Source organism: Hemiscyllium ocellatum, unplaced genomic scaffold (assembly GCF_020745735.1).
Source record: "Hemiscyllium ocellatum isolate sHemOce1 unplaced genomic scaffold, sHemOce1.pat.X.cur. scaffold_513_pat_ctg1, whole genome shotgun sequence".
In the NCBI taxonomy this organism is placed as follows: Eukaryota; Metazoa; Chordata; class Chondrichthyes; order Orectolobiformes; family Hemiscylliidae; genus Hemiscyllium; species Hemiscyllium ocellatum.
In genome coordinates, this window is record NW_026869093.1 from 4,317 (window position 1) to 76,405 (window position 72,089).

Consider the following 72,089-nt stretch of genomic DNA (forward strand, 5'->3'; position numbering starts at 1 on the left):
TCCTCTCAACGTTCCCTCTTTTTCTGGGATTCCCAACTCTAATTTCTCATTCTTACCAGGATGTGTGCTCCAAATTCTTGATTCTGGTGTCCCAACTTATTTCAATATATTGGCCTGCTGGGTTCTTTCCAAAGCTAGTGTCTGTCATATCATTGCAGACAAATATTCTGGCATCAGACTTAGCATTTGAAGATAATACTCTGCTGTACGTGCACTGTATAAATACCACAGCACACAGGCATTGCCAAAATATTGGAGGATGTTCATCTGCTTCTTTCGAGAATGTGGTTTTCTCATTTTCCATATCTCCATATCTATATACTCTCTCTCTCATTCTCCCTTTGTAGCTGGTTTAGAATTCCAGCAATTATTCTTCGTGTCCCATCTCTCAAAGCTCATTCTTTTAGTTTACATCTCTTCAAGATGTAATGTGGTTATAATTAAGCAATGTAACTACAAAGACATGCGGGCGTAGCAGGCCAGAGTTAATTGGAAGGGGAGCTGAGCAGGAAAGACCATGGAGCAGCAATGGGAGGAGGTTCTGGGGATAATTTGGAAGATAATACAAGAAATGCAACCCCAAGAACATGAAACATACTCATGGGAGGACAAGGCAGCCATGAGTGTTAAGGCATCAATTCAAAAGAGAAAATATACAATGTGGTGAAGATGATTGGGAATCCAGAGAATTCATTGGCTCTGAAACTACATAACTCTGGTATCACTGACACTACAGAGCTCTTAATCATGATCAGGGAAAGAAACAGAGGAAAATAATCACTTTAAACACAGAAGATTGTATTTCTCAAGGAAAAAGATTCAGGTGAATTAAACATTTGAATTAAGATCAGTTAAGTACTTTTGCAGAATGTGTCAGATTGGAAGCAAGACCCGGGGAGACAGACCCTCAGCAGAATGAGAGTTTGAAATTGAAGTATTTCCACATCAGAAACCAGTTAGGTCACTGAGTGCAGGACTGATGGGTGAAGGGTCTCAGTGAGAATTGGGGAACATACAGCAGAATTGCATTGCAGATATTGCAGCTGGAAACTGCGTATTCATGTAGTGCTTTAGACCACAGCAGCGGGAGAAGCAGAACAGCATCCAACCACAACCTGTAACTTTTTTGCCAGGATAACACCTCAGTCTGTCATTACCATCAACACCATCTATGGCTCAGTGACGAGTGTGGGGAACATGTCAGAGTCAGAATCACATGAACCTTAACCTGATGCTAACTCATTAAAGCTACCAGACTTGACCAACAGATCTGAACGAAGCCCTGCAGTCCTGCCACATTCAGTTATAAATGGTGATGGACGATTAAACAAATGACTGGAGGAGAGGGCTCCACAAACATCCCCATCCTAAATAATGGAACAGACCTGCACATCAGTGTAAAAGAGAAGGATGTTTTATCTGCACCAACTTCTGCCAGAAGTGTTGAGTCGATGATAATCATCACCCTCGCCATGATGCCCACAAAATCACAGATGCCAGTCTTCAACTAATGTGATTCGCTGCACGTGACATGAAGAAACAGCTGAACACAGTAGATATGACACAGGCAATGGGCCCTGACCCATTCCTGCAATAGGACTGAAGACTTGTGCTGCACAACAAGCCGTCTATGGGGGAGCTTTCTCATTCCAGCTCCAACTCTGACATCTCCCTGGCAATGTTGAAAATTACTCAGCTAAGTCCCGTTCCCTAAAACGGGAATAATTACAATCTGATATTTTACCAACCCCTCAGTCCCATCACGACAGTCAAATTGGTGGGAGTTCTTTTTGACAGAGCTGTCAAGCAGCACAGAAATACCCTGCTCAGTGTTGTCTCTGACAGGTCCCCATGTGGTTATGGTGCTGTTGTGGAAATGTCACTGGATTACTAATCCAGACCAGGCTAATGCTCTGGCAGCGGGTGGAAGTTAAAGACAATTAATAAAATATCGAGATCTAAAATCTGGGGTCAGTAACAGTGACCTTGAAGCCAATATCGATTGTAAACAGAACTTCCTTCTCCAATGTACTTTTAGGAAGTGAATCTCCCGTGATTTCCTGGGCTGGCCTAAAACTGACTCCAAAGACCCTGACATGTGATAAACATTTCAATGGTCTCTGAAACGGCCAATCAAGGCACTCATTTGTATCAAACTGCTCCGAGGTCTGAAAGGATGAAACCGGACAGAACATCCGGCCTCAGCATCAGTGTCGGAAAAGGGAATGGGAACACAGTCCTGTCGACCCTGCAGAGACCTCCTTCCTAACATCTGAGAACTTGTGACAACATTTACCGAGCTTTCCCACAGACTGCACAGAAACAGCGGGAAAGGAGTAGGTCATACAACACATTGAGCCTCCCCCATTCTAGTTCATGGAAAAAAAAATCTCCTCAATGCAATTACCCCACATGATATACATATCCGTTAATGTGAGTAACCTTTGGAAAATTTAAAATAGGAAATGCAGTAGTACGTTTGGTCCATTGAGTTTGCTAACCAATTCCATGTAATGATGGTTGGCCCTTCATTTCCACACCGTACTCCTGCTCTCCCACCATCCCTTTACTGTCTCTAAATCCTTACTTATAATCAGTGTCTTGGTTTCCAGGTGCGAGTGAATTCCCCAGGGTCACCAGTCAGTGAGTGCAGACATTTATTCTCATCTCATTGCAGAGTGACCTGCCTTACCTAATACTGTGGTTCCTTGTTTTAGTCATCCCAGCCAGGGGAATATCATCCCTGCTTTTAATCTGTCTCACCCTGTCAGAGTTTTGTATATTTCACTGAGATCTCCACTCATTTTCCTAAACCCCATGGAATATGCCCCAAACTCTGCTCCCACAACAAGCCCGTCATCCCAGAGATCAGTCTGGTCATCCTTCACTGCTCTCCTTCAATGTCAGGTTGGTCCTTTATTAGGTAAGGAGACCAAGCCTGCACACAATATTGCACAATACTCGAGATGGGATGTCTCCAAAGGCCTGTACAGCTGCAGTAAGACATCCTTTCTCCTGGACTCACATCCCCCTGAAATGAAGGTCAACACACCATTTATCTTCCTTACTGCTTTCTGTTTCTGCAATATTGCTTTCAGCGACATATGTACAAGGATATGCAGATCCTTTTCCGTGTTATAGCTCCCCACTTGGTGGGTCTGTGTACACTGGTCAGCGTGTCAATGCCATGCCCAGTATTGACTTCTGGTTACAGAACTCACTGCGCTGCAGGGACCTCAGAGGTTGATGCAGAAGGAAACAACAAAAAGGAGCATATGTCCCTTTGTAAATCAACGTGTTTCAACCAATCCTTTTCAAATTGTAGGATTCCAGTTTATCATTTCCACCAAAGGGCACACCGTCACCTCTATCCACATTGTTCTCCATCTGTCACGTATTTACCCATTCACTCCATTTGTCTTAGTCTTCTTGGTGCTTTTTTACATCCTCCGCACCCACTCACAATCCCACATCCATTAGTGCTGTCAGCAGGCTGGGATGTATTGCATCTGATTCCAGCAACCAAATATTTAAAGGACATTGTGAACAGCTGGGCCCCAAACACCGATCTCTGTGATACCTCAGCAACCGTCCTCTGTTAATTTCTATTTCTGTATTTCGTCAATCTGGGTGTCACTGGCTGGGCCAGCATTTATTGCCTGTCCCTAGTTGCTCTTGAGAAGGTGGTGGTGAGCTGCCTTGTTGAACACAGCAGTCCACCTGCTGTGGTTGACCTCCAATGCCATTAGGGAGAGAATCCCAGGATTCTGACCCAGCGACTGTGAAGGAGCTGTGATATATTTCCAAGTCAGGATGGTGAATGGCTTGGAGGGGAACCTAAAGATGATGGTATTTCCATACATCTGTAGCCCTTGTCCTTCTAGATAGAAGTGGTCATGAATTGGGAAGATGGTTTCTGAGGATCTTTGGTGAATCATTTCATTGCAGCATGTGGATAGTAAAACACTGCTGCTGCTGCGCGTTGATGGTGGAGCAGTGTGGGTGAAGGGACAGTCAAACTGGCTGCTTTGTCCTGGAAGGTATAAAGCTTCTGGAGTGTTGTTGGGGCTGCACTCATCCAGGCAAACTGGGAGTCTTCTGTCACACTTCTGACCTATATTGTATTGACATGCATTGTAGATGATGGACAGAATTTTGGAAGTCAGGATGTGAGTTACTCGCCGCAGCATTCCTAGCTTCGGACTTGCTCTTATAGTTACAGTGTTCATGTGGGGAGACCAGTGAGTTTCTGAGCAATGATTACCCACCAGGACTTTGATACTGGGGGATTCAGTGATAGTACCACCATTGAATGCCAAGGGGCAGGTTAGATTGTATTTTATTGGTGATGGTCATGGTCTGGCATTCGTGTGGGCTGAACATTACTTGCCACTTGCCAGCCTGGATACTGTCCAGATCTTGTCGTGTTTGAACATGGACTGCTTCAGTATCTGAGGAGCCACAAATGTTGCAGAACATTGTACAATCATTGGCGAACATCCCCACTTCTGACCTTAACATGGAGGGAAGGTCATTGATGAAGCAGCCCTGAAGAAGTTTCTGTTCACTGCTCGAGGGACTCCTACAGACATGGAGCTGAGTTGACTGTCCTTCATCAACCATGACCATCTTCCTACGTGTCAGGTATGATTCTAAGCAGCGGGGAGTTTGCCTCTGATACCCATTGATTCCAGTGTTGCTAAAGCACCTTGATACCACACAAGGTCGAATGCAGCCTTGAATTAAAGGGCTGTCACTCTCACCCCACCTCTGGAATTCATCTCTTTTGTCCATGTTTGAATCAAGGTAATGAGGTCAGGAGCTGAGTGGCCCTGGTGGAGCCCAAACTGGGCGTCATTGACAGGGTATTGCTGAGCAGGTTGCTGCTTAAAAGCACTGAGACCTTCCACCACTTTACTGATGATCGAGAGTAGACTGATGGAGTGGTAATTGGCCGGATTGGATTTGTTCTGCTTTTTATATACAGGAGATACTTGGGGTAATTTTCCACATAATCAGGAAAAGCCATTGTTGTAACTGTATTGAAACAGTTTGGCTGGGGAGTGGCAAGTTATGGAGCACAAGTTTCCAGTACTATTGCCAGAATGTTGTCAGAGTATGGACCCCATAGAGTATCCCGTATCTCCAACCGTTTCTGGATATCGCGTGGACTGAATCGAATTGGTTGATGACTGGTAACTGAATTCCTGAGGACCACTGGAGGAGGCTGAAATGGATCATCCACTCAGCATTTCTGACTGAAAGTTGTTACGAGTGCATCAGCCTTATCTTATACACTGAAGTGCTGGGCTCTTCCATCATGGAGGAAGGCGTTATTTGTGAAACCTCTTCCTCCAATGAATTGTTTAATTGTCTCCAACGTTTCTCGACTAGATGGACTGCAGAGCTTAGATCTGAACCGTTGCTTGTGGGATCACTTAGCTCTGTCTATCACTTACTGCTTATGCTGTTTGGCCCACGAGTAGTCCTGTTTGGTGGCTTCACCAGGCTGACACTTCATTGTCAGGTTTGCCTGGTGCTGCTCCTGCCATCCTGCACATCCATTGAACCAATGTTGATCCTCTGGATTGATGGTAATTGTTGCGAGGGGGATATGCCAGGTCATGAGGTTGTGTGGCTGTACAATTCTGCTCCTATAGATGAACCACAGCACCTTATGGACACCCAGACTTGAACTGTTAGATCTGTTCGAAGTCTGCCCTATTTCGCACTGTGATAGTACCACCCAAAATGGTGAATGTTATTCTCAATGTGCAGGTGTGACTTTGTCTCCACAATGACTATGCGGTGGTCACTCTTAACGATACTGTCATGGGCAGATACTTCTGCAATTGGCAGATTAGTAAGGCTGTGGTCAAGTGTATATTTTCCTCTTGTTGGTTCCTTCACTGCCTGCCGCAGAACCACTCTAGCAGTTATATCCTTTAGGACCCAGCCTTCTCGATCAATAATGCTGTAGCTGAGATACTGTTGGTGGTGAACATTGAGATACCCCACCCAGAATGCTACCCTCAGTGCTTCCTCCAAGTGTTGGTCAGCATGGAGGAGTACTGATACATCAGTTGAGAGATGCTGGTACTTGGTAATCAGCAGGAGGTTTCCTTTCCCAAATGCAAACTAATGCCATGGGATACGGAGTCACTGTTGAGGACTCCAAGAGCAATTCCCTTCTAACTGCATCCCACTGTGCCGCCACCTCTGCTGTGTCCATCCTGCTGATGAGACAGGACATATCCGGGGAAGGTGATGGGTGTCTAGGTCATAGTCATACTCACAGAATCATACCTTACAGACAATGTCAGGCTGTTGCTTGATGAGTCTGTTTATTTCTATTCACTGTTTACTGCCAGCTGTCCCATTCTCAAAACATGTCCATATATTAGCCCCAATCCACTCAGATTTGATATTGCAAATTGGGCTTGGAGCTTTACCAACATTTTCCTAAAAATCAAAATGTTTTACATCCATTACTGTTCTTTCATTTGTCAGCCAGTCTGCTTCTCAAACATAATTCCCATTTCATAAATCTATGTTAGTGTTGTCTATGACTATTACTTTCAGCCACAATAATTTCTGCTAAACCATTTACTTACTATGTTCTATGTTCCACGTACTCTATCATTTTCCCACACCAGACTTGGTTTTCCTTATATTGTTAGAAAGTTTTGTGAAGACAGAACTGAAGTAGTGGCTTCATAGTTCTGCCATTTCCCTGTTCCCCATTCTCCATTCTCTGGTTCCAAACTGTAAGGAAACTACGCTTGTTTTCTCATATTTCTCACATTGACATAATTTAACAAGCTATTACAGTTCACACTTATAACCCTTATGAATATAACTCTTCAGAAACCCATCAATTCCTGCCTTAAAATGCTCCAATAATTGACCTTCCACATGGTACACTCACGGGAGCAAAGACTCTGTGCCGACAGAAGTACAGCACGATCTATATTAGTCCCACTTTCTACAGCAGTCCCATAGCCTGGAATGTTAAAACACTTCCAAGTGCTTGCCCAAGACTTTTTAACGATTGTGAGGTAACTCTGATAATTCCCCTCTCAGGAAGTAATCCCAGAAGCCCACACATCGACGTGAAAAAATGTTTAAATCATCTCTGAACCTCAAACTTTTCACTTTAAAAGTGTGCTCCTTTGTTCTTGACCCTCTGACTAAAAGGAACAGCTGCTGTCTATCCCCCCTGTCCGTGTCGCTTATAATCTTATCCTTCTGAATCACTGACTCCTCAGCTTTCTCTGCTCCAAAGTAAACAACCCGAGCTTATCCAGCCTCTCTCCATAGCTGATATGCTCTACCCCAGGGAACATCCTGGTGAATCACCTCTGCACCCTCTCCAGTACAATCACATCCTTCCTGGAATGTGGCTCCCAGAGCTACATACAGTATTCCATTTTGGCCGAACCAAAGCCCTGTATAGGTCTTATATCTCCACCCTGATTAGGAAACACAATACTCAAGGTCCAATTCTTAACTAGTCCATTAACCTGCCCAGCAGAAAGTGAGGACTGCAGATGCTGGAGATCAGTGCTTAAAAAATGTGTTGCTGGAAAAGCGCAGCAGGTCAGGCAGCATCAAAGGAGCAGGAGAATCGTTGTTTCGAGCATAAGCCCTTCTTCACGAATCTTTCCGAAACGTCAATTCTCCTGCTCCTTTGATGCTGCCTGACCTGTTGAGCTTTTCCAGCAACACATTTTTAAGCATTAACCTGTCCAGTCACATTCAGGGATGTGTGGAGAAGCACAATCTGAGCTTCCCAGTGTGCTGCCATTCATTGAGTCCTCCACTGCCTGGTTCCTTCTCCCAATGTGCATCACCTCATATTTATCAAGGTTACATTGTATCTGTTATTGATCTGCCCATCTGACCATTTCATCTGCATCTTCCTGTAACTTAAGGCCTTCCTGCTCACTGCGAACCAACCGGTCAATCTTTATGTCAAACATACACTTACTTATCACACCTCCCTGCCTCTCCACCTAGCCCCCTCCACATTCACATTTGTTTTTGTTATGAATAACACAAACAATAAGGGACACATCACTGATCCCTGTGGTACACCAGGGGACACTGGTCTCCAGTCACACAAACAGCCTTCTCTCACTACCCTCTGCCTCCTGCCACTAAGACAATTTTCGTTGTAACTTGTCAAGTTATCATTTATATTGTGAGATTTTACGTTATTTTTCAGTTTCCCAGCTGGAAATTTGTCAAAGGCTTCCCTACAAAGCTAAACAACCGACCTCCTCAAACTAATTCAATCAAATCAATTAGATGTCACTTCCTTCTGATAAAGTCATGATGATTATCCCTGATCAGACCTTTCGACTCTTATTGGAGTTCAATTTTCTCCTTCCCTATTTTCTCCAGTAGTTTCCTTAACAGTGACCTAATACCCGCTCGTCTATAGTTCCCTGGTCTATCTCTCCCACCCGAACTGTGAAGTGGAATCGTGTTAGCAGTTCTCCAGTTCTCTGGCACCTCCCCTATGGTCAGATCCTAATTAAAATATTCAGTCAGGGTCTTTCCTCCATTCACCCCAACAGCCGCCTGTGATACAACTCATTCAGACATGGAGTTAGGTCCAAATTTATACAGAACAAAGCCTCAAATCCTTTCTCGTATTTTACATCAATCTGTTCAAGAGTTCCCCATCCATCTCCTTGAATTCTGTACTTGTCTTCTCCGTCTCTAAAGTAAAATAGATGTGAAGGTCTCATGTAACAGTCCATCAATGTTCTCCAGCTTGACACACAGATTGCCGCTTTGGTTTCTAATGGACACTAACTGTTTGCTGATTATTCTGCTCTACTTGTCCGTGTAGAATATCGTGGGATTCTCCCAGATCTCGCCTACTTGTACTTCTCCATGTCCCTGTTATTCAGTCCCCTCTGTGTTTCTAAGTTTCACTGCAACCACCTCTCATGTTTCAAAACTCGAGATCACAGGGTGAGTTTCCACATCAGAAAATCTTGCCGTTTTAGGGATGAATCTGAATAATACCTTTTGCAGTTCCTCTGTAGTCAATATCTTATTTCTTAGATTGGGACTCCGAACAATACAAAATACTCTCATGAACACTCGATACAACTGGTGCATGACGTCTTCTATATTCCAATTACAATCACCTGAATGTAAAACTAATTTTTTCTTTGCTATTTTCATATGTTCTTCCTAATACCTCTCGCTTTAACCTTTCTTATGAGCTTACTGTGTGAGTTTTTTTAAAAAAATCTCATGAATATTCAACTCTACGTTATCCAATGGTTCTTCATTGCCTATGTCCACAAGAATCATCTTCAAACCATTCCAAAAAAAATGTTTGCCACTTCTGGTTTTCCTTTCATCGGTATATTCTCACACTCCCAAGTTATGTTATTACCTTCTACATATGTAGTCGCGTGTTCTTTGTAATCGAGTCCAACAGACACCCGACTGCGGATGACAAGATAACTGCTCTGTAGTTCACCCCTCTCCATCTTCATCCTTTCTTAAATGTTGGATAATATTTGTAACCTTTGCCTTATACAGATTGGCTAAATGACTTTCGAGAATGTGTCGGAAGATAAAGTAAAAATCCACGATGCAATCAACATGTCTATTGCTGATTCCTCATAAATCCTTGTATGAAGTACATCTGGTCTGTCAGATTTATAATATTCAATCCAGCTTCCTTTGCAAAGATGACCTCAACATTGATAAGAATAATCTTAGACTTTACTTACACAAGTCCCATGGTCACTTGGTATTTCTGGAAGAATTTCTGGACATTCTTCCAATGAAGATAGACGCAAATAAACTGTTTCTTTTCTCTGCGATTTCTCTGTTCTCTGCAATAAACTATCCTGAACGCACACCAACTGTTCCACATTTGACCTTGTTTTTATTTTTTTTCATACCTTGATAGATGCTTTTTAGCAGTTTTTATGTTTTTCTTTCGTTTGCATGCTTTTTCTCTTTTCGATTTTCTTCTCAGTTTCTTGGTCATCCTTTGCTGAGTCCTACATTTCTCTGAATCCACTGGATTACTACAACTTGGCATTTTTCAAAGCTGCCTCCTTTCATCAAATAGGTAAGTGAAGGTGGGGTTGAAAGTGTTAATCGGAGAGGAGGGTGGACCAGATTGATAGCAAGGAAGGTGGACGCATAGGAATGTACAAAAGGGCGGTGCTGACTTGGAGGGTTGGAGTGGGATAGGGTGGGATTAGGGAAATGGGGAAATCCACTATGATCCCCTGTGTTTGGAGGGTCCCAAGGCAGAAGAGGAGGCTTTCTTCCTGCAGGCTTCTGGTGGCTCGGGTTTGGCGATGGAGCAGGTCCAGGCCCTCATGTCCTTGGCAGAGTGGGAAGGGGAGTTAAAGTGCTCAGCCACAAGGCGATGGAATTGTTCAATGAGGCTGTCCCAGAGATGTTCTCTGAAATGTTCCACAAGTTGACCTTCTGCCTCGCCAATGTAGAGAAGAACACATTGGGTTCAATGGATGCAGTAGATGAGGCTGTCTGTCTCCCTTCATCACCTATCACTTTCAACCCCACCTTCATCTACCTCCCGCAATCCCTGCTAATCCCCCCCTGCCTCACCCCCTTCTCATTTATCCCTCAGCCCCCTGGGCATATAAGCTTCATTCCTGATGAAGGCCTTATGCCCGAAACATCGATTTATCTGCTCTTAGTATGCTGCCTGACTGTGCTTTTCCATCACCACACTCTTCCCCTCTGATCTCCAGCATCTGTAGTCCCGACTTTCTCCTCACACCTTGTTGGCTTGCATGACTCATATTTATAACAGTTACTTCAAATAAAACAAAAACTGTCATGTTCTCAAACAGCATTAAAGAAAACCAGTACATTGTGATCACTGTTCCCAAAATGTCCTTTCCAGCAAATTTTTCAATTAGCTCTTCTGATCACTCAACACCAATTCCTAAATAACCTGATATCGAGCTCAGTGCTTAACATAATGCTCATGTAAACCATCTCACACGTGGTCATGAAATCCATTTTTCCCAGCATTAGCATTCAATTGGGTTAACAGAGTTTAGATATAACTTAAACAGTACATTATCACTGCAGTAGCCACAAATGTGTATATCTCATTTCCTGTTTTATAACATAACCAAAATATGTGTATTGCAGCTTTCACTTTGATATATAACTCCCATCAATGTTTGCTCCTCCTTGCTTTTTTTAAATCTCCACCTTACTAGATTCTGTGGAATCTGAGCGATGTGGGCTCTGGGGAGATTGATGGTAGAGATCATCTCGCCACATCATTTATGATCTTCTCAAACTTTAATTACTCCAGATCTCCCGTTATGCTGTGGAGTAGAGAAGGACAATGATCTTCCAACAATGCTCTGTATTCCCCCAGAGAGCTGAGACTGCTCTAACCTAGGTGGGAACCTTCCAGCAGGCCGGTAAAGTGTTGCTGCTGTTGTACAGGCTCTTAGTGAGATCGTATCTAGAGTAGTGTGTACAGATTTAATCTCTTCAATGAAGAAAGGATGTTGTTACATTGGAAGCAGCTCAGAGATGGTTCCCTCAACTGATTCCTGCAATGAAGGTGCTAGCTTATAATGAAATGATGATCAGGTTGACCCAGTAGCCATTGGAGTTTACAAAGATTCAAGATGATCTTATTTGAACATAAATGGCAGAAGGAGTGAACGAGTGAAGTGAATTACACAGATAGTGGAGGAATCCGTTCCGTTCTCCAGCCTGTTACACAGGAACAACAGGAGGATATTCAGACCTTCGACCCTGTTACACCAAAACAGGATGAGGCTATTCAGCCCCTGGAGCCTGATATACATTTAGAGAAGGAGGCCAATCAGCCAGTCGAGCCTATAACATTAAGCCATGCTGCACCAGTATCCTGTTAAACAGCAACAGGATCAGTCCATTCAGCCTCCTCAAGTCTGTAACATAGGAACGGGAAGATGTCACACAGTGAGTGGAGATTGTTACACTGGGATAACAGGAGGCCATTCAGACTCACCGAGCCTATTGCAAGGGAATTGGATAAGGATTAAAAACTATCTGACACTTCTTTCATGAGAAAGGAAGAGGCAATTTAAACACGTGTCTGTTGTGTGGGAACAAGAGAAGACCAATCAATCCCTCGGTCCCATCTCTGGATGAGGAGACCGTTCAGTATTTCCACCTGTTATAGAGAAGTATGAGAAGACCCATCAGCCCCTCAAAATGTTACACAGCAACAGTAAGATTCCATAATCTCCCAATCCTCTAAAGCATCAACAGGAGGATGTCATTCTGGCCTTGGAGATGGCAACATGGGAACACCAGAAAGACGTCAGCCCATCGATTTTGTACACCAGCAGGATGATGAGTCCATTCAGCCACACGTGGCTCTTACACAGCATTTGGACCAGATCTCTTAAAAACGTGTGCCTTTTAAACAGGAATTCAAAGAAAACGTAAAGCTTTTCGAAAGGGAAGAACTTGTAATAATGGTATACATTAGGACGAAAGTGTAACAATAAACTATTGTAATTTAAGGCAAATTGTTAGAGTCCATTGTTCAGGACATTTGCAAAGTTAAACCACAATCCATCAGAGTCAACATGGTTTTACGAAGGCTAAACCGTGTCTGAATTGTTTGCTTGAGCTATTTGAAGATGTCACAAACAAGGTGGGTCGTGGGAATCCTGGAGATGGAACATATCTGGCCTTCCTGAAGGCATTGGATGTGTCGCTTCTCCAAAGAGTAAGTGGTAAGATCAGACAACATGGGTCGAGGAGTAATTTATTAGCTTGGATGGAGGATTGGTTAACCAACAAAATGGAGTCAGATGGAATAAATACATAATTTTCTTTTGGCAAATGCAATTTGTGGGGTGACATTGATTTCAGGACTCATGTCTCAACCATTTGCGATCGATGGAATGACTGTACTCTGTTGATGGGATCGAAAATACGATGCCACATTTTCAGATGACACTAACATCGATGGGAAATTACTTCAGAATGATGGTGCAAGAGATTTTAAATCTATATGGATAGGTTGGGTGAATGGGCCAACATTTAGCAAGGAAAATTAAAGTGAAGAAATATGGGGCTTTTAGGGTGTATGTTTGCTCGCTGATCTGTGGGTTTGATATCCAGACATTTCGTTACCTGGCGAGGTAACATCATCAGTGGCGACCTCCAAGTGAAGCGAAGCTGTTGTCTCCTGCTTTCTATTTATATCTTTCTCCTGGATGGGGTTCCTGGGGTTTGTGGTGATGTCATTTCCTGTTCGTTTTCTGAGAGATTGATAGATGGCATCTAAATCTATATGTTTGTTTCTGGCGTTGTGTTTGGAGTGCCACCACAAAGAAAAGCCACCATTTTGACTGGGACAACACATCTATCCTGGGACAGGCTAAGCAAAGACATGCCAGAGAATTCCTAGAGGCCTGGCACTCCAACCACAACGACATAAACAAACACATAGATCTAATTGCCATCTATCAACTCCTCAGAAAACGAACCGGAAATGACATCACCACAAACCCAGGAACCCCATCCAGGAGAAAGATATAAATAGAAAGCAGGAGACAACAGCTTCGCTTCACTTGGAGGTCGCCACCATTGATGTTACCTAGCCTGGTAATGAAACGTCTGGATATCAGATCTACAGCTCAGCGAGCAAACCAACATCCTAAATCTCAACCTGAGCTACAAACCTTCACAAACCTTGCAAAAGCCATGAGCGCAACACACTACAACTTGCCCGTAGATGGGAAAGGAATGCCATCCGAGAGAGTTCCACCCGCGAACAACTGTACTTCCTGCATGAATGTTTAAGAAAACAACTACTGCCAAAATGTCTGCAATATAAACGCCGATAAAAACACCTCAAGCCAAAAGTTTAACAGAACAAAACGGCCGCAGAATGCTCCGAGAATTAATCAATGATGCCCACCACAGACTCTGAAAATACAAACGGGAAATTGCGCGCCAAAAGCCGTTATTCAAACAAGCAACAAACCAAGTATGGTCAGACGTGATAGAACAAGCCATCAACACCAAACACCGACAAAGACAGATAAAGAAAAATCGGGACGTGAAGAAAAAACTGGACAAACTCACAAAAAAAACACAAAACCGATAAGACAGGGGCATGGATAAAGAACTTATCAGACCGGACCCTATCAGACACAGAAAAAGCGGGACTAGTCAAAGGATTAAATTTCAATTACCGAGACGCTGACAAGAAGGAATTACTAGCGGCATTAGAAACCACATTGAAGGACAACAATCTCATGGAAGAAACACAACAAACGATCAGACAGACAGTTGCACCTATTCTCAGCCGAAAGAGGGAAGGAAACAAACTGACCACACAAGAAAAGAAAGCCCTAGAAAACCTCAAAAAAGACAAAGACATCATTATATACCTGAAGACAAAGGTCGCTCACAGTCATCCTGAACAGAAGGGACTACATAGAAAAATCTAATGCACTACTCGCAGGCACCAACACCTACCAACAGGTGGCGCTTGACCCGACCACACAACTAGGAAACAAAATTACTTATCTCCTAAGAAAATTACACAATTCCGGACAATTAAACAAGACAGAATTCCAGAAAATGAAACCCGATGGGACCAGCACCCCACAATTCTACGGACTACCAAGAATCCATAAACCAGGAGCCCCCCCACCCCCCCCCCCCCCCCAGACCTATAGTCGCACTACCCGGAACACCAATTTACAGACTAGCCAAAGAACTACACGCAAGACTAAAATACCTAGTAGAAGATTCACAACACTCCATCCACTCCACCTAGGAAGTCCTAAAAATCATCAAAAACGCCAACATAGAGGAAGACGAAGCAATGATCTCATTCGACATAACAGCACTGTTCACCTCCTTTAACATCGACCTGGCAACGGAAACACTTACCACACTTTTAGAAGAGACCACACACCAACCACCATCAATCTAATATCATGAAGCTAATGGACCTGTGCCTCACCACCCACTTCACCTTCAAAAACATAGTCTACAAGCAAACCAACGACACACCCATGGGATCTCCACTTTATCAGGATTCATAGTAGAAGCGGTAATGCAAGGACTAGAACAAACAGCCCTACCAATCATCAAACCAATATCTGGGTTCGCTACGTAGATGACACTTTTGGCATCACAAAATGAAACAAGATAGAAGAGACATTTAACATCATCAACAACACTCTCACAGGCATAAAGTTCACCAAGGAGGAAGAAACCGACAACAAACTCGCATTCCTGGACGTCACAGTCGAAAGAAAGGACAATGGAGAACTACAAACCTGCATATAGAGAAAACCGACAAACACTGACCAAATACTTAACTACACCAGCAATCATCCCAACACACACAAACGAAGCTGTATCAGGACACTATTCCAACGAGCCACCACACACTGTAGCTCAGACAAGATACGCAAAACAGCGGAGAACCACCTATACGACGTATTCAAGACGAACGGATACTCAAGAAATACAGTGCGCAGATTCCTCAAGGACAAACCACGACAATCAGACCAAACACAGCCAGAAACCCTAACCACCTTACCATACATCAAAGAAGTTTCAGAAATGACAGCCAGACTACTGAGACTCCTCGGAATCCTAGTAGCACACAAACCCACCAACACTCTCAAACAAAAACTAACAAACTTAAAAGACACAGTACAACCCATGGACAAAACCAATGACATCTACAAAATTCCATGCAAGGACTGCCACAAACACTACGTAGGACAAACAGGAAGAAAGTTAACCACCAGGATACACGAACACCAGCTAGCCACAAAAAGACACGACCCTCTCTCCCTCGTAGCCCTACACACGGATGAAAAAATCCACCATTTTGACTGGGACAACACATCTATCCTGGGACAGGCTAAGCAAAGGCATGCCAGAGAATTCCTAGAGGCCTGGCACTCCAACCACAACGCCATAAACAACACATAAATCTAGATGCCATCAATCAACTCCTCAGAAAACGAACCGGAAATGACATCACCACAAACCCCAGAAACCACATCCAGGAGAAAGATATAAATAGAAAGCAGGAGACAACAGCTTCGCTTCACTTGGAGGTCGCCACTGATGATGTTACCTAGCCAGGTAACGAAACGTCTGGATATCAAAACTACAGCTCAAGGAGCAAACATACACCCCAAATCTCAACCTGAGCTACAAACCTTCACAAACCTTGAAAAAAAATGGTGCTATTCAAGTTGGCCAGTATTAATGGAGAGACAAATTATTATCTAAATGGCGAGAAAGTTCAAAGTGCTTAGGTGCAGAGGGATCTGGATGTCTGCTTGCATATCACAGAAAACCTGCATGCAGGTACTGCAAGTAATGAGAAATGCAAGCATAATTTCAGTGTTTACTTATAAAAGGATAGAGTAGGGGTGTTGGTGTAGCTATGCAAGGCATTTGTGAGGATGCAACTGGAGTACAGTTTGGGTGTCCTGCAGAATGAGGTATTTACATTGTAGGCAATTCAGAAGAGCTTCATTAGATTGATTCCATATTTGAAGTGTTTGTCTTATGAAGGGAAATTGAGCAGTTTAGGCCTATACGCTCGAGTTTATAAGAATGAAAGGAAATCTCATTGAGTTCTGTAAAATTCGATAAGTAATTGAAAGTGTAGATGTGGGTTGATTTTTTTTTCATGTGGTGCAATCTACAACAAGAGACTGGAGTGTTAGGATGGTGAGATAGGACGAAAAGGGAATACAGGCCGAGTTGACATCAGCCTCATCGAGCGGTTGGATTCCTCACAGATGCTCATTGTTCTTATTCAACTCTTCAACTGTGTTTTATAGGAATGAGGGAGGATTGGGTATCACACAGGAAGCAGGCACTCAGGATAAATCAGTTAGAGAGAACATAACCAGTCGCGCCACACAGTGACCAGCGCTGGGTTCTCAACTATTTACAGTCTATATTAATGATCAGGAAGATGGAACAGATATACAGATGCTGCATTTGGTGATGTCGCTGTGATAAGCAAGAGATTAAATTATCAAGAGAGGGTGGAGAGTCTGCAAATAGATTCAGAGAGGTAAAGACAATAGATAATAGTTTGTCAGGTGGAATCTAACATGATATAAACTGTCATTTCATTTACAGAAATAATGGAAGGCAGTATGTTACTGAAATGGAGAGGGATTACAGGACTTAGTAATACTGTGTACTGGGAGGTTCACTCAGACCCGTTCAGAAATGGCAGGTTTTGCTCCATCCCTGTTTGTCAGCTCCCAGACACTCCAAGTGACCCCATTGCTCTCCGTACACATGGAATACTTTGATGTGATTGATTGATGGTGGGGATGGTGTTTTGAAACCTGCATCAAGAGGATGTCCTTTATCCAAGATATATTCATTTCTTTCCACGTGGAGACCCGATGACGATGAAAATGGCTGACTGCTTCTGAATGAAGAGGCCATGACTGCTACCAGGACAGTGGGTATTCACCAACATGATATACTGTGCATGGGTTAAATTAATAGAGAGAGAAATCCTCTCCCCATTGACATGGGTACTCTGCAGATGCACTGTACACCATCGGAAATCCCACTATACTGGATATACCCGGAAGCTCCCTGCTGTGGGAGAAACAATGTATTTACCTCATCTACCATGTATATCCTCCATCACCGAATGGTGACGTTGATGTTGAGATATTGGGAAATGATGGATGTGTCACCTTGTCCAGCATGGAATGTTCTGGATCATAGAAGCTGTATGAGAAACAGTAACCCTAACAGCCACTGCCAGCTCCATCCTCCCCCCGGTGTGAAACTGCAGGTCGTGTTGAAGGAGGTGGAGGTGATACCATTCTATGACCAGCTCCTTGTTCAATCAGTGTCCCCTCACACTCTGCTCCTGGGTTAAGTGAAGCTTGGGAAGCTGTTCCTGGAAAACCCAATGTGGATACAGCAGATCCCTTTCCCCACACACACTCACTGCGTGGTTTCAGAGTTCCCCTCTCTGCAGCCTCTGCTCCATTCGTTGTTCATGTAACAGACTCAGATGCTGCATCCAGAGTTGGGTCACCAAATCCTCAGGTCTCCCTGCATGTCTGAGGCAGCTCACAGCACATCCTCCAGCAAACCATCCGCAGCCCCTCCACTTAATTTTCAATTACAGGATTCATCACAAATCCCTTGGCTACAAGTGTTGTGGACCAGTCCAGATCCCCCAAAATATTTTAAGAAGGCCGCTTAGACCCAAACCTTTCCTTATTTTGAATATAGATGGGAGGTGTGCGTTCCAGATATGTTGTGACTGGTCAAACCACTCAACATTTAGCAAAATATAATCTATTCAAATGCTTTAGTTAAAATAAAATCAAAGAAAAGAATATTTTGGGATAGCTTATATGTTGGAACACTTGCACAAACAATAGATACCGTACCTTCTTGGTTTACACTGCTTTGCTTTGTATATTCAAATGCAGATCCTTACAGCAGTTTGCCAATCCCGGAGGTTACAACATCAACAGAGATCTCAGAGGGAAAAGCAGCTGGGGATCATTTATTGAAACTTCCAACCATTCTGGGATCCCCAGCAGCTTCTGAATGCTGCAGCTAAAAACAAAACGAGAAAACCTGGTCTGGGAGAGCTGGCCATTGCCCTTCCATTGTTATCACCGTTTTAATGAAACCTAAAATCTCAGATTTTTACTTAAACTGTTTTCAGACAGCAGTTCTGCACCTCTGCCTTTAAAACCTCTCTTCAAAAAAACACAAGAGAAAATAAACGTTTTACAATGATAGTATCTTCACAACTCATTCTTTAATAAAATAATCCATCAATACACAAATGTGGATTCATTTTAGACCTCCTAATATTCCTCTATTAGTAGACGGAAATGTATATATATATTGAATTGACTCTGAGCATACAAATGTTCACAACTATTTCGATTTCAGTCATTTTACTCCTGCCACAGAATGCCTTTGTCTTTCTTCATCCAAGTCTCCACAAGGTGTCAAAATTTAGGTTTTCTCGCCCTGTCACCTGTGTAGTTTCAAATTGAATGGTAGCAATAATAAGCTCAATCGAAACAGACTGGTATTTTTCTCCCTAAACTTCTCCAAAAACTTTAAAGGGTCACGATCAGTGAAAAAGATTTGTCTCATGTATGTTATTGGCAATGTAAATCTGAAATGTTGTAACACCAACACCAAGCCGCCTTCCCATTGTGGAATAAATCTGTTGATGTTTCCACTGGACTCTCCAACCACACGTTACATAATGGAGCACTTCTCATATTTTCAATAGTCCTTCTGAATGACATAGCTCCCCATGTCTCAGCATAAAAGACTTACATGTTTCCGTCCCTCTTAATGCTCTAACCTCTTTACCTGCTACTACTGGCCTATGCCAGTAAACCTTACTTTCACAGGTATATGTTTTAAGAAGATCTCACACATTCTTCAATCTCTCACAGAAACCAAACTTTGATTTCTGAACTCAATCAGCATCATCAGCCATTTCAGCTTCTCACCTTGCCATTTTAACTCTCAGCTCTTCCACACGAGTTCTCACGACTGCAGGAAGTGAATTGTTGAACTTCTCCAAAATAAGAATCTCTCTAAGAATGTCATAGGTTTGCTCTGTTTTTAATACCTTTACCCACTTTTCAAAATTACTTTGTTTGATCCTTTCAAACTCAATGCGCGTTTAACCAGAGACCCTTTTTAGATTCCTGTAATGCTGTCTGTCAGCTTCTGGCCCAAGTTCATATGCACTTTCAGTTGGCATACTGGCCACCCCCATACTGGCCAGATACCTCATCTGATAGGGATGCAAATACCTATCAGCTTTGTTTGGATCAACTAAATCCACATGGCCACTGGTGTCTGCATTTGCTTAGCCACTTCTCAAACGAAATTCAAAAGGCTTCCCCATCCTTCTCATCAAATTTAGAGAATGCCTGGATGCATTTAAACAGATCCCCATTAGGCCATTGTTTACAATAGGGTTGCTCAACCTCACTAACCTCCTCATCCAGCCGACCGTCTACTTTCATCACCGCCTTCTCTGTCAACTTTCCTCTCTAATTGCTAACTTTTTAAGTTGAAACTCTCTGCTTTTCTTCTGTCCTTTTCTCTCTTCCTTCTTCATTTCCCTTTCTTTTATTTCTACTTTTCACCATAATTCAAACTGTTTCAATTCCTTCTCATGTTCAAGGTGCCTCATTTGAAATTGAATTCCAGCCATTTCCAAAGATTCTGATGGCGTTTCCACCAAATGTAATTGCCGAGCTATAGCTGTAATTATCTCACATTTTCTCACAGACAATCGCAACCCCAACTCCAGCTTGTCTGTCAATTCCTACAGTTTTGCCTTCATTACCTTTTGTAAAACCCCCAACTTCACTTTTCCACACCCAGAGAACTCTTGGTGACTGAATCTTTATACAAAAAATACCAACCGAATTCAACATCGGGAAAAAAGACACTAGCAACTACCATACGCGACCTTTGAAACCAATAGTCTCCTGGTGCATTCTCTCCAGTGTCTGCATGAGCTTATTCTGGATGCTTTGGTTTCCTCCCACAATCCAAAGATGTGCATGTCAGGTGTATTGGCCATGATAAATTGTTCATAGTTTTCAGGGATGTGTGTGTTAGGTGCCTTAGTCGGGGTAGATGTGTAACAATAGGGTAAAGGAATGGGTCTGGGTAGGTTACTCCTCGTAGGGTCGGTGTGGACATGTTGGGTCGAATGGCCTGTTTGCATACTGTATGGATTGTAATTCTAAACCCAATTTGGTATTATCGACTTAGAACCAGACAAGAGACCCCAGTTTGCTATAGACCAACCAGACCGCCTCAAACTATTTTAAGAAGGTAGCTTGGATGCCAATCCTTCCTTATTTTAATGGTAGATGTGAAGTGGGAGTTCCAGATGTGATGCTACTAGTCAAACCACTCACCATTAAGTAAAACGCAATATATTTAAACACTCTAATGAAAATCCAGACAAAATGAAGAGGAATTTAGAATAACTTAAATATTGGAAATCTTCACCGAATAATGGATGCAGTACCTTCTACAAATGAACTGTTCCAATATACTAACATCACCTAAACACACCCCTTGTTAAAAAGGAACATTCAGACATGTGTTCTTGCATACGGTTCTCCAATCCAGGAGGAAACAGCATCAAGTGAGGTTCCAGAGAGAATAGCAGCTCGGGATAATTTACTAAAACTTCCAACCTTCTGGAACCCCAAGCACCTGGTGATTGTTGTAGCTACAATAAAAAGAAACCTAGAAAGCCTGGTCTGTGCCAGCTGGCCATTGTTACTACAATTTATTTTTTAAAACCCTAAAAGCCCCGTAATTTATTTACTTGAGCCGTTTTCAGTAGGCAGTTTGGCCTTTAAGATCTCTTACTAAAAAAATGGATAAAATAACCTTTTATTAAAAAAAAGTGACAGCATTATCAGGCAATTTAGATGCCTGGTCCTTTACTCAGTGGGCTTCCTCGTGTTACTGATCGCAACATCACCAAAGAGGGACAGCCACAGGTACTGACCAAGTTACAAGGATGTTTCTCATAACTTCTGAAACACGCCTATCCATGGACCATCATATGGGACATACCAGGAAGTGAACAACCGCTTATCACACCCCATTTCATTATTTCTGAGCTACACAATGCCAGCACTCGATACACTAGGGAGCCAAAACCCAAGGCCAGGGAAAGATACAAAGGGACAGAGAGATTCACATTAAAGACTGAAATAGACAGTTAATTAACTAAAAAGATGTTGTGGAAATATGGGGAAAAAGTCAGGGCAGTGGGACTAATTGGAGAAGTGAGATCTTCGTGAGTAAAATTACAAGAATGAGAACATTCAATAAAGGCATTGCCAGATAAGCTGAAATGGTTTGTTACATCAAATTCTGAATCTGCTTCACAGAACACCACAAACAACATTAACTGGGACAAGATGACAGCCCCGTATGGAGAGCTGTGCAGATCATGCTCGCGTGTTGCTCAGTAAACTGCACTATCTGCCCAGTATGAGAGTATTGCAAACTTTACTATCATATGCTAACTATATTCACATCAGGTTACTGCCTACAGTGGGAAGGTTTGCTCTCTCTGTGTGTGTGTGTGTTCATCAGAGAGAGAGAGAGTGTGTGTGTGCATGTGTGCGCGTGATTGACGTGGTTAAATGAGAAACTCATTGTCTGAGAAAGAACGCACATGAAGAAAACAATTTTAAATACGAACAACTGGCAGGCTTTTTGTTAATCAACAGAGAGAACGAGGAAGTTTCATGGACAGATAAGGTAAAGTGTTTGAGAATGTTAAAATAAAGGCATTGCCAGACACAACAGCAATATACGTCAGCGTGCATGAATGACAGATGGATGGGAGTTTGGTGTGAGTTTGAATCAGATTTGTTTGGGCAGGTTTGAAGCCGGGAGCATCAGCAGCAGATTCTTGCCTTCATTAAGACTGTATTTCATATCTCAAGATTCAAACAGCAGATGGAATAAACCAGTGAGACATATTCTGGAGTGATGAGTATTTCAAGTTAGAAATGGTCAAGAAATGGTGTCAAGAATCAGCTCAGTGTCAAAGGGATCTCCCACATTTGTGACGTGTCTGCTTCTGCTGCAGATATTGTCCAGGGATGGGATGGAAACAGTAGAGGAAGTGGAGTTTGTAACCAGAACAGTAGACAATGACCTCCATGCTCTTAACAGCAAAGGCAATGATATAATGAATTGTGGTTCTCCCCTGAAACAGAATAGGTCAACATAGAGACCCGGAGTAACACTGCCAGAGCAGAGAGCGAGACAGTAATTGAACACCTTCATTGATGTCAGTTAGTAGTGGTCTGTAAAGTGAATATCTGGATTGAGAGATTCCACAGGAACAATAATTTTGGCAAGAAGTGTAGACTATATGAAATAACAGTAATACAGTCATAACTGGTTTATAAAAAACAAAATCTGGACAGTGACACTCACCAGGAACACCAACGATAGCCAGGAAGGGATAATAGAAGTATTGAAAAATGAGAAGAGCGTAATAGATCTGCGATGATAATGACAACCAATCAAATGCAGAAAGATACCAAACATAATATGATAAGCTCCTGTCTATTGTTGAAATATTCCTGTCTAATGTTCTCAGATTATGATCCATTGTTGGAATATTCCAGTCTAATGTTCCCAGATTCTGATCCATTGTTGGAATATTCCAGTCTAATGTTCTCAAATTCTGATCCATTGTTGGAACATTCCCGTCTAATGTTCTCTTCTAAGAGTCTGATCTCTCCTCCCCCACTCTCTGGATCTGCTGATCCCCGGCAGTGCTGTCGGTGATGCTCCCGCTCATGTTATGGGTTGACACATTGTACGGAGGACATTTATCATTAAAAGATGGAAACTCTCCACTGGGATAATTAGAATCCATGGAGGTTGGCATTAATCACAGTCACTGAACAAACAGACTCAGTTAACCAGTTCCATACATCACTTTTCATTTACTGGTTTTGGATGGAATAGTTGAGGTTGCTGAGGGATGGACCATAAATCTTTCAAACTTTTTAATCTTTTTTTCCTTGTATATGAGAATATTAACAGAACACTGCAGCAGTCTATATATGTTCCACTCTGTTTATGAAGGAGGCAGTTGTAAAAAAAACGGATCGGCTACATAAAAATAAGTCAGGTAGGCAAGTTTCTAGATACCTGAACACAATGTACGGTACCTATTGACCAGTGTGAGGCTACTCATGGTTTTAATGCCCTGTCATCAAATCCTTTAAAATCTACTTGAAAAGGTGGAAAACTGGAATATTGGCACATTTTGCCAACAGAATCATTCAAAACAAAGGGATGTGTCACTGCAGCTGTATGAGGTGTTACTGAGAGGGCACCTGGAGTACATTGTGTTCTCTGTGTTTCTGTAACTGAGAATGGTTGGACCACCATTAGATACAGTTTACCGGCAGTGCGTAATCCACGGGTTGCTGTGTCATTTGACGTCTCGGGTCTGTTACACAGGGACAGGAGGATGCTATGAAGTCTCTTGAGTCTATTACAGAGGGACAGGAGGAGCCGATTCAGCCTCTCGAACTTGTTCCAGAGGGGCAGGAAGTGTTTATTTAACTTTCAAATCTGTTACACATAAATATTAGTTTCAAACTAGTTGTGGAATAGGAACGACCTGATGTAAACATTAAAGTTCCTACTTTGAATAAGGTCAATTTTGAAAGTGTTAGGTGAGCCCTGTGAAAGGCTGATTGGGATACCCTATTCGCAGGTAAAGGGATGGTTGGAAAATGCAAGGCGATTACAACTTGGTGTCAGAGAGTCCAGAGCCATCGTGTTCCTATTAGTGAGATGGGCAAGGCTGGTGGGTGCAGGGAGTGCTGGATGGCTAGATATATTGATGCTCTGGTCAAGATAAGGAAGGAGGCATATGTCAGGTAAACAGAGCTGAGATCAAGTGAGTCCCGAGAGGGGTATAAGGGAAGTAAGTGTATAGTCAATGGGGAACTCCAGCCAGAAAAATATGGACATGAGATGGCTTTAGAAATAGGGTTAACGAGGCATTGAAGCAACTGTATACGTCCTTTAATGGCAAAATATTAACTAGGGAGAGAATAGGGCACCTTACAGGTCAGTAAGGCTACCTATGTGCGTAACCATAGGAGATGGAAGGGTTACTAAACAAGTATTTCTCCTCAGTATTTAATGTAGAGGAGCTTACAACAGTGAGAGAAGGAAGAAATATATAGTGATATCTTGAATAGTATCTATATTACAAGGAGATATCGGACATTTTAAAACATACAAAGGTGAACAAATCCCTGTGACCTGATCAGTTGTATCCCAGAAGTTTGTGGGAAGCTCGGAAAGAGATTGCTCAAGTCTTTTGCTGATATATCTGTATTATTGATTTACACTGGTGAGGCGTCAAAAGACTGGAGGGCTGCTAACATAGTGTCATTATTTAAGAAAGTAAGGAACATACAGCTAACTATAGATTGGTGAGCCTGACGTCAATGGTGACTAAATTGTTGGCGGTGGGGGCGGGGGGGGGAGGTGGTTGATTGAAAGGATGTATATGCATTTGGAAAGACAAGGACTGAAGAGAGCTTTGTACATTGGAGATCACCTCTCACTGACTGGGTGGAATTTGTTGAGGAAGTGAAGAAGATGATTGATGACGGCAGGACAGTGGATGTTATCTTTATGCAATTCAGTAAGAAAACCAAAATGTTCTACATGGTAGACTAGTTATCAAGGTTAGACTGCCGGGAATCCTGGAGAGCTCGTCATTTAGGCCCAATTTTTTCTTGAATATTGGAGATAGGGCGTGACAGTGGACGTTTGTTCATTGAACTTTGAGACCTGTGACTAGTGGCGTGCCACAAAGATCAATAGTGAGTCTTTTGTTGCTTATGCAAATCATTTGTACTTGAGTAAGTGAAGTATGGTCAGTAAGTTTGTAGATAATTCCAATTTTGGTGGTAATGTCGACAGTGAAGAATAATGTCTCAGAATATAATGAGGCGTTGATTAGGTGAGCTGAGGAGTGGCAGATGGAGTTTATTTTAGATAAATGTGAGGTGTTGCATTTTGGCAAGAAATATCAGAGTAAGAAATATAGGTAGGGTCCTGTTGAAAGTCGCCAATCAAGGATAACTCCACAGAAATTATGGAATCCCTACAGTGAGGAAACAGGCTATTCTACCCATCGAGGCCACACCGATCCTCTCAACAGTATCCCACTGGACAAACCCCTACCCTATCCCGCTGAGCCTGCATTTCCCATGGCTAATCCACCTCGCCCACACATCCCAGGGTACCATGCACAATTTAGGATGGTCAATCTACCCTTACCTGTATATCTTTATACTGTCAGAGGAAAACATAGTACCCGAAGGAAACTCACACAGACAAGGGGAGAATGTACGACCACACAGTCAGTCATTCACGGATGGAATTAAACCCAGATCGCTGTCCTGTGAGGCACCTTGTGGTGCAGGTTCTCAGTTCCTTGAAAGTGCCGTCACAGGTAGACAACATAGTGAAGAAGCCACTTGGTGATCTTCCCTTTATTGGTGTGTGCTTTGACTCTAAGCATTTGCATGACGTGTTGGATCTGTACAGGATATTTGGCCACTTTTGTAATATTGCCTTTAATTCTGGGCTCCCTGCTGTCGGGGAGATGTTGTCAACCTTGAAAGGGTGCAGAAGAGATTTAAAAGAATGTTGCAGGTGTTGGAGGGTTACAGTTACAGGGAGAGTTTGAATAGGCTGGGGCTATTTTCAAGTATTGAGCCTGAGGGGTGACGTTAAAGAGGTTTATAAAATCATGAGGATCATAGATAAGGTAAACAGTCAATGTCTTTTCACAGGATAGACGAGTCCAAATATAGATAACAAAGGTTTAAGGTGAGAGGAGAAAGATTTAAAAAGGGACGCTAAAACAACATTTTCACACAGACACTTCTGTGTGAATGGATTGAACAGCCAAAAGAGGTAGTGGGGGCAGGTACAGTTACACCTTTAAAATAGCATTTGGATGGATACACGCATGGGAAGTGTTTAGAGGGAGATGGGCCAACTGCTGGCAAGGGGGAACGAGATTAATTTAGGATATTTGGTCTGTATGGATGACCAGACCGCAGGATCTTTTTCCGTGCTGTACATCTCTGAGAGACTATTGACTCTTGAGAGTTTAACATGGGAACAGAAGGAGGTTATTCAGCTTCTGAATACTGTCAGTCAGCTTGTTTGCTCAATTACTGACAGTCAAATACAAAAATAAATCATTCAGATTTTGATGGTGTTTTACAGAAACAGGAGAAGGGCTTTTACTCAAGAAAAGCGTTAAAGAATGTGAAGAGGCTTCAGTCCCTCAACTCCATTCCACAGAAGCAGCAGTTGAGCACAGAGCTATTGGAGCCTGTTACTCTGGAGCAGGAGGAGGACATCTACTTTCACAAAACTTGGATTAAGCGACAGTCACTCAACTGCTCGAGACTGGGACACAGCAACAGGAGGCTGTCACTCAACTGCTCGAGACTGGGACACAGGAACACGACGCAGTCACTCAACTGCTCGAGACTGGGACACAGGAACACGACGCAGTCACTCAACTGCTCGAGACTAGGACACAGCAACAGGAGGGAGTCACTCAACTGCTCGAGACTGGGACACAGGAACAGGAGGGAGTCATTCAACTGCTCGAGACTGGGACACAGGAACAGGAGGAGTCACTCAACTGCTCGAGACTGGGACACAGGAACAGGAGGGAGTCACTCAACTGCTCGAGATTGGGACACAGGAACAGGAGGCAGTCACTCAACTGTTCGAGACTGGGACACAGGAACAGGAGGGAGACATTCAACTGCTCGAGACTGGGACACAGGAACAGGAGGCAGTCACTCAACTGCTGAGACTGGGACACAGGAACAGGAGGGTGTCACTCAACCGCTTGAGACTGGGACACAGGAACAGGAGGGAGTCACTCAACTGTTCGAGACTGGGACACAGGAACAGGAGGGAGACATTCAACTGCTCGAGACTGGGACACAGGAACACGAGGCAGTTATTCAACTGTTAGAGACTGGGACACAGGAACAGAAGGCCATCACTCAACTACTCGAGACTGGGACACAGGAACAGAAAGCAGTCATTCAACTGCTCGAGACTGGGACACAGGGTCCAATCACAAGAATGAAAACAAATAATAAAGGTATTGCCAGATGTTTAGCTCTCTCACATTCGCAATCCAACTCACATAACCACTCCATCCATTATATGTTCACGATGGAGCACTGTGTAGATCCGGCTAGCGTACTGCTGAATGCAACCCAGCAATATCCAGAATGGAATTCTGTGCAGCCCACACCAATGCTCGATCTATAATCATGGGCTAAATTTCCAGAGTTGGGAGCTGTGCAGACCGCACTGGTTCATTCATATATAAACCCAGACTGTTGCATTGTTCGGTAACACTGTGTTAGATCGCTGCCCAGTGTGGGGAAACTTGCAAACAATGCTGAAAGTGACAGGATGTGCAGCTCCCATCCATTTACAGCTCCATATCTCCACTGTGCCTTGACAAGGGCTGCCATGATGTGAAAATCACTGCGATGGAGAGATGTAAATGGAAACAGTTTAAATACCAATAGTACTGATTAAGGCGAGTATCACACCAGTATTTAAAGTTGAAATGACTGAGATAATATCCAATGAGGTTTTGTGAATGGTGCAAAGTAGTTAGAGGGGGATGGTAATGTTATAGTGGTTGCACTATAAGCCTCCAAATCAACAATGGGAATTAGAGGAAGAAATATACAGGGAGACTGGGGAGACTTGCAGGAGTAACAGGATTGTTATAATTTCAATTGTAATGATTTCAATTTTCCGAACATAGACTGGGACTTCCAGATGGTTAAGAACTTAGATGGAACGTGATTCGTTAAGTGTGTTCAGGAAAGTTTCCACAATCAATATATAGAATAACCTACTCGGGAAGGGACAAATTCGACCTACTGTTGGGAAATAGGGCAGGATAGGTGAAGGAGATAAAGTGGAGGAGCATTTTGAGAAAAGTGATTAGAGTTGTATTAATTTTAAAATAGTTATGGGAGGGACAAAATTGGTCCACAGATTCAACTTCTAAATTGGGGCAAGGCGTATGTTGTTGGAATTAGACAGGGGATTGCAGGGGATGATTGGAGTTGTTTGTTTCGAGGTAAAAGGATTTCGGGCAAGTGGGAGGGCTTTAAAAGTGAGAGAGCTCAAGTTCAAGGTTTCCATTTTCCTGTGAGGGTGAAGGCAAAGTGAGACTGGAAGAGAGAACCCTGGATGTCAAGAGATATTGAGGCTCTGACCAGAAAAAATGGAGGCGTGGCTCAGGTTCAGGCAGCTCGGATCAAGGGAATCCCTGGAGGTATACAGGGGATAGAGGAGTTAGTGAAGAAGGAAATCAGCAAGGCGAAAGGGGATATGGGATAGCCTTGGCTGAGAAATTTAGAGAGAATCCAAATTCAGTATAGTAAAGATAAAGAACAACTAGGGAAAGAATAGGATGCTTTAAAATCCAAAATAGGCATGCATGTGTAAAACCTCAAGAGATTGGTGAATTCCTCAATTTCCCCTCTGTGTTTACCATGAAGAAAGACATGAAGACCTGTGACCTTTAGGAGGTTAGTTGTCAAATCTAGTAGATTTGCTGTTGGATATATTAGAATGCACAAAGTCAGACAAATCTCTTGGTCCTGACCAGATACATCCAAGACCACTGAAAGAAGCGAGAGATAAACCTTAAGCGCCAAGATCCCGGAAGACTGGGCGGTAGCAAACGTTGTGCCTTATTCAAGAATGGCTGCAAAGAAAAGCCCAGGAAATATAGACCAGTAAGCTTCACACCTGTTTTCGCTAAACCACTTGAGAAGCTTCTGAAAGATAAAATGTGCATGCATTTGGAAATACAAAGTTTGATTTGAAGCAGTCAGCTTCGTTTTGTGCGTGGCGGATCATGCCTTACGAAGTTTGTTAGAGATTTTTGAGGAAGTGACCAGGAACGTTGACGAGGGCACAGTGGTAGACATCTTCTATTTCGATTTCAGTAAGACCTTTCATAAGGATCCACATAGTAGGCCACTCTAGAAGATTATATCACATAGAATCCAAGGTGAACTGGCAAATTGGCGACACAATTGGCTTAACATTATGAAGCAAACGGCTATGGTGGAGGTATGCTTGTCGGACTGGAAGCCTGTGACAATTGGCGTGCCTCAGCGGTCGGTCCTGGGCCCATTGCTGTTTGTTATCTATATCAATGATTTGGATCAGAGTGCACAACGCAAGGTTAGTAAGTTTGCAGATGACACTAAAATTAGAGGCATCGTTCAGAGAGAGGAACATTATCAGAAATTGCAGCAATACCTTGACCAGCTGGGAAAGTGGGCTGAGAATTAGCAAATGGAGTTTAATATAGATAAGTGTGACGTCTTGCATTTTGGAAAGTCAAATCCAGGTAGGAGTTTAAGGATGAATGAGAGGGACTTAAGGAGTGTAGTGGAACAAAACGACGTTGGAGATCAGGTGCACGGTTATCTGAAATTTGGGTCACAGGTACACAGGACCATGAGGAAGGCTGTTGGCACACTGGCCTACATCAGGGCATTGAGTATAGAAGTTGGGACGTTATGTTGCAGTTGTACAGAATGTTGGTAAGGCTGCAGTTGGAGTATTGTGTACAGTTTTGTTCACCTTGCTCTAGAAAGGATATTATTGAACAAAAAATAATGTAGAAGGAATTTACAAGATGTTTCCTGGGCTAAAGGGTTGAGTTATAGGAAGAATTTGGACAGGTTAGAACTTATTTCTTTATGCAGCAGGAAACTGAGGTGGTTCTTATGGAAGTATAGATTTTATCAAATTATAAGATGCATGCCTGGGGTGAATACATTTTTTTTGCAAGGTTGGGGAATCGAAGACGAGAGGACATCCGTTCATGTTTGGAGAGGAAAAATAAAACAGGAACCTGGGGTCATCTTTTTTACACAGCGTGTGGTACGCATATGGACTGAGCTGCCAGGGGAAGTGATTGAAGTGGGTACAATAACAACATTGAAAAGGCATTTGGACAAATACACAGATAGGACAGGATTAGATGGATACAGAGCAAAGGCAGGAAAGTGGCAGATTGGCAGATAAGGGGCAATTACAGCATGGTTTGTTGACGGAGCACGGCGGGCGTATCAGATGGGCTACTACAGAGGGAGAACATTCTCTTCCCAGAGGGAGCCACACCACTAAACCCACCAATCATGGTCTGAGTTCACCGCCCAGCTCAGTGCAGTATCTGAGGTCTGAAGAAATGTCCAGTAGTACAGGACAAATATCAATAACCTTCCCTGCTCTTTCAGGATAAGTGTCACCGTATTCTCTCTGCTCCCTCACACTCACTGTATATCTGTGATCGCACCTACCCCCGAAAAAGACTCATGGTCCCCCACTCTCATAACTGCATGCAACGCTTACTCTCTCTCTCTATCTCTCGCCTTTGCAAAACATCCCACACAATCATGGAATATTCTGGAGAATGCCGATTATGGAATGTTCCAGATAATGTTCCAAATAATTCCCAGTTTCAGGAAAATGGCAGTGTCCCAGTGTGTAACATATAAGAGGAAGGAGTAGAGAAGTACGTTTTTCAAATCACATAAAATTCAAACCATGCTGAGGCCATTCAGCCCTTCAAACCTGCTCTGGCATTTAATAAGGTCCCCGCTGAACTGATGGTCTTCTCAGCTCCATGTTACGGGAACTTTGAGTCATTCAACCCCCGAGGTTCCTGTCATTGGCCAAACAGCACTCAGGCACTTTTACCCCTTTTTTCAAGCGCCTGTTTGAGGGCATTTCCCATGGGGATGGACACTCCTAACAATATATTCCATCATCTTTATACTTTCATGCAATGGTCAGCATGCTTTACCCAGACCAAACAAAAATCTACACTTATTTTATGGTTATAGATATCCAATCACACTTAATAATTCTGGTTATTTCACTTGACTCACCTTAATGATATTAAAACAAAGACAGCTTCTAAACACGTCTTGTTATAAAATACAATTTCGAGCAGAGACCGTTTTTACCCTCAGCCGTCATCTTGACCATTACCTGAATTGTATCACTTTACTTGTTATGAATGTTTCTTTTACCCTTTGTCTGAGACTGTTTCTGTCTGTATAAGTTACACAGTTCTCCATTCAGTTGGACAGACGGCTGGTTTGTGATACAGAGGGAGGCCAACAGTGCAGGCTCGGTTCCCCACACCTACAGAGGTTACCATGAAAGGGACGCTCTCTCAACCTCACCCCATCACCCGAGGTATGGTGATCCTCAGGAGAAACCAACATGAGTGGTCTCTCTGATGAGAGTACTTTGTGACTCTATTCTATCAATGTTAGCATTTTAATTTTCAAAAATATTTTATTGAAAAAGAGATTTTTAATATTATAATAAATCAATAACAACACAACTCAAATAACTGAAAAAATACATCCAGTTGCATGTACATACAAAACAAGTTAAAACACTACACAGACAGAAGAAAAACAAAACTAAACAATAAATAATGAATAAACAATACAGCTCAGCACAACAAAACGATAGCTCTCGTTCATTAAGAGCATTAACTGATACGTTTTTTATGTTCATGGTTCTTCATCGATGGATATTAGATTCATTAGACAATAGCATCATGGTTATATAAAAACCCTTCTTGGAGTGGCCGATAACCCTGTATTGCCGTAATCCAAAAAGGGCTGCCATGTCTCATATAAATCTTTGTTTTTTGGTGCACCATACCAGTGATAAACTCGAAAGGGATATTCTCCATGAAGAGCTGACGACGACCCAACAGACTATATTTCCTAGCATGGAAAGTACGGAAAGTAAGGATATATTTATTTTTCCCCATGTTTATCTGTGGAAACTACCCTGGGCAGAACCAGGAAAACAGAAACCAGGTCCATCTCCAATTCAGTCCTCAATACCCACTCTATCACACCTACCACAGTGCTCAAATATAGATGAAGCCTGCAACAGGACCACAAGCAATGAGTAAGAGTGCCTGTAGTCATTCAGCATTTAGGACATGAAGGTAATCCCACTTTGCATTTTGAGAGACAATTTGGGGTCAGATAGACCCTGTGAAGAATTTTCAACTGCATTGAATGGGTCCTACTACAGATCAAAATCCTTTGAGCATTTTCACAAATATCCTCCCATGTCTCTGAAGTGTTCTGAACTCTCTCTCGCAGACATCACAAAGCTGCACAGTCTTGTCTGAGGGGACACTCTCCAACTAATGATAAAGGGTACTGACAGAGAGTGTATTCTGAGCAATAGGCACCCTCTTCCCTCTATCGGATCTGTAAGAGTCTGTTAAAAGTGTGCTTTTTTAAAAATCAAATCTCTGATCTGGAAAAAAATACAGAAGAGGTCTCTACTAGGTAGTCCATACGTACGAGTTATTTGATCAAATGATATCATTGTTTCTCCATCAAATAACACGTGGTGACTCAGTGGTTAGCGCTGCTGCCTCACAGCACCAGGGTCCCAGCTTTGGTTCTGGTCTTGGGTGACTGGCTGCGTGGAGTTAACATTCTCGCCGTGTCTGTGTGGGTTTCCTCCCACAGTCCAAAGATGTGCAGGTTAGATGAATTAGCCATTGATAAATCACCCATAGTGTTCAGGGATGTGTAGGTTTGGGCATTAGTCAGGGTAAATATAGGATGGTAGGGGAATGGGTCTGGGTGGACTACTCTTCAGAGGGTCGAAGTGGACTTGCTGGGCCCAAGGGTTTGTATCCACATTGTGGGGATTCTACTAATTCTAAATCACTCAAGCAAGGCACACCCTTTGCTGCCCACAGTTTAAACCTGGAATCTATTATCCCAGGATGACAACCTGGTATACCAATTATAGGGGTAAGAAACATGGTTTTGGCTGTATTGCCCTCAATCTGATGCATTGTCATTCATGCTTTAACAGTATTTATAATTATTGGTATGACAATACTTCTTAAATGTTGTCACTTTAGCTAAGAAAAACAGACTAATCAGGGTTCACTTTGCCTGAGAGGGTTCAATATCTCACAGTATTGACGCTGAGTCCTCAGCGTCCCAGGCAATAACATGGGATAAAAAAATCTTAATTGATAGCTTTTATCTGGGCGATCTACTCCCCACAATCTGTGGGGTAGTTGCAATCTGGTTAGCTTGATAAAAAGTCGCTTATGGTGCCAAATAAAAGAGATAAACCAGCCATAAAGTCTCCTAAATATCTGTCTGGGAAACATCAAAAAAGCATTCACACGGGGTATAGCAAATAAGGAAGGACATTCATTTTAAGAACAGCTTTCCGACCTAGCTAGGATATTGGATTTGCCTCCCATCTTTGACGGTCTTGTTTAATTTTGTCAAACAAATCAACATAGTTCACGTTAAATAAATGATCAAAGACGGATGTAATGAATATACCGAAATAGGGTCCTTCCCCACCCTACCCCCGTGACCATTTAAAAGGAAACCAGGATTTGCCCTCAACATCACGTATTTCCCCAAGATCTCCCATAGGCACGGCCTCCAACTTTGTAAAATTAATCTTAAAGCCCGAAAAAGTGACAAGCGAATTAATGCATTGCATCACGTGAGCTACATAAATTGCGGGATTTGACAAAAACATAAGACCATCTGCATACAACATAATCTTATGTGACTTCTATCCCACTTCTGGGTCATGTATGTTGGGGTAACATTCCCAGTTGTGCAGGATGCCACCGAATCTAGATTGTTGCAGGGATGGGGAAGAGATCAACCCTCGTGTGCAATTTCTGCGGGTTAAAGAAGAAAATAAAATCCCTACTTGTGAGGCAGATTTGCCTCCAGACATCCACCAGCTCTAGTTCTGCACACAAATCCACTAATTGCTTACATTATAACGAGGATGTTAGGGGACCTTTGGATATTCTGTCCACCATAGGGCCATGACACAGTCGAAATCTCCTTCTACAATAATGTGCCACGATGCAAGATAACTTAATTTGGGAAAGGCATCTTCCAGGAGCTTGAGAGGGTGCACCGGGTGGCAATAAACATTCAAAATAATGTATTAATTCCCATAGTTCAAGGCTTTGAGGATTACGATCCTTCCATGGGTATTTAATATAATCTAGTAATTTAAATGGAAGATTCTTCCTATCCATTATGATTTCCCCCACTCTTAGTATTAAAACATGAGAAATAAACCCGATCAAACCCTCCCTGCTGTAACGTCAAACGTTCCTTGTAATCAAGGTGCATCTCCTGCAATAGGACAACATTCACTCTCTCTTTTGTAAGACGATAAAGTACATTTTTCCTCTTGAATGGCAGATGGCTCCCCTTAATGTTCCAGGTACACCATTTAAGCATTATCCATAACACACTGTAGCAACATTTGAACTCGAGAGAATTTCATATCAAATTACACATCGCTAAGCATTGATGACAAAAGACTCATCGAGCTTAAATCTGTACAAACTAAAACTACTGCAACTAACAAGCTCTCAAAACTTTCCAAAGCTAAAAACATTTAAAAAGAACGAAACAAAATCCAAATTACCAATGACACTTGATAGAGTTTTCACCCACGCCCCCCCCCCCCACACCGCACAATGGGGACGCTTACATATCACAAAACTTTATCTTCTGCCCGCTTCCAATATGGCATCCAGGGCAATTAATAACAATTAATAGGTGGGCACTTAGTCATCACAACCACATTTGTAACTTGAGCCACACCCCAGACACAAGCAAAGAAAGAGAAAAAGGGTAGTAATAGTATGAAGAAGTTAAAAGTGAGTATTCTACCAATCCCCGACTATAATTTAACACTGGTTAATACCAGAAAAATCCAACAAAATTTCTTTAAGAGAGAAACATGATTATCTCAACATCCAGCTTACTTTAAAATGTCCACAAAGTTTTTGCTTTCTCTGGAGAGTCAGACAAGTTCATTGATCCATTCAAAGCAATACGAAGCACCGTTGGGAACCATAAGGAATACTGAATCCTGAGTTCCCTTACTCTTCTCTTGACGTCATCACAATATTTTCTTTTCTGAATCACCGCCGCTGAAAAGTCCTGAAAAAACATAATCCTGGAGCTCTCATGAATTAAAGCCATCCGAATATACATTGAGCTTCCATCAGTCTTCCATCAGTTTTGAATTATATTCCTGGATGTTCTGGAGCCGTGTCATTTGGTACTACTGTCTACATTTTCCCCACATCGCACATTCCTGCCAATCCCCGATAATCCTCGACTCCATTGTTATTTATGAACCTTCTGTCTGTGCCTCAAAAATATTCAATATCTTTGCCTTCAATGATTTGTGGGGAAGAGAGTTACAAAGACCCACAACACTGAGAAAACAAAAATAAAACACAAGCTCTGAGTGTGAGATTAATTTTTCTTTGTCTCCTTATCTGAGGAAGGATATAATTATATTGGAAGCAGTTCGGAGATGTTTCACTTCACGTATTCCAGGAATGAGTACCTTATATTACGAAGGCTTTAACAGGTCACTCTTGAAAACACAGGTGATCTTATTGAAACATACAAGACCTAGAGGAGAGTGGATCAGATAGATACCTACTGGGTATAGTCCAAATTTATTGTCATTTTTATAGAATCTCTTCAGTGTGGAAGCAGGATATCCCATCCATTAAGTCCACACTGACCCTCCGAACAGCATCCCCACGGACCTGCTCCCCCCTTCCCTATCCATGTAACCCTGCATTTCCCATGACTAACCTACCCATCCCTGGACACTATGGGAAATGTAGCATGGCCAATCCACTGTAAGTTGCATATCTTTCGACTGTGGGGGGAAATTGGAGCATTGTGAGGAAACCCCACACAGAGCGTCGCCCGAGGTTGGAATTGAACCCAGCTCCTTGGTGATGTGACGTAGCAGTGCTAATCACAGATCCACCATGCACACCCGTTAGTTCTATTAGTTAATTGTGGCTGACTAAAGAAATCTGCCTGACTTGTTCCTGTCACTGAACCTGACCCAGTCTGAGACCTTTATGATCTGCCATATCACCAACCTGGTCACATTTAAAATTTGTTGGGAGCAGTGGAGGAGTGGGACTAGAAAAAGAAACAGTGACTCCCTCTAATCTCAGTCAGAGCAGGAATTAGGAGAAATTCACCAAGTGGGATTTCATTCAAGCGGGAATTCTCTTTCCCAGAAGTTTGGGATGGCTGAATCTTTATATTATATTGAGCTTGGTTTCACCTGATTGCCCACAGACAGGTGAATCAGGGATAATGGCGCATGGAGAGAGAAGTGTAGTTGGGACTACAATGAGATGAGCCACGAGCTTATTTACTGATGGAGTAGTGTCCAAGGACCGAATGGCTCACTCGTGTCCCTCAGCCCTGTGTTCTGATGTTCCATTCAGCCCTTCGGACCTGATACAGAGGGGAAGATCGAGGCCACTCCGATGGTGAGGTGTAGTTTCGGAAATGTACTTGGAAAATCCAGGCTGGGTCAGGAACCGACACCCACCCCCAATCCCTCTTTCCAGGCTTCCCCTCTCTGTAACTTCTGCTCCAGATGTTGGTCATGTTACAGACCCAGATTCGCTGGGAATACAGCCCCCATACCCCACCCGGGGTTAACTCAAACAAATCATCTGCTCTCCCTGAGTGCAACATTGTACAACACAACTTCCAGGAAAAGACCCAGTTACTTTCCAAAAGCATAACATGTGAAATTAATAAATAGGAACAAGAGTAGGCCATTCGGCCCATCAAGCTATCCCTGTCATTTAATAAGAACATGGCTGATCTACTCCAGGGCTCAACTCCACTTTCTTGCCGACTCCTTGTATCCCTCCACACCTCTCTGGGTTAGGGAATTCCAGACATTTACTATATTCTGAGAGAAGACACCACTTGGCATCTCAGATTGAAATCGATACTCCTTATTCGGTACCTATATCCTCGAGTGCGACAATCTGCCCAGGAATGGAAACAACTTCTCAATATCTGCCTTCTCAAGCCCTTCTGTGTCTTGTATATTTCAGCAGTATCACTCCTCATTCATTTAACCCCCAATGAATAATCACCTCACCATTATAGAGGTTCTCAATAACTCAACCTTTTTATCCCAGGAAGCCGCCTAATGTCCCAACCTAGTTACTTGCTGCATCAGCATGCTGACGTTATGTTTCATACACAGGAAGACTCCAATCTCTTTGTACTGCTCCTTTTCTGGAAGTCCTCTCCGTTAAATAACAGCCTGCCTTTTGATTCTCAGTGTCATCCACAAACTCGGATGTATATTGCACTCAGCTCCCTCCTTCAGGCTGTCAGTATAGATTGTCAATAACTGATGCCATCGGACTCATAGCTGTGGTACTCCAGCAGATAAACATTTATCATAAAGATCCACTAATCCTGACTCTCCGATTTCGATGTGTTAACCAATCACCATCGCATGTTAATACATTATTCGTCATCCTACGAGCTTCTGGCTTGAGTAAGATCTTTTATTTGGTCATACCCTGTGGAAAATCTCTGGAAAGCCTCTTGTCTATCAGATTCCCCCCATATCAAATCCGCTTGTTACATTTTCAGGCATCTCCAGAAAAAGTTTGCATGATCTTACAGGGCAAAATATAACTTCCCTTTCACCAAACCACACTGACTCTGCGTGAAGCTTTCCTCAATGCCCATGCTGGCCAGGTTTTCCAAACTATACGAGCCCCATCTGCTTTCATTTGGCCCATATGCCTCTAAATGTTTCCCATTCATATGTTTGTCCAAATGAGTTTCAAATGTTGGAGCTGTACATGGATCTACCACTCTTCCTCTGGCAGCTCATTCCATTTCCACACCACCCTCTGTGTAAAAACATTGTCTCTGTGTCCCTTGTAAATGTTCCCCCTTTCAACTTAAGCCTATGCCTTCTATGGTTGAACTCTCCCATCCTGTGGAAAAACCCTTGGATATTCACCCGATCCATACCTCTCATGATTTCATAAACTTCTGGAATGTCAGCCCCACAACCTCCATCTGATACTAACTTCAAGAACATACATTTAAAGATAAGTACTGCAAATTTGAAACTATATTAAACATGACAGTAAAACAGTACTCAGCCCAAACTTCATACTGTTATTTGTCTTTCTCCATATTACAATACTGAGGCAGCATGAAATGCTTACAAGTGCCAATAAGAGGTCAAGCACCTGAATTTATTTGTCTAAAGGGGGTGATGATCTCGACAATGAAAACGTATCTATGGCCAGATCTATATAATACCATATAGTCAAAATGCCCCCTCCTGGCCTCCCTATGGCCTTGTGTGCTTGTGTCTTGCTTATCTTGCACTCAATAGAGAGAACCCCTTTCCCCCAGTTACATCTTAATTTAAACCCGTTTTACATACTCTTCATTTATCTTTTGTCACACTCTCTTTTCCCTGTCACCCATTCCCCATCTCTGGCACGGGTTTAAAAGCACATTTTCTAATCATTTTCAGTACTGAAGAAGTGTCACACTAGACTCGAAACACTAATTCTGTTTCTCTGTCTCTGCAGATGCTGACAGACCTGCTGTGTTTATCCAGAAATGAATAGGGGCACAGAACAAATTTTCAGTTAAACAAATAACGATCGATACTGGAAATAGAGTACCAAAAATTGCTGGAGAAACAGGGAGCTTTGTAGAAGGTTCACTGGACCTGCAAGTTTATATCTGTATTCACTCCAGAAAATGCTGCAACATCTTCAGCAACTTCTTCAGCAATTTCTGTTTTTGAACAATTTCCAACGACATATGTCAAAGATGCCCAAACATTCTGTCCAACATGGAGCGCCGTACACTGGGAACTGAACAATAACGCATCAGTTCCTTGACTCTGAAACTGCAAAAGGCTGGCATCACTGACACTGCGGAGTTCAGAATCATCGTCAGGGAGAAAAACAGAAGGAAACACATTCACTTCAAATACTGAAGATGGTATTACTGAAAGGAAAAGATTCAGATTAGTACCTTAAATTGATTGAGTGAAAGTAACAAATTGGAGGCGTGACACCAAGGAAAGAATTTCAGCAGAATGAGAATATGAAAATGGAAGGGTTGCCGCACCAGAAACCAGAGTAGGTCAGTGAATACAGGGCTGTTGGGTGAATGGGTCTCGGTGTGAACTGGGGGACAGTCAGTGGAATTGAATTGTAGACATTGCAGCTTAAACTGGGTTATCATCTGATGCTGTAGATCACAGCAGCAGCAGAGGCAGAATTGTATTCAATGACAATCTGCAACCTTTCGCTCAGGATAATCTCTCAGTACACTATTACCATCAAGCAGATCTATGGTTCAGTGCCGAGTGTGGGTGAACATGCCAGGGTCAGTACCATGTGTACCTTTACCTGAAGACAACCCATCAAAGCTACCACAATTGACCTAAGCTCTGTCATCCTGCCAAATATAAGCATAAATGTCGATGGACCATTAAACAAGTTACTGGAGGAGAGGACTCCATAAATATCCCCATCCTAAATAATGGAACCGTTCTGTACATTAGTGTAAAAATCAATTATGTGGTGTCTGCACTATCCTCAGCCAGACATGTTGAGTCGATGATCCACCTCACCCTGTCATGATGCCCACAGAATCACAACTAATTCGATTCGCTGCGCGTGACATGAAGAAACAGCTGAACACAGTAGATACGACAAAGGTAATGGGCCCTGACCCCATTCCTGCAATAGGACTGAAGAGTTGTGCTACACAACAAGCCGTGTCCCTGGGGAAGCTGTTTCATTCCAGCTCCAACTCTGACATCTCCCTGGCAATGTGGAAAATTACTCAGCTATGTCCAGTTCCCTAAGAGGGGAATAAATACAATCTGACCAATTAGCCCCCCATCAGTCCCATCACGACAGTCAAAATTGGTTGGAGTTCTTTTTTTAACAGAGTTGTCAAGCAGCTCAGTGTGGTTTCCAATAGGTCCCCATGCGGAGATAGTGCTGTTGTGGAATTGTCATTGGATTATTAATACAGACCAGGCTAATGCTTGGGCAGCTGGTGGCAGCTGGTGGAATAATAAAAACAATTATTAACATATCGAGCTGTAAAATCTGGTGTCAGTAACAGTGATCTTGTGTCCAATGTTGATTGTAAACATCGATCTCCTTCCCAATGTACTTTCAGGAAGTGAGTCTCCCGTGCTTTCCTTGTCTGGCCTAAAAGTGACTCCAAACACAGACATGTGATAAACTCTTCAATGGTCTCTGAAACAGCCAAGCAAGACACTCAATTGTATCAACTGGTCCGAGCTCTTAAAGGATATACCTGTTGAGAACAGCAGGCTCCAACCTTGGTGTCGGAAAAGGGAACAGGAAACATAGTCCTGTTGACCATGCAGAGACCTCCACCCTAACATCTGACGGTTTGTGACAACATTTACAGAGCTTTCCCACAGACTGCACAGGAACATCGGGAAATGAGTAGTTCACACAACACATTGAGCTTTCCCTGTGCTAGTTAATGGCTGAACATCTCCTTCATGCAGTTTTACCCATACAATATTCGTATGCCTTAATATGTTTAAACATTGTGAAATATAAAATGAGAACTGCTGGAGTCCCTTCAGCACATCAATTTTGCTCCTCCATTCAATATACAGGCAGTTCTCAGATAACGCGTGTTGATTAAATATAATTTGGCCGCAATGTGATTCATGAACCTTTATCCATGAAGTGAACTCTCATTCACTGTGACGCGATTCCTTGCCGGGAACCAGCTGAACAGCACAAACCAGCCTCAGGATCCTCTGTCTGCAAAATGTACAATCAATGTGTTCAGCTAAAACAGGAATGCAATCCGCTCTGGAAGCCTTGAAACTGAGCCTGAAACCGGGAATTGTAGTCTACATTTAGAAAGAACTTTATTTCAAACAGTGGGAGAATCTTGAGGAGAACTGAAATTTCCCCATCGGCATCACGTGGTCAGTCAGCCACATGCGCTTTCTGGAGAAGAGTGTGGTGAAAGGTACACTGCTGTAGTCAGTGACTGTAGTTTTGAAAGTGTTACATTTAGAGGACAGTTTCATGACAATATGTGATTTAAAGATGTATTTTAGACTGTGCTAGTGTGTGTTAGACTAAAATTAATTTTTGGCTTTACTGATATTTTGGGGGTTCGTCCCTTGCCCTCTTTTAGACCCCATTATTAATATTGCATGATTTTCTACAACACGGTGTTGCAAAGGAACACAGCTGCTGCGCCATTGGAGAACAAACTGGACTGATAGCTGATCTATCTTCACACGATACCCCTGCTCTCTCCCTATCCCTATAATTTCCAGAAATCCTTATTTATATTCAGCGCCTTGGTTTCCACAGCCTGATCTGGGAGAGAGTACCCCTGGTTCGCCAGTCTCTGAGTGCAGACATTTATTCTCATCTCAATGCAAAGTGGCCTGTCTGTACCTAATACTGTGGTCCTTTGTTTTAGACGTCCACGCCAGGGAATTACCATCCCTGCTTCCAATCTGTCTCGCCCTGTCAGAGTTTTATACATTTCACTGTGATCGCCACTCATTTTCCTAAACGGCATAGAATACAAGCCCAGTCGCCCCAAACTCCGCTCCAACAACAAACCTGTCATCCCAGAGATCAGTCTGGTCATCCTTCACTGCTCTCCCTCAATGTCAGGTTTGTCCTTTATTGGGTAAGGAGACCAAAGCTGCACACAATACTGTACAATGTTCGAGATGCGGTCTCACTAAGGCCCTGTACAGCTGCACTTACTCTTACTCCTGTACTCAATCCCCCTAAAATGAAGGTGAATACACCATTTATCTTCCTACCTGCTTTCTGCTCCTGCAATATTGCTTTCAGTGACTGGTGTACAGGGAGATCCAGATTCATTTCAATGTCACAGTTCCCCACTTGCCGGGTCTATATACACTGGTCAGCGTGCCAATGCCATTCCCAGTATTGACTTCTGGCTTTAGAACTCATTGCCCTACATGTACCGAGAGGGCTGCGCAGAAATAAACAAAAATGCAGCTTAAGTTCCTTTATAGAGCAACATTTCTCAACCACGCCCTTTTTCAAATGAGAGGCTGCCATTTTATTGTTCCCATTAATGTGCACAACATCTAATCTCTCCCATTGGTCTCCATCTGCCACGTATTTTCCCAGTAATTTCACTTGTCTCAGTCACTTTGGAGCTTTTTTACATCCCCCCTCACCCACCCACATGCTGTCATCGTTCAGTGCTGTCAGCAGAGTTGGGGATATTGCATTTGAGCCCCTCAACCAAATATATGGTATGTATTGGGAATAGCTGGGGCCAAAGCCACGATCCTTGCTATATCCTACTAGTCTTCCATTTAAAAAAAATGTTTTATTCCTACTCATTGTTTCCAGCCAGCTCTCCCATTCTAAAACCATGACCATATATTAGCCTCAGTCCCACAGGATTCCATTTCGCACAATAGGCTTGGGGCTTTATCAAAAATCTTTCTGAAATTCCACTCGTATTGCATTGATAGCTTCTCCATAATTTTGCTAAAAGCCACTTTCTCAAATATGATTCCCATTTCATAAATCTCTGTTGACTTTGTCGATGCCCATTAATGTCAGTCCAATACTTTCTTTAAACTGGTTAGTTGCTAATTTCATTATATTCCCTTTTTCTCACCAGACTAAAGATCCCTAGTATTGCTAGGAAGCTTTCTTTTTTGTTTTGTTTTCCTCTGTGGAGGCAGAACTGAAGCATTTTGTCCATAGTTCTGCTATTTCCCGGTCCTCAATTGTCTGGTATCAAACTGTAAGAAAGCTGCACATTTCTTTCTCTTAATTTTGCCATTGACATATTTTCAGAAAATATTACAAGTTCTGTCTTATAAACTTTGTTAAGAGATTCTTCAGAAACCTATCAATTCCTATTTTAAGGTACTCAGTGATTGACCTTCCACAGCCATACAATCACAGCAGCAAAGATGCTGTATTATCAGAAATACAGCACCGTCTGAATAAGGCCCATTTGCCAACACAATACCCATAGCCGTGAATCTTGAGGCATTTCAAGTGCACTACCGTGTATTTTCTAATGGTTTTGAGGTTACCATGACAACTCCCCTCTCAAGAATTGCATTTCAGACCCCAACAAACTCTGGGTGAAAAGCAATTCTCAAATCCTCACTAAACTGCAAACCCTTCACGTTATAAATGTGGGCCTTTGACTAAAAGGAACAACTGCTGTCCATTCACCCTGTAATCTTATGCGTCTGAATCACGCCCCCCTCAGCCTCCCCTCCACCAATCTAAACAACTAAAGCTTATCCAGCTTCTCTCTACAGCTGATATGCTCCATCCAAGGGAACATCCTGGTGAATCTCCTTTGCACCCCCTCCAGTGCAGTCACATCCTTCCTGTAATGTGATTCACAGAACTACACACAGTATTCCATCTTGGCATCACCAAAGTTCCGCATAGCTCATATAATCTGTGCCTCAATGAATCAAGGTTATGTTTATAGTCCCCTATGCTTTCCCAAATTGTGTATTAACCGGTCCATCACATTCAGGGATGTGTGGAGAAGCACCCTCTGACCTTCCTAGTGTGCTGCCATTCATTGAGTCCTCCCCTGTCTGATTCCTTCTTCCAAAGTGTATCATATTTATCAGGGTTACATTCCATCTGCCATTGAACTTGCCAGCTGACCATTCCATCTGTATCTTCCTGTAACTTAAGGCCTTCCTCCTCACTGCCAACCAACCGGCCAATCTGCGTATCAAACACAAACTAACTTATCACACTCCCCACCCCTCGTCCATATTCACAGCTACATTATTTTTGAGTACTACAAATATTAAAGTTGAAAATCACACAACATCAGGTTAGAGTCCAACAGGTTTGTTCGGAGGTACTGGCTTTCGAAGCGCTACTTCTTCATCAGATGATTGTGTGCTTTGATGAAGAAGCAGCGCTTCGAAAGCTAGTGCCGCCGAATAAACCTGTTGGACTATAATCTGGTGTTATGCGATTTTTAGCATTGTCCACCTAGTCCAACACCAGCACCTCTGAATCACAAACAATAAGCGACACAGCACTGAACCCTGTGGTATACATGAGACACTGGTCTCCAGTCACACAAGCAGCCGTCTACCACCACCTTCTGTGTCTTACCACTAAACATCATTTGGATGCAATTTGGCAAGTCACTAATGAGTCCGAAATGTTCCCTGGTTATTCTGATTCCGCTGGACACATTTGTGCAATATCTGGAAATTCTCCCTAACTTGCTCTGCCAGCAGGTTTCCATGCCCCATGTGAGTGAGTCCCCTACACGTGCAGAATTTCCTCCTTATTGCAGCCTTAAATGGTCTGCCCTTTATCCTGCCATTATTTCCCTTGAATGTGGATTAGACAGCCGGAGAAACATCCTGTTAATTTTCAACTTGTCATATATTTTGTGACTTTATATATTTCACAGGGACCTATCTCTCATTCTTTGAAACTCTAGAGAACACAGGCCGAGTTTCCTCATCACGCAATCTCGCCAATTGAAGGATTAATCTGGAGAATGTCCATTGAACTTCCTCTGTCGTCAGTATATTCTTTCTTAGATTTGGTCACCAAAACTTTACTCAATATTCCAGGTACAGTACTCAACAACACGCTGTTAAACTGCTTCAACATGTCTTTACATCTATATTCTGACTCCCTCAAAGCAAGGCAATCCAAACTTTAACTTATCACTTGCATATATTCCCCAAATACCCTTCACATTTACGAACTCACTGTGTGAGTTCTTATAGAAACCCTTCTCATAATCTGAAATATGTAAATTCTACTGGTTCCCCATTATCTATGCTGTAAGAATCAACTTCAAACAATTCCAAAGCTTATCAAGTATGATTGCCTTTTCAGAAATGCATACTGATTCTCTCCAATGTTGCTGTTAAATTCTAAATAACGAATATCACATCCTATATAATAGATTCCAACAGTTTCCCCACAAATGTCAAGTTAATTGATCTGCAGTTCTCCACACTATCTCTTCTTCCCTTTGTAGATGCTTGGATCACTACCGTTCATCTATAGTGCTTGGATCCAGACTATGCAGAATGCACTTCGTAATAGAACACAGTCATCGACAGTGCAACTAATACTTCTATTAGTGGTTTATTTCTGAAGATTTTGGTATGAAGTACATCTGGTTTGTGAAGGTTAGCAATGCTCAATCCAGCTGCATGTTCAAGTAAAGCCTTGTTACTGATATAAATTGACTTTATGTCTTTCAGTCCACAAGTCCTATATGATGACGTCGTGTTTCTGGGTGATTTCCTGGATCTTCCTCCATGAAGACAGATGCAAGTTAACTGGTTATTTACTTGGCCATTTCCCTGTTATCCATAATAAGCTCGTCTCTCCTGATTGCAGATTTCCACATTTCACTATGCTTTTCTCTTTCCTTTGAAATATAGAACATAGATTTATGCAGTCTTTATGTTCCTGTTTGTTTGCATGCATGTTCGCTTTTTGATTTCCTTACCCGTTTCATGCCCCTGTTTTCTGGATCGTAAATTTCTGAGAATTCTCAGGATTCCACAATGTCTGAAATTCTTCTGAAGTCACTTCAAGTGATTAATATAATCTTTAATTTATTATGCTAATCATTGTTAACTCACTTTCTCACTCTTGGGTGTTTTACCCGAAATAAATAAACATATTTTTCGACTTAGTAGTATTTCTATAAATCTCCTGGTCCTGACCATATATATTCAGGAACACTGCAGGAGGACAGGAAAGAAATAGCAGGGGCCCTGGTTGGTACTTTTGCATCATTGGTTGCCAAAGGCTGAGGTCCTGGAGGACTGGAGGGTAGGGAATGCTGTGCCCTTATTCAAGAAGGGCTACAAAGAAAAACCGGAGAACTATATACCAGTAAACCTAAAATCTGTAGCAGGTAATTTACTTGAGAAGATTCTGAGGGAGAAGTTATACATGCATTTGGAAAGACAGGACCTTGTGAATGGGGGATTATGGCTCACAAGTTGGTGAGACTGCTTTGATAATGTGACCAGTAACTTTGACAAGGGCATGGTTGTATATTTAGTCTATATGGATTTCAGTAAGGCCTTCAATAAGGTTCCACATGGTATGCTGCTCTGGAAGTTTAGATCACATGGAATTGAGGGGGGTGGGGGCTGGCAAATTAGGTACAAAATTGGCTTGATGATAGGAAGAAGAGGGTAATTGTGGAAGGATGTTTGTCGGACTGGAGGCCTGTGATTAATGGAATGCCTCAGGGGTCGGTGCTGGGACTATACACACACATATCTATGATTTAGATGAGAATGTACAGGCATCATTTGTAAGTTTCAAGGTGACACTAAAATAGGTGGAATCGTGGACAGTGAGGAAGGTTATCAGAAATTTCAGAAATTACAGCAGTACATTGATTAGGTGAGGAAGTGGGCCGAGAAATGGCAAATGGAGTTTAGTTCAGATAAGTGTAAGTTCTTGCATTTGAAAAAGTCAAATCAAGGCAGGAGGTTCATGGTGAATGGCAGGGCCTTAAGGAGTGCAGTGGAACAGAGTGAACCTGGAATTCAGGTGCACGAATCTCTGTAAGTGGAGTCCCAGGTAGACAAGGCACTGAAAAAGGCATTTGGCTCACTGGCCTTCATCAGTTAGAGCACTGAATATTGAAATTAGGAAGTTATGTTGTAGTTATACAAGATGTTGGCGAATCCTTATTTGAAGCGTCATGTTCAGTTTTGTTCACTTTGCTCGAGGAAGGATGTTATTAAACTGGAAAGAGTGCAGAAGAAATTTACAAGGATTTTGCCAAGACTCAATGATCTGAGTTATAGTGAGAGATTGAACAAGCTAGGAGTTTTTACTTTAGAATGTATGAGGCTGAAGGGGATCTGATAGTAGTGTATAAGATCATGGGAGCCATGGATAGAGTGAATGCACTCGGTCTTTTTTTCCCCCAGGATTGGGCAATCACAGACTAGAGGGCATCAAGTTAAGCTCAGAGGGGAAAGGGTAAAAGGGAACCTGAGGGGCAATTTCTTTTACACACAGGGTGGTTATGCATATGGAATGAGCTGCCAGCACAAGTGGTTCAGGCGGGTACATTCACAGAATTTAAAATACATTTGGACAAATACACAGGTAGGAAAGGATTAGAAAGATACAGTAAAATGGCAGGGAAATGGGGTTAGTGTGAATGGACATTTTGTTCAGAATGGACCAGTTTGGGCCGAATGGCCTGTTTCCGTGCTGTAAAACTCTATGAGTCTAACAACCATTGTTCTCCGACTGAATGTAATATTGTACTTCCCCAATTCACTGGAGCGAACTTGACCCTCTAGCCTCTGGGCTTCCATGATGTTTGGCCAGAATGTTCAAACATTCCATATTGAATGCAGACGCCGTGTAAAATACAACATATTAATGTCACTATTCCTCCAAAGCTGCTTCAGAGCAAGGTTAGTAATTAGTCCTTCCGACCACACAATAAACAATAGGTGCAGGAGTAGGCCATTCTGCCCTTCGAGCCTGCACCACCATTCAATATTATCATGGCTGATCATCCTTGATCAGTATCACACAGCACCAAATCCGAAATAATCTGCTCTCTAGTTTGGTTCACAACATACTCTTCAACCTACCTGATATACAGTTATGGAATTTATTTTTCACAACATTAGCTGTCACTTAGTTAACTCAGTTTCGATGCAACTTGACACCATCCATTATTACTGCAGAACCCACGAGTATTTGTTACTCATTCACAGGATGAGGGTGTTGCTGGATAACGAGCATTTACTGGCCATGCCAGACGGCAGTTAAGAGTTAACAGCGTTGCCTTGGACCTGGAGTGCAGGTCAGACCAAGTAAGAACAGTAGTTTCCTTCACTAAAGGACATTAGTGAACCAGATGAGTTTTTCCAACAATCAACAATGGATACCTGATCATCATAAACCCTTGATTCCAGATACTTATTGAATTCAAATTCCACAATCTGCCATGGCAGGATTTGAATCCATGTCCCCAGAACATTATCTGGATCTCTAGGTTAAGAGCCGAGCGATAATATCAGTTTGTCATAGCTTCTCTTTACATATAGTTGCATATCCAATTTCCAGAGCATATGATGCAAAACATTTGCGCGACAGTATTGGTTCAGATATAAAACACAACAATTTTGCTGCTCCTTGCTATTTGTAAGACCCACCCAAACTGATTCTGTGGAATCTGATGGACAGGGCCTGTGTCGTTAACAGTGATAGACTTGGATAAGGCATTCGGGGAGGCTCACCTCGATGCTGAGATGATCTGAAGACATGTCCAGCAATACAGGACAAGCATCAATATCCACCCCGCTCTGTCAGGATAAGTGTCACCGTATATTCTCACTGTTCCCTCGCACTCACTGTATATCTGTTACAGCACCTACCCTCAACCAAGGCTCACGCTCTATCTCCAAATAAGGCTCAAGCACGACCATTCCCGCTGTTGAATTCAACACCTTCCCTCCCCCACATTTTCTGACCCTGATGCAATAGCACTACATGGATACAACACTATGGACAGACTCTCTCCGGCCATGTCACACCTCATCTACCCCAGGATAAACAGCAGGACCATCCATTCCCACCCTCACTCATTCTCTCCTTTTCTCCCATTCCAGGAGAAACAGCCTGGAATAGGACAGAAAGGGCCAAGTCGGGTGATGGAGTGCCGAATATCCGTTCCCTCATCTCCCTACCATGATATGTGGGGAGGATCCTGGAGAGAACTGGAGAGGACCAGGAGGCCTTGTGTGGAGATTCTGAAACATCCACGTCCCACCAAGTAAGGAGCAATATTCAGTAAAGAACAATTCTCAATTCAAACCTACTGTCAGTTCCAAACTCATCTCTCTCACTCGCAGGAGAAAGATATCCCATTGCACAGAGATGCAGGCATTGAATTACACAGAAGTATTGGTAAATACCCCAATATACTAACATGCACAATGCATACAAGGAGATAAGCATGCACACACATAGAAGCACACAAAGACATATACCGTCACACACAAATAGACACAAACACAGATAAAAACACACAGGCTGATACACAGACAGACAGACATAGTCACGCAAATACAAAACAATAACAAGCACATGGACACACACACATATAAATGCACATTATGACACAGACAGTAGTGCCATTAAGTCACAAATAAACACTTTTTTTTATTTATAAGGAGATCAAAGATTCTAGGGAGAAGGTAGGAGACTGATGTTGAGGAACATATTAGAAATGACTGAATGGTATATCAGACTCGATAGGTCTAATTCTGCTCCTTTTTTAATGCTCATGTGGTGTCATGCACTTCCTGAGACAGCAGCAGCATCATATTTGATTGGAAAGAGTCAGTGGTAATGTGGGAAAAGATTGGAGGGCAGAATGGTTAATGTCGATTCCTAGTTATTGTTCCACTATATCCGAAATGGGGCAGTGATTTGACATGAGGTTAACACAGTTTTTAAAAAATGTGTCCCACAGTGGAAGAAGGATGTCCCTTTCCCTTCACTGTTGTGCTGTCTGTGGTGTCCTCATCCTCAGGGAGCAGTGAAGACTCGGTTAATTAAGGTATTTTAGTTTGAGCTTGACTGATCTTTGCTGGACAGGAGAGTCAATGTTTATTGGGAACAGACAGGAGACAGATGGTCAGACACACATTCGGATCAGCCATGAGCATTCTGAATGGTGTCATCAAATGGCCAACTGCTGCCCCTTTCCAATGTGTTGTTCCATCAATCCACCTTCCCGGCTATTACAGGAATATACTGCTGCCCCTACTCCATGTGTTGTTCCCTCAATCCACGCTCCCGGCTGTTAAAAGATATACTGCTGTCCCTACCCCGTGGGTTGTTCCCTCAATCCACCTCTCAACGCGATTACAGGGTAGACGACCATCCCATTCAGCCAGACTGGATCGTTACAATGAGACGGGAGGAGACCATTCTATCCCTACAAAGAATTACACAGGAATATAGGATGAAGTAATTCAGCTCGTTGAGTACATTACACAGCCCAGAACGAGGCCATTCAACCCGCCTGAAGTGCTGCACAGGAACAGGGATGCTGTCACTAACAGGAAATAGTAGAGATATATGATTTTTTAAACAAAACTGTAACTAGTTTTGACTCAGAGATCACTGTAGGGTCATCAATGATCAATAATCTATGTCAAATATCTGGATGAACGGACTGAATGGATCAAAGCTGAACTACCTTGTACACCAAAATGATCATTCAATAGATCTTCAAATGGAGGTAGTGAATCTGCATTATGATGTAGACAGGGAAGGTTAGTGAGGATACCCTCAGCAGAAATAATATAATGTGAGTTGTCTATTGCAGTCAGGAATAATTTAAATGGAGGGAGATTGCAGAACTCTGTGATGCAGATTTTTTTCATATTCCTGGTACATGAATCATATGAAGTCTGTCTGCAGATGCAGCAAGCGATTCGGAAGGAAGTGGAATGATGCTGTTTGTGGCAACGGGTATTGGGTTTAATTAGGAATATTTCACTGTATCTGTACAGGGCATTGCTGAGACCACATCAGATACACTGGGGGCAGTTTTGATCCTCTAAACTAAAAATAAGACCGGATACAATTCTTTTCAAAGATGTTCAAAGATGCTTCCCTTTACTCATTCCTGAAATAAAGGCCTTTTGTTATCGGGAATTATCTGTTTGGATCTTAGATGAGAAATCTTATTGAACCACGATTTTCAGAGAAGTCTTTCAGCTGGATACATATTTTCTCTTGGTTAAGAAGACTAAAGCTAGATAATTTTTTTGAATGAGATGCATTGGTATTAACACAAATATTATGAAGATATCAACCGATTTTTAAAAATTATGCAGATGCATATAAACATCTCATCAAATCATAAAACGGGCACATTATTTTCTTTTGCTAATGAAAGGCACTGTGCACAACAACAGCAATGATGCTGCATACAACATACAGTCTATTATCATCCATTCCAGAGAATGTACATGGAGGTGCACATGGTCCAGTTTGGTTTTCAGTTGACATTCTTGTATTTTTCTACACAGAGACGGAGAAAAATATTACTTGCTTCAGAAGCAGCAGCCAATTGGTCTCTCTCTCTCTCTCTTACTGTGTTCTGCCTGAAAACAAGGCATGAGAGCAGAAAAATCCTGAGTCATCTTTACCACTCCTAGAGGATTCCTGATGAGGATTCACAGCTCGAAGAAAAGGGAATTCAGCCAAATCCAACTGTTCCAGGAAGAAATCCGCATTCCCAGACATTTCTGTGAGCAGAATAAGTTCAAAGTCAGAAAAAAACATTTGGGACACTATCATTTTATCATTTGTTCACAGTTCAACTTTATGTGTCCCAGATTTTTCTAGAAAATTACCCAGTCTGATACCGATATCATTGGACACAGCATTCAACTGGTTACATTTAAAATTTGCTTTCACCAATAGAGGAGTGGGAAAAGACATGAGTGACCCTCCAACATTGGTCAGAACACAAACAAGAGATTCTCAAAGGGTTGGTAAGGTGTGAATTCCTTTCCACAGAAGATTGTTATGCCTGGATATTTCCATGTGTTCAAAATTGTCTATGTAAGACATTTGAAAGAGAAATGAATGTAGGGAAATGATACACTGACAGAAAAGTGCTGCTGAGACCTTAATCAGATCAAAGTGCATGGTAGAGCCTCACTCAGAGATGATTCAAAAATGCTTTGCTCTCTCTGATTATAACATGCAATAACAGTACATCCAGGAAAATTGCAGGCGTTTACTTTGAAATTACAGAAAATGAAAACAAAAGGAACAGGAATAGTTAATTCGGCCAGTCAAGCCATTGTATACAATCATGACTGACCTACTGTTAGCATTACCTCCTCCTTAATGGCCAGTTATTCACAATCCTGAACTGTTTGACAGGTCAAAGATTCATGTACCACCTCTTTAAATACTTTCAGTGATGTAGCTCCAAATGTGTTGCTGGTCAAAGCACAGCAGGCCAGGCAGCATCTCAGGAATAGAGAATTCGACGTTTCGAGCATGTAGCTCCCCTTACTCACTAATCCAGATAATTCCTGACATTGATTACCCTCTGTGAGAGGAAAACACTCTCTACACATACACCATCACCTATTGATATGAACAAGTGGTGAACACAGGGGCTCAGGAAAGAGTGAATGGCCTTGAGATCAAGGCGGTAGTTGGCTGAGGATGTTATCGGGACCACCTACTTATTTGAGCTTAATGAGAATCAGGTCTAACCTTCCCCACTGGTTGGGGTCTTTCAGAGCATAAAAGAAGATATTTGTGGTCGGTGGCCGACAATCCTTTCAGTCCCGGGACATCTCTTCAGGAAATCCTCAAATTAACTTGCTCAGCACAAACATCTTCAACGCCTGTATGCCCCCATTCACGGTGCTCCCCATCTATCTCAAGATCAGAAGCAGGGTGATCACTGAAGATCACACAATATTCAGAACAATTTGTCCCCCCTCAGCTCCTGAACCGGTCTGTGTCTATATTCAGCAAGACCCAAACAACATTCAGGTTTGTGCTGTTAAAGTGTCGGTAACATTCATGTAACAGCACGGCCAGACACTGCACACTTCCACAGTTAAAAGAGGAGCTCATTCAGCATCTCAAGCTGGTTACATGGATATGTGGAAACCATTCAGCCCATCGAAATGACTGAACAAGAAGAGGGACAGCCCATTCAATCCTCCTGCCTGTTCCACAGGAAGAGGAGGCATCTAGTCAGTACATTGAGCTGTTAAACAGGAACAGGCAGAGTCCAGTAAGACCCCTAAACCTGTTCTATAGAACCAGGAGGAGACCATTCACCCCTCGAGACACTTACACAGGAATAGGAGGGTGTCACTGATGCTCCATCCTGGAAAACAAATGGAGCAGATACTGCACTCACAGATGGCACACGATGTTCCTCGTGGCTCCATTGCCTGTGGGACACATTATACTGTAACATGTTTTGCGGGCAGTGAGGAAGGAAGCCAAATGTTTTGTGCCAAGCCTCAAGGAGGCATCTTCCATCTCCAGGAAGACAGACCCATGTTCTCCGTGGGGGTCAGAAGCTGGTGGGGATAGTTAACTGTTTTAGAGTGGAGGTATTGTGGCTCCTGTCGGGATGGTGGATAACGTGAAGTTCTATGTATGATCACACACCAAATACACTGTATTAATGTTGGAAAAGTTTAGTTAAAGACTGGCCCTGTCTCTCTCAATCCAAATGGGGAGTCGAGTGGAGTGAGAGGGACGTTCTCAGAGTCTTTTAAGCCATCGAGAATCATGTAAACTAAGTAAAGAAAACATGGAACTTATCACCGTATTAGTTCTGTTTGGAATATAATGAGTGACTGTCCATCCACTTAAGGTTCAATGCAATCACCTCTTATTCCTTCAAAGTGCTACAGATTAACCCTCAGACACTCCCGATGGTACAATCATCCCAACAATGAGTCTAGTGAATCTCCATTACACTCGTTCTGCCAAGAGGATTATTCCTTATAAAGGAGAGAAAATCTGTGCACAATACCATAAATACTATCTCAACAACACTCTAGGGTGGATCACACTAATTCTGTTCCCTCACTTAGCTGTCTCAGCTTCTTTCCTGTGGTATAAAAAAGCCATTCCTTCTCACTACACTGCGAATGCCATGGCATTTTGAAGTTTCTTACATCTTTGCTTCAGTCATCACCAGAGGTGCCGATGGAGATGTATATCACTTTCAGAGGGAGACTCAATCAGAAAGAATTCACTTGAATCAGGGAATGGTCACCTACCTGAATGGAAATTACTTGCAGGAACAGGGAAATCAGGCAGAGGAAGGGAGCTACCTTTCCTGTTGTTCTGCTCTCATGGGATGTGTGCAGCCCTGGTCAGGCCAACATGTTATGCTGATCTTGAACTGAGTGGCTGATTCAGCTGTTGCACAGGATAATAAAGGGTAAACCACATTGATGTGGGTTTGCTGTCACACAGAGACATGAACATGGAAGAATAACCCATTGCCTTCTCTTCAGGACATGAGGCAAACAGATAGGCTTCTGTTTAAAACAAGTGGTGATGATTTCATTTGCATTCCATCAACTTCCTTCATGAGACACAAAAAGATTATTATTGTGTGCCGCTTGATGATGAGTCAATGACTTGACCACCATGCACTGTCTGTCCATCTGACAGATTCCGTGGAGAGGACAAATTACCCATCTCAAGTGCAAATATGTTGTGACGTAAGCATAGTTAGAAGGGACTCGAAACGGTTAAATCTGGATTTACTAAAGGCACAAATGATGGATTATTCAGCAGTTGCATTGAGGCTGAGAATGTGACTGAAATATCCTGATAGTGGTCCTGGGTAGGATTGGTGAGTGGGGAGAATATGTAGAAATGTGAATATGAATGGAGAAAAAAGATAATGGAGTTTCAGAACAGTCTGGTTTCTCCTCGCGTATTGTTGAGTAAGTTGTGGATAGTAATTTGCTAGTTTTAATCAGTAAGGAATAATCTTTTTGACTGGGTCTGAAAATGATGACTTCCAAATTTTAAAATTTGAATATGAACAGCAATTCAGTTCAACTCAGTTTAATGGTCAGATGGAATGACTTACCAGGAACACCAAGTATAGCGAGGATCGGATAGTAACCTCCTTGAATAATCCAAAGGATATCTTCGATCCGTGATGCTAATGATATCCAAGGCTGAGAAAGGTAGGAAAGACCCAAGTATAAACTCCTGTCTGTTGCAATATTCCAGTCGAAGATTCTCACATTTTGATCCATTTTTTGAACGTCCCAGTCTAATGTTCTCAGATTCTGATCTCTCCTCCTCCGTCTCTCGAGCTACTGATCCCTGTTAGTCCAGTCGATGATGCTCCGGCCCATACTGGGATAACACATTGAACCGAGTCCTTAATTAATAGAAGAGGCAAACCCTCCAGTGACACATCTCGGATCCACGGAGACTGACATCAATCACAGTCACTGAACAAATAGCTCCAGCCAACGCCTTTCAATTCAATATTGTTTCATTCAAATTCAAAAGAATGATTCAAACTGTCATTTTCTGGATGGGCTATGTGAGGGTGACTGATGGAACAAATCTTGAGGCTGGTAGATCAATTGAGTGTAATCATTCAATCTGTCTTGGATGCAGGAGTAATGCTGTAAGTTCATCAGAACGTGAACATGCATCTCTGATTATACATCCTGGAGCAATTGATCAAACATCATAATTTCAATTAAACATTGAGACAATTTTTATAGTTTATGATCTGAGGGGAATGTGTGCCTGAGAAACGTGGGGTTGTAACAGACAAATGGCATGGTTATGTTAACAGAGAATTGAACGTGACAAATGCAATTCAGATTGTTATTCCAGGTTCAGAGAGAGTCAGATGAGGCCTGTGCTATTGATGTGATCGATGTTAGTGAACTGTGATGAAATGTCATTTACTGGACTTCAATTAGAGTGTGGCTATGGCATTGTGGAGAAGACAGAAAACAGAGAGAATTGGGGGACATGGCAGTTCAGACAGGAGGGAGGGGCAATAATATTCCTCAGTCATCAGTATTGGAATATTACTCTTTATAGCTCATATGAAGAAAAGATTCAAGGATACATCTAAAGTGAGGAATGAGGAGTACAATTTGTTTATTGAACACAAAATACGAGGACAAAATTATTTTCTGTCCGTACTAAACTATGGGAAGTACAAAAAAAAATACACTCATGATATTGAGCTATATAAATTGAAATGTGTATTACAAAATCACGGAAGTGCTGTGCAGTCTATATCAATCATTATTTGGCCCACAGCTGAGATGCTGATTTCCCCTCTGTCAGTGATCCACCTCATTGAAATTGTCTGGCGCATTATCTCAGTACTGAGGGGATTCTGAATTCCTGCTGTTGTTCACCCAGTCTATTTAAATTAAATCACCTTCTCACTGTAGAAAAAAAACACTTGGCCTTTTGGACTCTGTTTAACTGTTAGCAACTCAGCTCTGTGGTATTGTTGGCGATAAATGATCTGGGACCACAGCCAGTATCCGCGCAGTGCTTAAACCGTATAGCAATAGATAAAGGCCTTGCAGTCCGTGAGAATTTCTAAATAAAACTTCCATTTTCTGTTTTTTCCTGTCTATCTCCCCTCATGCTGTCTTCTGATCTATCCTACTCACCCTCGTTTAACATCCCTCCAATCACACCCTGATTCCAAATTGTTCAGTTGAACAGCTTGATGTTGTGGCCATTTTGGAGAAATGGATAGAGCAAGGACAGGACTGATCGTTGGAGGATCCGGCGTTTAGATGCTTCATTCAGAACAAGGAAGGTACTAAAAGTGGGGCAGGGGTGGGGTTTGGGGTGGGGGAGGGTGGGGTGGCATTGAAAATCAAAGACACCATTACGTTGGTAGAAAGGATGCTTGATAAGGACTCGTGTACTGAGGTAGCATGGGAAGAGGTTAGAAACAAAAACTGAGAGGTCACCCTGTTGACAGGTCTCTATTGCCCTCTGAAAAGTTCCAGAGATGTAGAGGAAAGGATTACAAAGATGATACTGGATAGGAGCGAAAATAATAGATTAGTTGTTATGGAAGAATTTATCTTTCCATATATTGACTGGAAACGCTACAGTTCAATTACTTTGTACAGGTCAGTTTTTGTCCAATGTGTGCAGAGTGGTTTCCTGACACCGTATGTATATAGGCCAACAAATTCCGTTATCACGTTTTACATTAAAAAGTTGATTCTGATACGAAAATCGTAATATTATTATTATTTCTACTGTTAATCTTTTTCCTAGCGAATTAGACAAGACATGCCAGGCATCCCTTTAAGGTTTTATAATTACGTTGAAATCTGTGTCCATGATTATTTACCAAATATTTAACTCGAACTTATTACTATTTTAAATAGTTTCAAAGGCGCAGCTCCCTTCTGAAAGATAACCTGAGTAGCTGGTTTTGTGGATGAAAAGAATACTGACTGAAATCAGAATAAGTTACCTTTTCTCGTGATTCTTCAAAGTTTTTATGCTATAATTTCATTATTTCATCTGTGTTCTGTTACAAATCATCATTTTTTCAATACAAGAACTTTCTTTATCACTAGGTTGACATGTTTCAGAATCTTGCGAATCAGATTATCCTTTCTTTTGCCTTGGAATTATTTCCTTCTCAAAGGTACTTCTTTCACTAATGCTGAAGCAATTAATTTAATTTCTGTCTATTTTGTGGCTCTTCAGAAACAGACAGCTGAAGTAGACGTTTACATTTCCGCCACTCCATGTCCCTAAAAAAAGGCAGCTCCAACTCTCACTATGATCTGCCAGAACTGTGTATAAACAAACAGTGTCACTCTACTTAGATACATGCGACAATGAATCCTATCAACCCCAAATGAAACCAAACCTTATGATCGAGAGAGAGAAATTGTCACAAGGTCAATACACCCAGATGAAACCTCTGCAGCCTGCCACATCCGGCCAAAAATCGTGATAGACGATGAAGCAACTAACTGGTGGAGTGGTCTTCACAATTATTCCCATTCTATCAATGCATCAGCTCTGCAAATCAGTGTAAAAAACAAGGAAATAGTATCTGTACTATCCTAGCCAGCGGTGTTGAGTGGATGATTCAACTCACTGTCATCATGATGCCCACAGAATCACAAATGCCAGTCTTCAACTAATGTGATTCGCTGCACATGACATGACGAAACAGCTGAACACAGTAGATACGACAAAGGCAATGGGCTCTGACCCCATTCCTGCATTAGGACTGAAGACTCATGCTGCACAACAAGCCGTGTCCCTGGGGAAGCTGTTTTCTTCTAACTCTAACTCTGACACCACCCTGGCAATGTGGAAAATGACTCAGCTATGTCCATTTTATAAGAGGGGAATAATTATAATCTGACCAATTACAACCCCCTCAGTCTCATCACGATAGACAAATTGGGAGTTCTTTTTGACAGAGCTGTCAAGCGGCACAGACATAACTTGCACAGTGTGGTTTCCAATAGGTTCCCATGTGGAGATGATGCTGTTGTGGAAATGTCACTGGATTAATAATCCAGACCAAGCTAATGCTCTGGCAGCTGGTGGAAGTTAAAAGCAATTAATAAAATATCGAGATCTCAAATCTGGTGTCAGTAACAGTGACCTTGAAGTCAATGTAGTTTGTAAACAACAATTTGCTTTTCCAATGTACTTTCAGGAAGTGAATCTCCTGTGTTTCCTGGTCTGCCTAAACGTGACACCGGACACACAGAGATGTGATCAAATCTACAATGGTCTCTGAAAAGGCCAAGCAAGACACTCTATTGTATCAAACCTCTCCGAGGTCTTAAAATATAAAACCAGACAGAACACCCAGTCCCAGCCTCAATATGGATAAGGGAACGGGAAGCACAGTCCTGTTGACCCTGCAGAGACCTCCTTCCTAACATATGCGAACTTGTGACAACATTTACAGAGCGTTCCCACAGACAGCACAGAACCATCGGGAATGGAATAGGCCATACAGCACATTGAGCCTGCCCCATTTTAGTTAATGTCTGAACATCTCCTCAATGCACTTTCCCCACACACTATACACATTCCATAATGTGATTAACCTTGTGAAGCTATAAAATAGGAACTGCGGTAGTCCCTTTGGTCTGTCGAGTTTGCTATCCAATTCAATATAATGATGGCTGACCCTTTATTTCTACACCGTACTCCTACTCTGTCTCCCATCCTTTCGGTGTCTGGACATCCTTATTAGTCTTTAGTGCCTTGTCTTCCACAGCCTAATGTGAGAGAAAATTCCGAAGTTCACCAGTCTCTGAGTGCAGACAATTATTCTTATAAAAATGCAATATGACCTGTCTGCACCTAATACTGTGGCCCCTTGTTTTAGATGTCCCAGCCAGGGGTATTATCATCACTGTGTTCAATCTATCTAACCCTGTCAGAGTTTTATATATTCCTCTGAGATGTCCACTCATTTTCCTAAACTCCATGGAATACTGGCTCAGTCGCCCCAAGCTCTGCTCCCACAAAAAGTCTGTCAACCCAGAGATCAGTCTGGTCATCCTTCGCTGCACTCCCTCAATTTAAGGTTTGTACTTTATTAGGTACGGAGACCAAAACTGCACACAATACTGCACAATGTTCGAGTAAAAGTCTCACCAAAAGCCTGAACAGCTGTACTGAGACAACCTTACTCCTGGACTCAAGTCCCCCTGAAATGAGGGTCAACACCCCATTTATCTTCCTGACTGCTTTCTGCTCCTGCAATATTGCTTTCAGTGACTGGTGTACAGGGATACTCCAGATCCTTTTCAATGTTACAGCTCCCCACTCGGTGGGTCTGCGTAAACTGGTCTGTGTGCCAATGTATTCCCAGTGTTCGCTTCTGTCTTCAGAACTCTCTGCCCTGCAAGGAACTCAGAGGTCTGTCCAAACAATAACAAAAGAAAACTGCAGTTCCCTTTATAGATCGACATTTCTCAACCACTCCCTTTTCAAATAGTTGGCTGGCATTTTAGTGTTTCCCAACAAAGAAGACAACACCACACTGCTCTTCATCTGTCACATGTTTACTCATTCACTCCATTTGTTTCAATCACCTTGAAGTTTTTTCACATCCTCCTCACTTTCCAACATCCTAGTTCCGTCAGCAGACTTGGAAACTTTGCATTTGATTCCCTCAACGAGATGTTTGAGATGTATTGTGAATATCTGGCGACTCAGCACCAATCATTGAGATGCTTCATGAGCCTTCCAAACTGAAAAACATCCATTTGTTCCTACTCATTGTTTCCTGTCAACACTCCCATTTTAAAACCATGTTCATACATTTCCCCCAACTCATGTGCTTTTACTTTGCACACGAGGATTGGGACTCTATTAAATGTCTTGCTGAAAATCCAAGTTTAGTGCCTCGATTGTTTTTTTTTCCTGTAATTGATCTACCAATCAGTTTCTGAAATATGTTTCCCATTTCATCAATGTGTGTTATTTTTTTCTATGCTCATTATTTTCAGTTCCAGTAATTTCACCAAATTAGTTGATTTACTAATTTCATTCAATATAATTTTCTCATCAGACTCAGGTTTTCTCCTATTGATGGGAAGGCTTTATTTATGTATTTTACTGTGAAGACAGAAGTAAAGTAGTTGTGTCATGTTTCTCTGTTCTCCATTCTCCATTTCCTGTTTTCAGACTGTAAGGAAGCTGAAACTCTGACTAAAAAGAACAGCTGTTGTCTATTCACCCTGTCCATGTCCCTTGTAATATTAAACCTGAATTACTTACCCACTCAACTTCCTGGCTCCAAAATAAATAACTCAAGCTTATCCAGCCTCTCTCCACAGCTCATAAGCTCCATCCCAGGGAACATCCTGGTGAATAGCCTCTGCTCCTCATCCAGTGCAATCACATCCTTCCTGTAATGTGACTCCCAGAACTGCACACAATATTTCATTTGGCCTAACCATATAAAATTCGTATAATCTTGAGTCAATGAATAAAGGCTTTATCTACAGCCATGCTGAACACATCAATTATCATATCCAGTCACATTCAGAAATGTGTGGAGAAGCACCCTCTGAGCTTCCTTGTGTGGTGCTATTCTTTGAGTATTCCTCTGTCTGGTTCCTTCTTCCAAAGTGTATCACCTCATATTTATCAGGGTTACATTCCATCTGCCATTGGTATGACCATATGACCATTCCATCTGTACCTTCCTGTAACATAAGACCTTCCTCCTCACTGCCAACCACCCGGCCAATCTTTGTGTCAAACACAATCTTACTTATCACATTCCCTCTACCCAATTCACATTCATATCAATTATGAATATCACAAATAATAAAGGAAACAGAACGGATCTCTGCGGTACACCAGGGGAAATTGGGCTCCAGTCACAAAAAACAACATTCTAACATAAAGTTGAGTTTGGATACAACTTGATAAGTCACTAATAGGCCCTACATGTTCTCTGGTTGTTCTATTCCACTTGATATTCGTGAAGAATATCTGGGGATTCTCCTTAATCTTGCCCTGCCAGCAGGCTTCCATGCACCTCTGTTAGTCAGTCCCCTCCGAGGGAAGAATTTCCTCCTTATTACGTCTCAAATGTAATATCCCTTATCCTGTCATTATTTGCCTTAAATATCGAGTAGACAGCAAGAGAAACATCCTATTCATTTCCACCTCATCACATGTATCATAGATTGTTGAAATTTCACTGCGATCACCTCTTATGCTTTGAAACTGGAGAGTTCGCAAGAAAAATCACCCCATCAGAAAATCTTGACATCAGAGGAATTAATCTGGAGAATGTCCATTGGACGTCCTCTATGATCAGTGTAATCTTTCTAGATTAGGTCACCAACACTGCACTCAATACCTCAGGTACAGTCTCACCAACACTCTATGGAACGGCTTTATGATGTCTTTGCGAATATTCTGATTCGCTTAAACAATATCCAACCTAACTATAACTTTCCAATTACACGTATTCCTCCAATTACCATACAAACTAATTGCATTTACGAACTCACTGTGTGAGTTATAGAGTCATAGAGATATACAGTATGGAAAATTACCTTTTAGTCCAATCTGTCCATATCTAGCAGTCTAGTCCCACCTGCCCGCACCAGGCCTATATCCCCCAAACCCTTCCTATTCATATAACCATCCAAATGCCTTTTAAATGCAGCAATTATACCAGCCTCCACCACATTCTCTGGCAGCTCATTTCATACTCGTACCACTGTCTGTGTGAAAATGTTGCCCCCCTTAGGTATCTTTTACATTTAGATCAGATTGCTCACAGTGTGGAAATAAATCCACACCGATCCGCTGAAGCGCAACCCACCCAGACCCATTCCCCTTCACCAAACTCTGTGGGCAAATTAGCATAGCCAATTTACCTAACCTGCACATTTTTGGATTGTGGGAGGAAACCCACGACGACACGGGGAAAATGTGCAAACTCTACACAGAGAGTCGACCGTGGCGGGAATTGTGAGGCAGCAGTGCTAACCACTGTGCCATCGTGCCGCACAACATCTTTCTCCTCTCAACCTAAACCCTTTAGTTCTGGACTCCCCGAACCCAGGGAAAAACATTTTGTCTATTTACCCTGTCCATGCCCCTCATAATTTTATTCATCTCTATAAGGTCAGCCTCCGACGCTCAAGGGAAACCAGTCACAGCCTAGACAGCCTCTTCCTATAGCTCAAATCCTCCCAGCCTAGCAACATTCTTATAAATCTTTCCTGAACCCTTTCAAGTTTCACGACATATTTCCAAATGGAAGGAGACCAGAATTGCACGCAATATTCCAACAGTGGCCTAACCAGTGCCCCGTACAGCCGCAACATGACCTCACAACTCCAATGCACAATATTCTGATCAATAAAGGAAAGCATACCAAACGCCTTCTTCACTATCCTATCTACCTGCGACTCCACTTTCAAGGAGCTATGAACCTGCACTCCAAGGTCTCTTTGTTCAGCAACATTCCCATTAATCTTATAATTAAATGGTAAAAGTCCTGCTAAAATTTGTTATCCCAAAATGCAGAATCTCGCATTTATCTGAATAAAATCCATCTGCCACTTCTCAGCCCATTGGCCCATCTGGTCTAGATCCTGTTGTAATCTGAGGTAACCCTCTTCGCTGTCCACTACACCTCCAATTTTGGTGTCATCTGCAAACTTACTAACTGTACCTCTTACGCTCGCATACAAATCATTTATGTAAATGGCAAAAAAGGGATCCAACACTGATCCTTGTGGTACTCCACTTGTCACAGGACTCCAGTCTGAAAAACAACCCTCCACCTCCACCCTCTGTATTCAAACTTTGAGCCAGTTCTGTATCCAATTGGCTAGTTGTCCCTGTATTCCGTGAGACCTAAACTTGCTCACCAGTCTCCCATGGAGAATCTTGTCGAACGCGTTACTGAAGTCCGCATCGATCAAATCTACTGCTCTTCCCTCATCAATCCTCTTCGTTACTTCTTTAAAAAACTCAATCAAGATTGTAAGATATGATTTCCCACGCACAAAGCCATATTGACTATGCCAAATCAGTCTTTGTCTTTCCAAATACATCTACATTCTGTCCTTCACGATTCCCTCCAACAACTTGCCAACCACCGACGTCAGATTCACTGGCCTATAGTTACCTGGCTTGTCCGTACCACCCTTCTTAAACAGTGGCACCACGTTTGCCAAACTCCAGTCTTCTAGCACCTGTCCTGTGACTATCAACGGTACAAATGTCTCAGCAAGAAGCCCAGCAATCACTTCTCTAGCTAACCACAGAGTTCTAGGGTGCACCTGTTCAGGTCCTTGGGATTTATCCACCTTTACCCGTTTCAAGACATCCAGCACTTCCTTCTCTGTAATATGGACATTTTTCAACGTGTAACCATCTAAATCATGATATTCTATATCGTCCATATTCGTTTCCAAAGTAAATACTGATGCGAAATACTCGTTTAGTATCTCCCCATTTTCTGCGGCTCCACACAAAGGCCGCCTTGTTGATCTTTGAGGGGCCATATTCTCTCCCTAGTTATGATTTTGTCATTAATGTATTTGTAAAAACCCTTTGGATTCTCCTTAATTCTACTTGTTAAAGCTATCTCATGTCCCCTTTTTGCCCTCTTGATTTCCCTCTTAAGTATACTCCTACTGCCTTTATATTCTTCTAAGGATTGGCTCGATCTATCCTGTCTATACCTGACATATGCTTCCTTCTTTTTCTTAACCAAACCCTTTAGTTATCCAGCATTCCCTATACCTACCAGCCTTTCCTTTCATCCTAACTGGAATATACTTTCTCAGGATTCTTGTTATCTCATTTCTGAAGACTCTCCATTTTCCAGCCGTCAGTTTACCTGTGAATATCTGCCCCCAATCAGGTTTTGAAATTTCTTGCCTAATACCGTCAAAATTGGCCTTTCTCCAATTTAGAACTTCAACTTTTAGATCTGGCCTATCCTTTTCCATAATTATTTTAAATCTAACAGAATTATGGTAGCTGGCTCCAAAGTGCACCTCCACTGACACCTCAGTCACCTGCCCTGCCTTATTTCCCTCGGGCGGGTCAAGATTTGCACCTTCTCTAGTACATTCATCCACATAATGAATCAGAAAATTTTCCTGTACACACTTAACAAATTGCTCTCCATCTAGACCCTTAACGCTATGGCAGGCCCAGTCTATGTTTGGAAAGGTAAACTCTCCTACCCTAATCATCCTACTTTCTGATAGATAACGGAGATCAACTTACAAGTTTGTTTTTTAATTTCCCTCTGACTATTAGGAGGTCTATAATACAATCCCAATAAGGTGATCATCCCGTTCTTATTTCTGAGTTCGACCCAAATAACTTCCCTGGATGTATTTCCAGGAATAGCCTCCCTCGGTACAACTGTAATGCTATCCCTGATCAAAATGCCACTCCCCCTCCATTCCTGCCTCCCTTTCTATCTTTCCTATAGCATTTGTATCCTGGAACATTTAGCTGCCAGTCCTGCCCATCCCTGAGCCATGTTTCTGAGATTGCTATGATATCCCAGTCCCATGTTCCTAACCATGCCCTGAGTTCATCTGCTTTCCCTGTTAGGTCCTTGCATTGAAATGATGCAGTTTACTTTATTAGTCCTACCTTGTCCCTGCCTGCCCTGACTGTTCGACTCTTTTCTGTTCTCAGTTGTACCAATCTCAGATTGATCTATTTCCACACTATCTCCCTGGCCCCCTCCCGCTTTACTAGATTAAACCTTCCCGAGCAGCTCTAGCAAATCTCACTGCAAGTATATTCGTCCCCTTCCAATTTAGGTGCAATCCGTTCTTCTGGCATAGGTCCCTTCTACCCCAAAATAGATTCCAATGATCCAAAAATGTGAATCCTTCCCTCATACACCAGCTCCACAGCCATGCATTCATCTGCTCTATACTCCTATGCCTGCTCTCACTTGCTCGTAGCGCCAGGAGTAATACAGATATTACTACTCTCGAGAACCTCCTGTTTAAATTTCTGCCTCACACCCTGCAATCTCCTTCCAGAATCTCAAACATTTTCCTTTCTATGTCGTTGGTTCCAATGTGGACAATGACCTCTGAACGGTCCCTCTCCCCCGTGAGAATATTCTGCACCCTTTCTGAGACATCCTTGATCCTGGCACCAGGGAAGGAACAAACCATTCTGCTTTTTCTCTGCTGATCACAGAAACATCTGTCTGCACCTCAGACTAGGGAGACCCCGACCGCAATTGACCTCGTGGAATCTGACGTACTCCTTGTTGCATTAGACACAGTCCCACTACCAGAAATTTGCCTGTCGTGCTACATTCCCCTGTGAATCCAATCCCTCACCCCGACATTTTACAAAACAGCATATTTATTTGAAATGTGCAGCAGCCCCAGAAGACTGCTGCACTAGCTGCTTACCTCTCTTACGTTTCTTGGAGTTAACCCATCTCTGTGACTGCATCTGAGACATTCTCTCCTTCCTATAACTGCCATCCATCACATACTGTTGCTGCTATAAATTCTTCATTGTCACTAACTGTCTCTCCAACCGATCCATTCGATCTGATAGGAGTCGCAACTAGAAGCATTTATTGCAGATATAATCCGCAGTAACACTTAAATCCTCAAACTCCACATCTGACAAGAAGCGCATATGATTCTACTAAGGCGATTTGTGCTCTTTCACAATCTACAGACCCAGAAACACAAAACTGTCTTATTCCTCTACAAAACACTGGCCCAGGTTAAATTAATATTTATGGTTTATATTTTAAGATTAATCAAGAGATATATCTCAGAAAATATATAATTAAGGAAGAACCCACTCTACGATTTTCTGCAGATTTTCTGGAGGACACAGTTAAAACAATTCACTTATCTGGCTGGGGACATTACCCAAACAGTTCCTCCAAACCAGTTGCAAATTGCACTGTTTGTTAATTTTACGAGACACACTCCAATATCGAGCGATACATGAATTCAAACTATTTTGGCAGTAACTGCGCAGGTACATTGTCCTGTCAGTTTCTCCCCCTCACCATGTGCTTTCTTAGTCTGTTCCTTTCCCTCTTAAAACCACTGTTGTTTTGATTTTTTTCCCTAAAGTTCCAAAATAATGCAACAGCATACAAAGCAGAAATTGCTGCTCCTGGAATTCGAGGAAATCACCTTCAACACCTAAAATGCCTTAAAAAAGCAGCAGCTGTTAGAGCCAGAAATTCTTCCCGCCCAGACTTCTGAAAATCCAAATAAACTACTTCCACTGGTTGTCCGTGGTCTATGCTGCAAGAAATAACTCCGAATTCCGAAGTTTGTCAGGCATGATTTCTGTGTCAGAAATGCATTGTGATTCGTGCAATTTCGCTGTTCATTTCTAAGTTCCCAATATCATTTCTTATATAATGGAATCTAAATGTTTCCCTACATATGTCAAATTGGTCTGCAGTCCTCCACATTATCTCTTTCTCCCTGTGTACATGGATGGATCATGTTTACTACCTTTCAGTTATCTACAAGGGCTTATGGTCTTTGCAGGTTCTATAGTACAATAGAACACAATCACTGACAGTTCAATTAATATGCTGTTTTATTTCTGACATTTTTATATGAAGTATATCTGGCCCATCAGACTTAACAATAATCAATCTAGCGCCATTTTCAAGTACTGCCTTGTTACTGATATGAATTGGTTTCATGTCTTTAGTCCACAAGTCCCAGGTGATTACTTGCTTCACACGGAGATTTCCTGACGCTTTCTCCATGAAGACAGATGCAAAATAGCTGTTTAGTTTCTCTGCCATTTCCTTGTTCCCCACAATAAATTCTCCTATACCTCACAAATTTCCACCTTGGCCTTACTTTCGTTTTCTTTGGTACATGGATCGTAGATTTGAGCAGCCTTTGTGCTTCCTGCTTGTTTGTATTCAGGTGCTTTTTAATTTCCTAACACTCTCTTCATCCTTATTTCCAGAAAAGTAAATCTCTCAGAATGTTTAGATTTGCATAAAATCTGGAATTCTTCTGAAGCTGCTTCATTAGATTTAACACAATCATTAATTTCTTACCTAAACCTTCAATGAGTCCGCTTCCCTTTCTTTGATGTTTGTAACTTAGTGATATATACATATTTTTCAGACTTTACACTGTTTGTCTCACACTAAATGTCATTTGTATTTTTCCAATTCACTTGGCCCTCTAGCCTTCGGGTTTCCATGATATTTGAGTGTAATGTTCAAACATTCTATATTGCCGTGTAAAATGCAGCATATTAATGTCACCCTTGCCCAATAGCTTCCTCAGAGCACGGTAAGTAATTAGTCCTTCTGACCACGCGACACCACGCCTGAAATAATCTGCTCTCTACTTTGGTTCACAACATACTCTTCAGCCTACCTCATATACACTTATGAAATGTATTTTTCACAGCATTAGTAATCATTTAGTTAACGCAGTTTCGATGCAATTTTAGATCATCCAGTATTACTGCACACCCACGATATTTGCATATCTTATTTTCAGAGAATCGGATGATCAACAGTTTTGGTTTAGATATGTAAGGTACCAATGTTTGTTCCTCCTTGTTGTTTTCAAGATCCATACAAACATATTCAGAAGAAGCTGAGGGATGTACTCTGTGATGTTATTAATGATAGACGTGGAGAAGACATGGGGAAAGCCCACCCCGATGGTGAGATGATCTGAAGAAATGCCCATCAATTCAGGACAACATCAATAACCTTCCCCGCTCTGCAAAGACAAATGTCTCCCTATTCTCTCTACTTCCTCACACTCTCTGTATATCTGTTACAGCACCTACCCCCGAACAAGGCTCTTGCTCCACCAGTCACACTGTTGCATGCAGCACTCGCTTTCCTTCACTTTCTCTATCACTGAATGCAAATCGAGATTGAATTTATTGTTTTGCCAACGTTGAACCAGTGAGACAATTTGATGCTGGGGATATAAAGATGCAAACATTTTCAAAATTTGGAAGAGAGCAGATGCCATCGAGACGGAAGAAGCCTGGGGATCAACCATCTTGCTCCGCAAGAAATTAGGAAATCCTCACTATCATAGATAATTTTTCATATGAAACATATTCACAGTAAACAAAAATACGACGACACAGGAAATTCAGCAGACGGTAGAGTAACATCACAGAGGACAGCAGTCGCTGTGTGGTTTTGAAATCAAGTTGATGTAATCTTCATGAGTGTCTAATTGAAACAGCATATTGTTATACAGTTGGGGGCAGTTGTGTGGTGATGGGGTGGGGGGTGTTGCTTAAAGTTGCAAATAGTTGTGGAATAATGTTCACTTTTACAGTTAAAAATAAATTGGCGTTATTTTCTTTAAATACTGGAATTTGGGAGTTCTCTGTTATTCAATTCTAACAGATTTCTAGGTGAGTTGAACTTTCCTGAGTGTTTGGTTTAATTAATAGAGGCGTTCACTACCATGTTGCAACATTTGTAAAGACCAATAGAGAGCAAAAAAAAAGAAACAGGAGTAAGGAGTTAGAAGATTAAATATAAAAAAATACTGTAAGAGCTTCTTTCGATATGGAAAGGGCAAATGAGAGGCAAAAATGGGCATCTGATTGCTAGAAATTGACACAGGAGAGATAGTAATGTGGAACAAGGAAATGGCTGAGGAGATGAAAAATTACTTCGTGTCAGCCTTCACGGTTGAAAACATGAGTAATATCCCAAAAATTGAAAAGACTTAGTGGACATACTTGAGTAAGGTGGCCATCACCTAGAAGAAGGTGCTGTAAAAACGGAATGGTCTGAAGGTAAGATAAATCAACTGGACCAGATGGACTCCACTCCAGATTTCTAAGGCAGATAGCCGATGAGACAGTGGAGGCGTTGGTGGTGAACTGTCAGGAATCTCTCGAATCAGGGAGATTCCCAGTGGACTGGAAAATCGCTAACGTGATACCGCTGTTTAAAAAGGGAGTAAAGCAAAAAACGGAAAATATCAGATTGTCTAATCTAAACTTGGCTCTGGGTAATATCCTGGAATGCATTGTGAAGGATGAGATTTCTGAATAGTTGGATGTGGATGGAAAAGTAGGACAAAGTTAGCATGGTTTCATCGAGGGGAGGTCATGCCTGGAAAATCTGCTAGAAAACCTTGAGGACGTAACGAGCAGCACAGAACAAAGAGAGCCAATGGCTGTCATCCACCTGAACTTCCAGAAGGTCTTTGACAATGGCTACTGAGTAAGGCAAGGGCCCATTGTATTAGAGGCAATATGCTAGCATGGATAGAAGTTTGGCTGTCTGGCAGGAAGCAGAGAGCGTCGATAAAAGTGTCCTTCTCAGGATGACAGCAAGTGACAAGTGGTATTCCATAAGGCTCAGTGTCGGGACCACAACGTTTCACTTTATGCATTCACGATCAAGATGAAGGAACTGAAGGCATTGTGGTTAAGTTTGAAGGTGATACAAAGATAGGTATAGGGACAGGTAACGTCGAAGAGGCATGGAGGCTCAAAAAGGATGCAGATAGGTTTGATAATGGGCAAAGAAGTGGCAGATGGAGTACAAACTGGGAAATTGTGGGAACATGCACTTTGGTAGGAAGAATAAAAACATGGACTACCGAGAAGATTCAGATGTCTGAAGTGCAAAGAGACTTAGGAATCCAACTCCAGAGGTCTCTCAATGTGCACTTGCAAGTTAAGTCAGTAGTTAGGAATGCAAATGCAGTGATGGAATTTAGTTTGAAAGGATTTGAATGTAAAAACAGTGATGTACTTCTAAGGCTCTATCAGGCTCTGGTCAGACCACATGTGGAGTATTATACGCTATTTTGAGCCCCATGTCTCAGGAAGGATGTGCTGACCTTGGAATGGGTTCACAGCAGGTACACGAGAATGGTTCTAGCAATGAAAAGCTTAACATATGAGAAGGTTTGAAGACTTTAGGTCTGCTCTTGATGGAGTTCAGAGGGATGTGGGTGGATCTAATTGAAACATACAGGATACTGAATGGCATGCACCGTGTGGATGTTGAGAAGGCTTTCATTGCTAGGAGACTCTAGGACCCAAGGATACAACCTTAGAGCACAGGGAAATCCTTTTAGTGAGGAGGTAAGGGGAAATGTCTTCAGCCAGAGAGTGGACACCCTATGGAATTCATTTTCACAGAAGGCAGTGGAGGTCAGGTCATTGTGTAGATTTAAGATAGAGATAGTTTGCTTCTGGAGTATCAAAGGGATCAAGGGTTACAGGGAGAAAGCAGGAGAATGGGGTTGAGAAACTTGTCAGCGTAATTGGATGGCAGATCAGACTCGATGGGCTCAATGGTCTCATTTCTGTTCCTATGTTCGATGATCTTATGGTCGTAAGCTGCGGTCCGATGCTCCCGTTCTCTTACTTTGTCCCTCCAGACAGCAAAGTGTGAGATTAAAAAAATCCTGAGTCATCTTTAACAAATGTGGAGGATTCCTAAAGAGGATTCATGGGAATCGCTCCACTGCTTCAAGGAAAGGAAATTCTGCCAAATCGAACTGTTCCGGGAAGAAGTTTCATACCAGCAGCTTGTTTGAGTAGAATCACGTCGGAGACAGAATAGCAATTGGGAGACGTTATCTCTTTTCCATTTGATATGAGTAAAAATACTATGAAACTCTGAAAACAATTCATTATTCTTTATCGTCTTTAGACATGTGCGTTGGTGTATGTGTCTGTATGTGTGTGACTCTGTGTCTCACATTTTTCGAGAAAATGACCGAGGTTACACTTCACATTTGTTATAACCAGTGGAGAAGTGGGGCTGGAAAATGAAAGAGTGACCCTCCAACATTGGTCGGAACAGGAATAAGCAATTCTCACGGGGCTGTTCAAATGGGAATTCTCTTCCCCAGAAGTTTATTCCCAAGATGCAGCTCAACACTACTACTTCCAACGTAATTAAACATGGCCCATAAATGTTGGCCTATCAACAACACCACATTCCATGAATAAATAAAAAATGATGAACTGCAGTAGAATTAATTGGATGGGAACAAAACTGTTAGACAAATGACTGGTGCGTTCCAGACTTGTGCTGCCTGTGTCGTTTAACTTTGTGCAGTTCCCTAGCATTGTGACTGGGTGCTTGCATTTATTCAAAGTTGGGTTTGTTCAACATTTAACAGACATGGAGGAAAATTGTGGACAGACAGAAAAATGCTGCGGAGACCACACTCAGATCGTACTGTCTGGTAGAGCAATGACAAAGTGTCTAATGACCCACTCCTGCTCCTCAGTCCGATGTTCCTAGGTTCTATTCAGTTCT